General features: G+C 44.6%; 1 protein-coding gene and 1 long non-coding RNA gene across 2 annotated transcripts; both read right to left on the bottom strand.

Moving 5' to 3' along the window:
- Window positions 1-20,522: 20,522 nt before the first annotated feature.
- On the bottom strand, window positions 20,523-41,233 carry LGI2 (leucine rich repeat LGI family member 2). Its single transcript, XM_052780329.1, has 8 exons — window positions 40,994-41,233; window positions 40,792-40,863; window positions 37,818-37,889; window positions 34,462-34,533; window positions 33,821-33,892; window positions 32,538-32,707; window positions 27,142-27,306; window positions 20,523-24,593 (listed from the first exon to the last, which is right to left on the bottom strand). Exons 1-8 carry the CDS (start codon window positions 41,173-41,175, stop codon window positions 23,776-23,778), a joined length of 1,623 nt encoding a protein of 540 aa, XP_052636289.1. The 5' UTR covers window positions 41,176-41,233; the 3' UTR covers window positions 20,523-23,775.
- A 9,762-nt stretch (window positions 41,234-50,995) lies between these two features.
- On the bottom strand, window positions 50,996-54,101 carry LOC128138809 (uncharacterized). Its single transcript, XR_008234158.1, has 2 exons — window positions 52,221-54,101; window positions 50,996-51,984 (listed from the first exon to the last, which is right to left on the bottom strand). It is a non-coding gene; the product is annotated as an uncharacterized LOC128138809 (long non-coding RNA).
- Window positions 54,102-56,006: the final 1,905 nt, after the last annotated feature.

Raw genomic sequence — 56,006 nt, 5'->3', positions numbered from 1 at the left:
CCCTATGCTCAGCTTTCTGACCTTGTAAATCGATCTCCTGTACAGTCTGTAACAAATACTTTCCTGAAATCTGGATGAATTATGTCAACGATTTCATCTTTATCAATTCAGCAATGCATTGAAATGACCCTAATACATTTGTCATACATGATCTTCTTTTAACAGAACCATGCAGCTTTCCCTTTACTAAATCACATCTCTAACTGAATTGTAATCTTCTTCCTTATAAATGTTTCCATTATCTTGCTCACTATTACAGTCAGTCTTACAAGTCTGTATTTTGTTGGGTCTTCCCAGTGTCTCTTTTTGACAGCTTCTAAAGCTCAATGGTGAAGTGCATTTCAGGTAAATATCATTGATATGCTCCTTAAAAGAAGAAGAAAAAAAATTAAAACCTAGTAAAATATACTCCTGGTGTTCAATAGTAGTTTTAGAAATTCTCTGAAATAAATGGAGAATAAAGGAGTATTTCTTTATTGCTGGCAGTTAGTGGCATTGATGGATCATGGCATAGCCATTCTCAGTATGGCCAAATAATTTCACTGTATAGAATTTTATATAGCTACAGCTAAAATTCAATGAACTGATTCAGAAGGTTCAGGATAAACTATAACAATAAGTTAAGCCCTTAAATCGATTTGGTATTTTAAAAGGATAGGGAGCAGCAAGATGTCATCTTCCTTCACAGATGTAACTTTAACTGGAACTGTAAATCCAAAGCAGAGTATTGGGGGATAAGGGTATATAATGTGTGATTTAAGACCCATCCTGGAAATCAGTGAGGATTTGAGTACACCAACTCTAAAACATAATCGGAGCGTTATAAGAGTCCATCCAGAAAGTTAGGAGGATATTTTTTTGGAAGAATAAAGATAAATTTCATATCTTAAAGAGGCTATTTTTGAAGAGTGCCAGGCAAGATGAGAAAAGAAAATGACTGTGAAAGAAGAAGCAGAGCAGCAGAGGCATAGATAACCACTCATCCTACTATCCTCTCAAGATACGAGCTGGGGATGATTTCTATCAATGAGTTCCAAATATAACATTATTCAGCTTTCATTATGTTGTCAATCTAATTTGAATGTAAGTTATTCAGAGCACATGGCTGTTTTGCCTTTGTGTTTGCCTGTAAAGCGCTGTGCACCCCGAGCCAGGAAAAAAAGAGAGAATTCTTGGATTAGAGGAGATAATGTCTTCATTGAAAGTCCTGTGTGCAAATGCTTGTTTTCTAATCACCTTTGTGAAACCTGCCCCTGCTATACCACACAGAGCAATTCCTCTTCAAAGTAAGAAGAATTACAGCTTATTTTATACTAACACTGGACAGCCTCTCCACTTATGAGGAATGGGAGAAACTCCTGCCAACTTACATTAGTTTCTGGGAAAAAACACCTGAACTCCCAAGATTTGGCTTTGGTGATGACCTTAAGTTCACAGAGCTCTCAGTATTGAACAAACTCCATGTTTGAGATGAAATCCTGAATTCACACTGAAGTGAAATAGAGTTTTTTCATTGATGTTAGAAAGGCCAAGGTTTCAATCCTTCCTTTTGAGACAGGAGTTATAAAAGTTTTTGCATGCTGTGGCATGGTTACATTAGAGTTGAGTGCTGTAGAGATAGCTCACAAGTAATAGAGAAAATATTACCCCTAGGGCTGCAAGATCTAAGGTAGTCACTGTGACCTAAAATAGTAGCTCGTTATGTGCCGACAAGTCCATTTTCCTTCTCTTAACTCTAAATAAAAGCATAAAAGTTTAACTGAAGGGACAATTAGAGCCTGAGAATGTGCATCTACCTGCCCTTTATTAGCCAACTGGGTAATTTTCTGGCTTTCAGCTTCCCTTTCCCTTATTCCCCCTCTTTACAATAAATCTACTCTAAATTTCCCTATTTTTGTTGCGTTGGCTCTTTTTCCTCCTCTTTGTATTTTATTTTCAATCTCTTTCTGCCCCTTGGCTGTAGATGGGCCCTTTTTCTCTCTGACTTTATTTTGTGCGTCTGTCTTTGAGCAGCTTTCCATGCTGTCCACCCCAGGGCCTGACGGAAGGACTAGTTCACAATTACAGAAGTCCAGATCAGAGAGGCTTTCCTCTGCTGAATCCCCAGATCTGTCACTGGCCCATCCATGGCTCCCATCTCGTTCTCAAACGAGGCCAGAGTGAGGACTGCTGTCTTTGCTGTAACTCTGGCACTTACTTTTGGGCACAAGGTGCATTCGCAGTTTGATCAGAAGCCATTGCAGGGCATCATGAAGAAGGCACTTGTGAGGCACTACAGCACATCCTACCCAAGCCTCCAGTAATGTGAGCCAAGGATAAAGTCAGTCCATGAGAGTAACTACCAGCAGCAGGCTGAGCAGCACACTCGGACTGGGATGTAAGCAGAGACTGTGTGTGACAGACATGGATCTATCGGCATGCTGTCGGACCACTGCCTTTCCTTTGGGTGGTACACAAGAGCTGGGTCCAGCAGATGAGTCCACGGCTCTCACAGAGTTCACTCCACTCCCTGCGAGGGTGGGCTGGTTATGTGAGGCAGGACTTTGAAAAATGCCAGGTAATGATGGAAAGCACAAGAATTGACCAAAGAAGATGAATACCTACCATATAAAGCTAGGCATGTAAAAGGTGGAGGCTTGAGCTAAGCCAAGTGTATTGAATATTTAGCTGAGAGTATAATGGGAACAGTTTAACATATGAAGACAATATTGTTTCCATCTCAAGAGCCGAAAAAGGAAAATGAAAAAAAAAAGGGGGAGGAAGGATAGCCCCCCTTTACTTGGGAAAAAGCCAGAGAATGGTTCTTGCCTTCATACAACAGGATGTACTACTGGTGGTGTGTTACATTCCGGTTTTGGGAGCTGGGCTACCCTCTGTTCACAGCGGGAAGAGGTGTGTCCGGGCACAAGATGCAAAGCATGGCACGTCCGAGCGCATGGAGCAGCTCAGTTAGTGGTGATGGTGTGCAGCTGCAGAATGCAGAATGGCTCAGCGGGGAACACCTCCTCGCCAAGCAGCACAAGGGATGAAGGACAGGCACAGAACAAAGGAAGAGGGCTAGTGATGGTGGATTGTCACTGTAGTTCTTTCAAAGACTAAAACGCAGCCAAGCAGAGGCTGACAGGTAGAAGAACCAGCACCTGAACAACTTACAAGGGGCACAGGAGCAACCTGGGCAACACCAAGCTGAGCTGAAAGCAGAGTCAAAGCACTAGGCTGCTACCTGCCAGCAAGCAAGTCTGGGTGCAAGCACTAAACACCTCCCCAAGCAAGAGGAGAAAGAGGCACAGGAAAGCTGAGGAGGCAGATTCTCAGGAGAGCGATGGAGACCAAGCTGCTCAGCTCCCAGCCCAAGCAGAGGGGTCCTGGCACGGAAGAGCGAGCTGCACATTGTGCAAACTACACAGAAAATCAGTGGTGTTATGTGATCCTACATGCAAATTAAAAATGGCAGTATTTTGTGACTTTTCAGGGGTCTTACGATTTTTGGGCTTCAGGTGAGCAGCAGTAGTACAGGGAGTTCTGTAAAACATTCTTCGCTCAAGGATCCATTCCACATATACCATACTTTTACTGAATTTTACAATAACTAAGCATATTAGCAAATGATACTGGAAAAAGTGATTTATGGTAAAAGGAGGGGAAAGAATTCATGAATCTGAGCAGGCTGCAGGATAGCATTTACCCTACGACTTATCTGCATAAGAGGCAAAGAGCTGTCCCATGCAGGCTGCACCTGAGGTGTTCCCCCACACCCATCTTGTTGGCAGTAGGGCTGTGTCGGTGCTTGCGTGACCTGGACCCTGCGTACCACACCAGCAAGAGGCAATGTGGCAGCGAACCCCCCTGTTGCATTGCCTGTTGGGTTCATGCCTGCCACTACAGCTACTGTTTCTCTTTTTTGTTAAGGGAAGGATTTAAATCAGCTCTCAAGTTTTACACTGGCATAATGTTAGGACGAAAGCAGTTAGTAACCAGTGGGGAAAAAAACACTGCCACAAAAAATAAATAGAAATGAGGTATTCTGTTACAGTATTGGGGCATTTCAACCCTCAGGGGTTATTCATGTAAATGAGTCTTGTGCTTATTCTGTCAGGGAACACAAATTAACAGCACATGAAGAAATAAGAGCCAACAGTCTTAAAACCCCAGATGAAATCAAACCACACAATCAGATCCCATTATAGATTTCAGGACCATGCTCTCGATCGGAGAGAATTTTGCTTCTGTAAATAAAGTTGTTAAAGTTGACCCCATATTAGGGTGAGAGTTTTGAACTTACCTCCCAAAATGTCTGAGGTATTTGGAGCACGGTTTTTCTTTTGGATTGTGCCCGTCACCACATAAAGCTGAAAGGTCTGCAAATATGGTTCATTTGGAGAGTATGTGGAGGTTTGATTGATCCCAGAGCTCTATTGGCATAGAGGCTTACTGAAGTGTGCTTTCAGGAAATCAGAGTTGACTGTTCAATGCTACCACCATAAGGGCTAGCATTATTCCCCACAAAAAATAACAGCACTCTTCTTCTGCTTAGCTATGACCCTAAACAACACATAAAGTTGAACTATGAGAGGGAATACTCCCTGTAATTCTGTTCCTGAATATGTGTAAATCTCCAAATACTGAAAAAAAATCAAAATTTAGACTAGTACAGAGGTAAAAAAAAAAGAAGTTTCAATTATATGAAAAGTGATCACAATAAAGAGAAATCATTGTTGATATCAACACCACTGGCAATCCAAATATCTGGAATTTACTTGCTGCCTTGTCATCTGCTCATCAGAGTCACAACATCGGGGGGGGGATTGTCTCCTTGTCTCTGAATGCTGAGTTTCCACTAGCTCACACTTTTAAACTGTTTAGAGGGGTACGAAAGCAAGGTGATGAACAGAAGGAAGATTTTGGCTTGGTCACTTGAGCCTCGGGTTTGGAGATCTAAATTACCTGAGACTAATCTAAATCTTGTCACGTAGACAAGGCACTTCAGAACATGGTTTAGTGGGCATGGTTGATAGTTGGACTCGATGATCTTGAAGGTCTTTTCCAACCTAAATGATTCTATGATTCTATGATTCTATAAATTACCTAACTAATTTCTAATGAGAGTGAGTTACAAAGTTTAGTCTGAATCAGAATGGCTTTCAGTCTGTGAAAGGCATGCTTTGCATCTCACAGGATACATAGTTCCATAGCAGAGGAATTCAGATTCAGCCCCTATCTGCACTAGCCATATTGGTACCCAGGTACCTTACCTTGCTTATCTGTCTTTAGAGGTTTTTGTTCAGCAAGAGAGCATTACTTTAGTCTTTCTACAGCTTGTTATGTTGTTTACGATCCTACTCAGGCTGCTGTTGTTTTTCTTCTTCCCAGTGTGAAGGTACAACATGCTGTTACTGTTTACAGCAAATAGGCTAGCAGAACTATGCAAGCTAAGGAGAAACCTACATGCACTGGTATATTTGCTGTAATATTTTCACAAAAACTTGAATATATACAATTTTTAAATAGTTTTGGTATCAAAATGGCTCATTTTGTAAAGGAAAAGAAAAAAAGCTCAAAATCAATTTGTGGAAAATACTGTGAAAGAAATAACTTGAAAATGTGACCTCCTTTTAATAATGTCTTAAGAACTGTCCTAATTTTAGTGACCTCTTAGAGGAACGTAATACTACCTAGTCTGTTCAGAGGTAGTATATTCTTTCCAGGAAGAAAAAAGCTCCAGATTAGTGCAAGTAGAAAGCCTGAAAATGGCATTCTGGACAAATTACTTCCAATTTCATTTGTACCTGTACAACTCAGTCTGTGAGCCACTTTACAAAGATGTGGTCCAACCTCTAAGGAACAGCCAGACTTGCAGACTTCAGAATTCATCACTGAGACTCAGAGCAGGAGGTTGCTCTCTGAAGTTGTGAAATTGCATGTAGATATTTAAAGCCTATACGGTGTTTCTTGTCTGCCTTTAGAACTCACCCTGCCTGCTTCCAGCATATGTGTGTATATGTGTGTGTGAATTAAAACATGTTGCCCCCTCTTGGTAGTATAAAAAAACTTGTCACTTAATGCGTCAAAAGGACTTTGGTATCTATCATAAAATCACAGAATAATTGAAGCTAAAGGGACCTCTGGAGGTCATTTGGCCCAACACCTTGCTCAAAGCAGAGCAAATGTCAAAGTTAGGTCAGGTTACGGAGGCTTTGTGCAGTCTAGTTCTGCGTATCTCCAAGGATGGAGATCCCACAACTTCCCTGGGCAACGTGGTGCAGTGTTTGACCACACTCATTAATTTCTTTTCTTCTACCTAACCAGAATGTCCATTACAGCAACTTGTGAGTGTTGCCTATTGTCCTTTTGCTGTGCAATACTTAAATGTAGAAGAAAAATTGTTCTCTGTTGCATCTAACTCTACACAGACCTACTCATATTACAGGGGAGGGAGAATGAAGATATTTTCTGGCTATTACAGCTTCTTTTTGCAGGCTGCCCTAAATTAAATTATCCAGTCAATTCTCCATTATCAGAAAGTAATGGCTGAATTCAATGGTTTTTATTGATGCATCACATTGGTGTTCAGATACAGGATTTCCCATGCCTCAAGGCGGCCTTTACAGGGATTAACAAGTCTTTATTTCTATGGTAGAAATACACTAGATTTTTCATGTTTATGAGAAATATGAGGAACCAGTGATATTCACTCACTCTTCTACTTTGTCCTTAAAACATATGTGGCAGACCTGTAACCACTGAAATAGCTAGTTAAAGTTATAAGTGTATTTGTATTAGTGAACATATAGGTAGACTGTGTAGAAGGGAGGTTACTGTACATCCTTAATCTAGACCGGCTTGTTTAATTTTTGTTTAACTATGTTACAAAGAGAGTCTGAATTATAATCTTTCATTTAAAAATTAAGAATTCTATTCATCATAATTATTTTTATACCCATAGGTTAATAAATTAGGTGGCTACCTCGATCATACATCTGGATGATTAGGAAATATGATTATCAAAGGTTAAGGTTGGGAACTGAGGTAAAGTGAGACTAATGCCAGTATCCACACTTAGTGCTTGCATTGGACCTTGGGCTTGGACACCTGTGTGCTGCCTAAGGCTGCAATCCCCCATGCCCTAGCTAACACCGTAAGTTTTGCAGGTAAAAATTTCACTGGGCACCTACAGTTATTCTTGTGCATGTGGTCAGAGCCACCTTTCAGTTTGGACTGAACAACTCCATATCCATCTTGTTATTAAGTCTGGCTGAAAACCTCCAGGATGGCTTTCCTCTACTTAAATGTCCAGATTTGCTCCACTGTGTCTCAGAGCACAGTAGATATGTCTACAGTGATCACAACCACTTTAATTTAAAAACAGTACTGGACGAGAAGCTATAAAGATAAGGGTGACCTCTGCTCTACCTAAAAATGCCCAAATGCTGATGAGCACTCACACACATGTCTCATGGGCTGAGGCAGGGTGCAGCTCTGCAGTGAGTCATTTTCCCTTTGATAGGTGCCCAGATGCATACACTTCCTTGCTTTCACAGAGGTGAAAGTTACCCTGCATAATCCTGCATTCATCACAGGATATGAGCAAGCACCCACAAAGGTGCTCTGGAGCAGTGACAGCACCCATCTAGCTCATCCCACAGAAACTTGCCCATAGGGTTCATCACCAGTCCAGCTCCAGGAGAGGCTCGGGCTGTGAAACCCTACCTCCTGAAAATAGGGACCTGCATATTGCAGGGAGGCCAGGGTTACATTCTTAAATCCTGAGAGGGCAAAACCCCACGGAGTGGTTTGTGGATGGCCATTGCAATTTCTAATCTCTTCTGAGGTGCCTGCCTCTACCTACGAGCTGTGCAAGGTGTCAGGGGCAGCCCCCAGGCTGTTTGGCAGGACGCCCAAGGGACACATTGGCATCACCCCAACATTCCCATTAGTCTAGACCCAAGTGACTCAATCATGGACATAGGGACTGGGGGCAGGGCAGAAAACGCAACTTAGGTCTTCAGCATCCTGTCCTGAGGCCTAATCTTATAGATACCATGTCCTAACTATCTTATCACCCACAGTTTCATATGCCAAAGTTGATGAGCTCCAGGTAACCTTCACAGCTTCAGCGCAGAAGAATTTGTCCTGTACTCGCTAGAGCGAGCCCATGGGGTCCTGGCAGTGCTAAAGAGGAAAGAAACTGATTTAAAGGCAGAGACCAGCAACATCGCTCTTTTCCCAACTTGGTTTAAGTCACTAGTCATCTTAGCCCCTTTTCTTCTTTTCTAGATCTGGGATTTTTATACAAACCGCAGTTGGGGAAGGGAGACTTTCAGAGCACTGCCTGAAGAGAATCTTGCATTTTATAAAGACAAGACTACATATGAAATACTAACATGGTCAGCTGAGCTCTGGTCCAAACATTGTTGACTGAGGTCAAATAGCATAAAATGGCAGCTGTCTAGATGTTCCCTTAAACATCACTGTGACCAGGAGCACACTGCAATGCTAACATGTTCAGACACTCTTCTACACCTTGAGACTGAGGGCCCAAATCCTATTTACAGAGTGGTACAATGAGGAGATGACCTCCTCCCCAGGCTCCTATGTCATGGTGGCTAGAGGGGAAGAGTTCTGGTGGAGATATGGATTCACCATGCAAAGCAATTAGGGTGGACTTCAATCAGTGGTACCACTGATACAGTGCACATTTCAAAGGATTACACAAGATGTGGCATGGCCTTGTTTTTCTTCTCTTCTTTATGCCACTGTGCGCTGCTGCTATAACTTCTTCTGGCATCTAAGGAAACAAACCCAGAGCTGCTGCAATGTAGGGAGATGGGCAAGATTTGGGGAACCATGGAGTGAATCATCCTGGCAACTAGAAGGATGGGCAGGGTGTAGGTACCCTAACATGGATCACAGCCGAGATGGCTTGAGCATGATGGGATCCCAGAGGGCAGGGTGTACCCCTACCGCATGGGTCAAACATGCAAGAACATGACAAACTGGAGGTTCCTTGAGGGCTTGGGCTTGCCAGCACTGTGTAAGCCTACCATTAGTGGCATTAGCCCTATGTTTCACTCATTTGCTCAGACTCTTGCTATGCTTCCCTTTCCTGCTTGAAGATGCCTGTTTAATTTTGCTAAGGACTCTGAATGAAGATAAGGCCTGTGTGTGTAATAACAGACTGAAATTAAACTTCAAACAAATTATCTGTTAGGATTTAGGAAAATCTTATCTGGGGAGGAATTAATCCTTGCTGCTTGTTTTGGGGCTTTAGCAGGCCACCGGGGATTTGAAAGAGAACACTTTTTCAGGTCTGGCGCGTACACAGCAACTGGAGCAATGTGCATAATTCTGTGGCAGTGCTAAAAAAAACCCACAAAACCCCAAACAAAAAAACCCCACAACCCCAAAAGACACCTAAACATCTGAATTGTAGCCTGAACTGACTGCAAACCAAATACAGGTGCTGTACATCATCAGCTGCCACTGTCAAAGCCCTGGTCTCCTTGTGACTAATGTCCCTGCTTCCTTCGTCATTGTTTCTCAGGACACTTCTATAAGCTGTCTCTTAAGCCTTAGTGCTCCATGCCGCATGGTTTGGAAACTAGCCATTGCACCCTCCCAATGATGTGAGGTTGCTCTGAGAAGATGCTGCTCAATCCAGCCTATTAATCAAATTAATAGAGAGTAGGTAAGAAGTGTCTGTGGGGGTTACTTTGCTGAAAAATGCTCATGTGGCTTAGAGTGCTGTTGGGAATGGGACTAGAGGTGGGGCTGGCAGAAACTGGGCAAAATCAGCCCCATTTGAATGCTACCACGCTGTGATGGTTTGAGGGATTTAGTCCCAGGAACCATTTCAGACTAACACTTTAGTTCTGCTTCACTCACCTGCAAGTAATGCCCATAACAGACAATAAAGACAAGGACAGGAAGACCTCTGGAAACACCTTCTTACCCTCTTACCATAGAGATACCTCAAGTTTCCATCAGCGAGAGATTCCTGGTGGAGGTCTTTCATCTTTTTCTCTTCCATCCATTTTTTCTTTCTTTCAGCTTAGCTGTCCACACCAGCTGTAGGGTGAAAGAGCAGTAGGAAGAGGGAACAAGAGAGAAAAGGAGCTTTAACAGCCAGGAGGAGATAAATGGGTGCTCTTTGGAAGTATAAACTAGACCAATAGTCAGGAAAATCACATGGGAATATCTCCAATGTTTATTGTTTTGTGGTTTTCTTAAGCATATTTTTCTTGCAATTCTGGGGGCATAGATTATGCAGGGTTCAGAGCAAAAAGCCATTTCAGGACTGCACAACAGTATGAGAAGAGAAACTGCCTGAAAACATTGTCTCAAATTTCCATTATCCTCAGCCACACAATGGGATAAGATGCAAGTCTTAGGTGGAAGTATTAGATGCCTGAACTCTGCAAAGATTTCCACTGAATCCGTTGTGTATTCCACTATTGTCTTGGGAATATTTGACTACATTGCCATGCTATCAGATAGTTATGGTTCAGGGTACCCAGAGCAACCTAACAAGTAATAGAATGGGCTAAACTTGCATCCTGAAACGCCAGAAGACTGAATGCACCCACTGTAGGTGTCCAGAACATCTGACTGCATTCCCTGAAGCTGTGTATGAAGGGGGATATCTTGCCTGAGGGAAGTGAACACGGTCAGAAGCTCAGAACACAGCAGGAAAACATGTACAAATAAAGAGCAAAATGCCCTTTCCCCCACTTTGATAGTTGGCTTAGGTTCCTTCCCACCCACGTAGGTAATAGCTCTCTGGCCACTCTGCCTCCCCATCCACTCTTCCCTCCTTGCAATTTGAAGCAGTAGTCCTTTGGTATTTGCATGTCTGTTTCCCATTCCAAGGACTCCAAGTCACTGCTTGGCCTACCATAATGATGCAATTTATTAGGAAGTTAAACAGACGAGAACTCACTGAAGTCCAGCTCTGTTCCCCTCCCCAGCTAGCACCATCTCTCATTGCAGAGGTACAGGTCTGCATCATTGCTCCATCCTGTCTCTGACCATGGATTACGTCAAGGAGAGGAGCTGAGAGGGCTCAGTTCAATGTGAGGTCTTCCTGGTCAGAAACCACCTCTCTCCAGAGCAGGGCTCTTTCCACTCCCTGAGCTGCTCGTGAACCCATGTTGCTTCTCATAAATCTCAAGTGTCAACAGAGGAATTGTGCATAGGTGGACTATGCAAGGAAAGATCTTTGAAATAACCTTTTCCCTTTCATCACAAAGAATCAGAAGCAAAAAAGGAGGACCCCTTCTTTACCTCTGAAGCTTCTGGCAAGGACACCAAATTTACAGCCACTGAAGCACAGTGGCATACCTCCAGCAGTGCACAATGCAGTGATGCCCAGCCCAATAAACCCATGCTCAGTACGGAGACCTGAGGATCTACCAGCCCAGGAGCGCTGTGTTGGTGCAGTACTTTGCCTCAGCCATCCAGCCCTGTCGGATGGGCAAAACTCCCTGCGGTCCCATTCCTCCTGGTCCCCAGCAGTGCCGCAATCACACGGATCAAGTGTGGTGCTGTTGGTGTTTCTCTTGCCTACCTAGCCATCTGCTGAGAAGAAAACCAAACACAACTTGCACCAGCTGAAGTTGTTCTTTCATGCTATTTCTTGGAAGGCATCTAATGACCTGCTGGTAATCACTACCTGCACGATCTTTCTCAGTATGCAGCCAAGCAGGATGAGGCAGAAGTCCTTAGAGACATGCAGTCTTTTTTCAGTCCAGCCTTCAACAGGGCAGAGAGGTCACTACTGAGCAATCTCTAGTCCATGCAAAAGGAGTATGTTATCTTGGCAACACTTCAAATGTCTGCTGACCTGAAGAGTGAAAGACTGGAGACAAGAGGTTAGGTAGTTTGGTGTGCTGAACACATGGTATAATAGCTCCTTTTTACCTTTCTTGAATTTCCATCTGTACCTTCCATACAGCTCTTGACAATAGATGTCATATGTTTTATTGTAATAGATCTTACTAGCAAAAGGCAAATACATTTCCAAAGGATTGAATTTGTTGCCATGGGAGGCAATGCAAATAATTTGGGGTTAAATACAAAGAGACAAACGAAAGCTCTCTTGTTAAAGTAAATACAATCTCATTGCTTTGCATTCAGTTTTAGAAGGTTCATGAATATCCTTGTTTTCTGTAACCTTGCACGTTATTGAAAAAGATCTTTCATTTGCTCCTACTCTTGGCAATTTCCTTAGATATTCTATTTCCTTGCATCTGTAGAAACTGAGCTGGTTTTTGTGTGCTTCACAAACCTTCAACATCTGCATGTGAAAGATTTCAGAGAGAGAAAAAACAGTTAAAAAAAGAAGATAGAAACCTTTCCTAATAATTTTTCCCTTGATTTTCATAAACTTGTGTAATAGGATGTATCCAATGGTGGATTTTTCAGAAAATATATTTAAACTGAGCAAATTCAGATTTGATTTGTTGACACTAGAGAACAAACTCAGTGAAAGAAGTAGTCTGTCTTGGTCAGAAGCTGCCTCAGACTGAAGCTGTGTACTCCTCACAGGAGTATATTTGTATCTTCATAGAGGAACCAGTTGGAAAACTGGTCTTGATTTGAGAACATGAAACAAAAATACAGAATTATGCAGGTATGATACCTACTGGAGGTAGCCCCCATAACTGGAGGGTCACCAGCCAGCACACTGAGGTGACACATTCGAATACCTACTCAAGGTCATGCTGCAAAAAGAAGGGAGTGCTGAAAGGTGCTGTGAGCATCCAGGCGTCCTTTGTGCTTTCCCACACAAAACGGTTTGTAACTCTGTGCCGCGCCTTGGTTTCTTGGCAACAACAATTGTCAGGTTTTAGCAAATCAGGGAAGGGAAGGCCCAGACGTAATCCTGATGAATTGGAGCAAACTTCCTTCCAGTTTCTCTTGCTGAATTGTTCATATAAATCAGGTGCTTCTGACTGAAATTTGCTTTGTACAAAATAAGCTGCAGGAGCAGTTGCTACACACTATGCCCTCTCCAGATGGGAGGAGCTGCTCCCTGAGGAGGTCCCATCCCCATTTTCTGTTGCTCAGAGGAATTCACATCCACTGCTTCTAACACTCTGTCTTTTGCCCAGAGACCCGCACACCCTCAGAGGCTGCCTGTGCCCAACAACCACACATCATTTCCAAGGAATGAAGGGGGTTGCTTATCTATTCTTATTTCCAAGTCTAGGCTCTGGGGAGCCCCAGGACTGGGATACCAGACCCTGTCTCCCCTCAGGATAGGGGAGAGTTGAGCTTTCCTACCACCCAAGCTCTTACAAATAAGAGAGGGCCCAATAAGCATTCTCCTTAGCCCACCCACGAGGAGACCCTGGCGGCAACTCATGACCTACTTCAGATCAGAGGGTTTGTGGAAGACCATTTTTTCATCGTTCTTATGACTCTAGATAATTTTTACAGTGTTTACCTCCATGTCAGAGTATTCATGGATAACTACAGATAGTTGGTCTTCTTGGGTTGAAAAGGAAGATCCTGAGCTAGCTGTCAGTGTAGACAAGTGAAGGTGAAGTACAGCAAGGAAGAAACCCATGGATGAGCCTGGGATGTTTTTAGTGAAGACAAACTTAATGCCTTGGGCTGCAGTTGGGAGCAGTAGGAGTGACTCACTCTCTTCCCTAAATTATGCCACTGCATGGGGCATGCATCAGACATCAGCAAGCTCCCAGTTATTCCAGAAGTTAGTATGCTGTGCCAACTCATTACTTCCTAAATAGCTTCAGTGTCAGTGCTAAGTGGCGACTTAACTGACTGCTGACATTCACTATAAGGTCACTAAGTTAAGTCTATACTTAGGAACACTTTGGTGCAATGCAAATGACATGGAAGTGATTTCATCTATACACGTTTTGACGAGGATAAGAGGAACAGACAATTAAATATTCTTAGAATGGCTGGATTTTCTATGCAAGTGGTTATAAGCAGTATATTTCTTCTTTGCTCTCCTTCCATAAGGAGGACCTGAACATAAGGAAAAAAATGAACAAAAGGAAAAACTTTTTCACTGTGAGGGTGACCAAGCACTGGCACAGGTTGCCCAGAGAGGTTGTGGAGTCTCCATCCTTGGAGATCAAAAGCCTTCTGGGCATGGTCCTGAGCAACTGATTCTAGGTGACCCTGCTTGAACAGGGGGGTTGGACCAGATGACCTCCAGAGGTCCCTTCCCACCTCAGCTATTCTGTGATTCTGTGACTTTTTCTGTTTTGGCTCAGGTCATGATCTGACAGCCTTTCCGATACCTTGTCTTGTCTTGTCTCTGCTGCCTTGTCTCTGCTGATCCTTCCTATCACAGGCCTGACTAACATGGACAAAGAAGGTAGAAAACACCATTAATATTCAGCTCACTAAATAAAACCTGGAGAAGGAGTCTCAGGAAAGCAAACACCAAAGACAACACCAATAAGGAATTGAATAAGAGCTGAAAAAGTGAGCATTCCTGCGTTTTTTCCTAAGGAATCTAGCATGCCTCTACTGATGACTGCAGCAAATGTGCAGCATTTCTCACTGCAGAGAGCTCTTCTTGACTTACACAGCTCTCTTTACAGTCCACATACTGCAAATGGATTCTTCCCTCGCAGTGCTCACTGAATAGGATCTCCCCAAAAGGACCAGTGCCTATGGTCAGATGACAGGCGTGTACAGCTCCACCTGGCAGCCTGGAGCTTTCAGCATCTTCATGAACTCCCAGATTCAAAGGGTAATTCTCATCACCCTACCCCTACAGCTGTTAGCACATCGGCAAGTAACCTATTCCCAACTGCATCCTCATCCTGCCCCTTGCTGCTAAATCTCTGCCTGTCCTAAAGCTCCAGGCATTTTAGAGATACTTCCTGCACCCCCTGTGTACCAAGCAACATCGTAGAGGCTACCAGTACCATGTTCAAAGTCCTGGTCATTTTTGCCAAAATATTCCAGAGTAGAGCAGGACACTGAAGTCAATGTCTTTTTAAAAGAGGTTTTTTAGTTCATTACTTTCATGGATAGATAGTTTAGCATTTCCCTTCACACCTTCCATGGGGAAGCTTGTCTCTTTATTGAGAAAAAGGGTCACAGAGCTGCCTGATGCCAAGCTACAAGAACCCCTTTGTTCTCCTCTCCACACCACACCAAAGGGTCAGGATTTGCACCAGCTGGCCCTCCTTGATAGTGCATAAAAAATATCAAAAGGTAAATTATCCTCATCTGACCTGCAGATGTTGATATGAGTCTCCCTACAATGATAAAGATAAATATCTCAGCTGTCATTTAAGGGGAAATGGCATACAGTTCTTCAAATCTGATGATTCAGACATAATAATCTCCTAGTGATTATGAAGACAGAAGCAAATAAATTGGGGGCAAAGGGGAAAGAAAGAAAATTGAAAGGAGATAAACTCTCTATTACCTTCCTTTTTACCCCCAAATCTGTCTTGATCCATATCAGAGAAAAGCAAAGGAACCAATCACTATTTGTTACTAGCAGGGCAGCACAGGACTGGGAAGTGTGTCTGCACACATGTACGCTCCATTTCAAGCCAAAGGTGGCAAGAAGGCATTAAAGTGCCAGTTAGTTTCGTATTTCACTTTATTCTCTTGGCTTAGGGCAGGTACATCCTTAATGCACATGGGGATAAACTATGTGGGAGTCGTGGAGCTCCCGCAGCACTGGAGCGGGCTGGCTCAGGCACATCGGCTGGCTGCACCTCTGTACCTGCACTGTCATATGGGGTGGGACTGGGATTCAGCATGGACATGAGCACAGCCTGCTCCACACAGTTGTCACCCAGGATTTCCTTATAATTTTCCAGCCCAAAAAGCAGTGAATGGTTTGGTTTGGTTTTTGCCTCCTACCTGCACCCATTTTCAGCCAGCAGCACGCTCCAAGCTCATCCAGCCTGTGTTGTGACAGAGAAGGAGAGCTGCCCAGGCTCTCACACTCCCAACTGTGTGGGATTTTATAGGACAAACTCCAAATATGAGGTTTGGCTTTTTAAAAATCATAAAAATCAGGTGGTAGCTATTCCTATGATAGAGGCAGATCCAGTAAGTTGGTGGGAAGTAACTGCAGGACTCTGCAGTTACTCACTTCATTAAGTCTTAATTGTAACAATTTCAAGGTGCAACCCCAGCACCATAATCAGATCCCGAGGTGACAGAGGCACAAGTAATTGTAATGAGCCTTTCTCTGAAATGAAGGGCCTGCAGTTTTCTCCCCAAATGCTAATGGTACAAAGCAGAGTCAGAAAATGCTGTCAGCAGGAACCAGGAGAAGCTGGGGATCCAAGGAGACCCTTGGGCTACAGAGTTTACAAATAGTACGCAGATGCCATTAACCAGAGTTGCTGGTTTAATTTCTGTTTCCCCTTTCTCTTTCTAGCTTGATCTTAGAAGCATCCCAAGTAAATCTGCACCATCCTGACCTCATTGGTACTTTGCTTTCTGTAAAACTCTGGCAGAACCATTTGCCGTACTGGCAAGACCAGAAGAGAAAGTAGAGAATGGAAGAGAGAGATCGATCAACATGCAGAGCCGTGCTGCTCCCTCCTTCCATGTGCCATCCCTGGCTCCCTCCACACTGACCCCACCAGCAGTGGATGGTGAGTACTTTCTTGACCCACTGGCCTTTCATTCACAGGACTAAAATGGAGAATTAATTGCCAGGGCACACCTGCAGCTGGAGGATGAGTCAGCCCCAAGGGGCCGCTGAGTCAGAAGAACTGAAACAGCTGTTGAAGTTGGAAAATGAGCATTCTTGTACAATCCAGTGCTAATGTCCAAGCAGGAAATAGAAATGAACTTTGGAATAAAAGTCACCAATTGCAAATGAATAAAAATGGGAGCAATACTACCAGAAGCCCTTCACACTGGTGATGTCATGGTTCCCAAATACCCTTCAGAAATGCAAATTGCCTACAATGTAATAAAAAGGGCATTTTCTAGAGTGTGCAGATCTTGCATAGTTTAATTAAGCATAAACTATGGTGACTCTGGAAAGGAAAATTATGTGGATTGCATTCTCTGAGTGACCTTGGAAAGACACTTAGATACTTTCTCTACACAGCAATGAAGTAAACGCAGACTTCATATGCCGTCACTCCTGTTCTTTTCCTGTCTTTAGAAACCTATTTTTTGTTCTGCCTGATTCCCTGATCTCACATTGATTTATCTGTGTGCTTAGAAAATGTGATTGGTTTCCCTCAAGGTAACTAAACATTGGCCTACAGCCTCACCATCCCTAGTTTTCTAATATCTACTTCAATATTACTTATATTAAACTCCTGGCACCTGCTTTCCTCGCTTTTCACCAAACTCTACCTAGGCTACCTCACTGGTATGGCAAAACTGGAATAAGGAGATGCCTATAGAAATTTCTCATCCAATCTTCCCAAGACCAACCTAGTGGCCTTCTGTGATGGAGTGACTACATCAGTGGACAAGGCAAGAGCTACGGATGTCATCTATCTGGACTTCTGTAAGGCCTTTGACATAGTCCCCCACAACATCCTTCTCTCTAAATTTGAGAGATATGGATTTGATGGATGGACTGTCTGGTGGATAAGGAATTGGTCACATCCAGATGGTAGTGGTCAACGGCTCAATGTCCAGATGGAGGTCAGTGACAAGTCGTGTTCCTTAGGGGTCTGTACTGGGACCAGTACTGTTTAATATCTTCATCAATGACATAGACAGTGGGATTGAGTGCACCCTCAGCAAGTCTGCAGATGACACCAAGCTTAGAGGTGCGGTTGACACAACTGAGGGATGAGATGCCATCCAGAGGGACCTGGACAAGCTCAAGAAGTGGGCCCATGTGAACTTCATGAAGTTCAACAAGGCCAAGTGCAAGGTCCTGCACCTGGGTCAAGGCAACCTCTGGTATCAATACAGGCTGGGAGATGAAGGGATTGAGAACAGCCCTGTGCAAAAGGACTTGGGGGTACTGGTGCATGAAAAGCTGCACATGAGCCAGCAATGTGGGCTTGCAGCCCAGAAAGCCAACCCTATCCTGGGCTGCATCAGAAGAAGCGTGACCAGCAGCTCAAGGGAGGTGATTCTTCCCCTCTGCTCTGCTCTGGTGAGACCCCACCTGCAGTACTGCCTTCAGCTCTGGGGCCCCAACATAAGAAGGACATGGACCTGTTGGAGTGAGTCCAGAGGAGGGCCACGAAGATGATCAGGGGGCTGGAGCACCTCTCCTATGAAGACAGGCTGAGAGTTGGGGTTGTTCAGCCTGGAGAAGAGAAGGCTCTGGGGACACCTTATAGCAGCCTTCCAGTACCTAAAGGGGGCCTACAAGAAAGCCGGAGAGGGACTTTTTACAAGGGCATGCAGTGATAAGACAAGGGGTAATGGCTTTAAACTGAAAGAAGGTAGATTTAGATTAGATGTAAGGAAGAAGTTCTTCCCTGTGAGAGTGGTGAGGCACTGGAACAGGTCGCCCAGAGAAGCTGTGGATGCCCCATCCCTGGCAGTGTTCAAGGCCAGGTTGGATGGGGCTTTGAGCAACCTGGTCTGGTGGAAGGTGTCCCTGCCCATAGCAGGGAGGGTTGGAACTCGATGGTCTTTAAGGTCCCTTCCAACCCAAGCTGTTCTATGATTCTATGAAGACCCATATCATCTCTTTCAACACAACCCACAGATTGTAGAAGTTGTATCCCCCTTGCTTACCTGTCGAACTGCATCACACCCCCCTATGAATCATTCCAGGGTGGCACTCTGCAACTCCAGATGCTTCTCTTTAGCATTTTCTTCACCTGAAGCCATGATGTTGTTTGACTTTGATTTTGCTGTGCATGGCTTTGTAGGGAATCACGTCCAACTTGCAACGCATGCAGCTAACCCACCTTGTATGTGGATGGCTCCAAACCATCCACTCAGACCTGAAGATAACAGAATTTGCCTAGTGCTTCATAACATGGACCTCATTTTCCAGCAACTTTCCTCCCATTCAATATTTTGCAAAACACCTCTGCAAGTCATCATGCAGCTCTGTGGCAAGAATGGCAATGGTTTATGGCAAAAGTGGTACTCGGGTGTGAATTAAGTTTTTGTAGCTGTCATCTGAAATGCTTTCACAGTGTCAAGTCTCTTATTTTGTGGAGGATCTAACACCATCTGGCCAGCTGGTTTTGTCAGAATTTGAACGTCAGTTTTGAAGCCCATTAGGTCATCCAGCCTGCAGTTTCTCAGAAAGGAGGCTGGACTGTATGGGGAGTGCAAGAGCGATTAAGGGGCTGGTTTCCAGGCACTAGAAAAAAACCCCAGTGTTAGCAGCTGGGCTCCATTTCTTCTGGTTAGAGTGTGAAAAAAAAGTCTCAGTAATTCCTGGCTGTGAGCATTGCTGCCAAGAGGGAGCGGTGGTGGCAGCTCAGGTCTGTAGGCCAGGAATGAATGGGACTTGAGGGGGTGAGTAGGACTCTTACAGCTGTTTCTTACACATCTGCCTTCAGCTTGACCTTTCAAAAAGACTCTGCTCTGTCTTCCCCTTGAAATTTGCAGAGGAGTGACCATCCCCGCATTGGTCTTTGGGAATGCTTTTCTCTTGGTATCTTGCTGTGACTTTCAAGGAGGAATAGAAACTTTCCGAGGAAGATTTGCAGAAGGTTGTAACAGGTGAAAAAAAAAATGTTCACCTAGCAAGGGCAAAGAAACCGGCGGAGGGCAGGTGGGGAAATGGTGCTGATTTGAAGCTGATGTTTGAGCTGTGATGGAGTTTCAGTGAACCACACCACAAGGGCTGCTGACTCATAAAAAGGTGGAATACCCAAAAGGAAAGCAATGATCCCAGAGCAATTGCATCCCATTATGGTACGTCAGACATGTCTTTGATTGCACAAGCCTATAATTAGTTATAGAGGATTGCGCTGTTTCTGAAGAAAGAAGAGGAAACAAAAAGAATTATTCCCTGCGTTAGTGACTAGCAGGATCAGTGGATAATGCTCAAGGAGTGCTTTAAATAAAATGTATTCACTGTTGATAGATTTATATTTATTTTTGCAATTTCAGAGTAAATGCCAATGATTCAGTAAAGTTTAACAAATCTTAAGGGACACCACAGCGAAGATCTGAAAGTCTAGGGATTAATTTTAGGGCCTGGTTCCTATCCACTCTGCATGTAAGAAACCCCTGTAAGTATATTAAGTATCTTTTGAAAATTATTTTGAAAATGAAGATCTCTTGGGTTTGTGATAAAAAGAAAGAAAGGAAACAACCGAATTTAATATGCACCAAAAATCGTAGGAATAGCTGCATTGCATACTTGCTAACACTAGATGGGGTGTAAGGAAAGAGTGAAGGGGAAAGCCAGGGAACAGCAAAATCTTGGAGGTCCAAGCTACCTCAGGCACAGAAACTGAATTTAACTAAGCTGAGCACGGCTTCCTCCACGTTTTCAAAAGGCAAAATCGATCATCATGGACAAGGACCCGTTTGCCTACTTCGTCCATCCGCCTGGCAGTGTGGATCTTCACAGTGTAGATATTTTAACATGAACAATGCACCACTATTAGTCTCATTAACTACGTTTTATTCCTATATTGAAAGAGTACATACATGTGTCAGTAGCATAGATTGCATCAGCTCCTCTTTACTAAAAAAAGCTCAGTGTATATACAGCCTTAAAATGTTCCCACTGTAGCTAGCACATTGTATTAAATCTATTCTTATATAAACTACTGTTCTGTACGTAGTTTTATGTATTTTAGAATACATTAAAAATTACCAGGTGGCATGTTCTGTTATCCTTTCTCACTGTCCTGACAGTCTAACAGTTGCAATAAATTATGGGTATGCATAGGTTATTTACTATTCAAAACAATTTCTATTACAGAATGTAGGCCATGGAGACAAAACTGTTGTTGCATTGGAAAGGCAGAAAGTATTTTTGATGCTTAGTGACGTCTGTTGTAATGGCTGCATCCTGCACCTTTTCCTTGCTAGCAAGAAGAGCAGAAAAAGGCTCTTTTTGAGACCCTGCCTTTGTTTAATCCTGTGAAATGTACTGTAACCTTTTCTTCATCAACTGGTGGTTTTTGCCCTCTCTCCTACCTGCTTTGACCTCCCGTGCACTAACTTGGAACAGGCAGGCTGGCGTCTGACTCCAGGCTCCTCCTGAAGCTGGGAGGGATGCTGAGCTGGGCTTTCTGACCAACCAACACAGCTACTCAGCAAAAGCAGCAGCCTGCCCGCAGAATTCATTTCCCTCCGTTTCTTCTTCTGGTCCCATGTGAATGAGCTACAGTCCTTTGGATCACTTTATCCTCTTTATTAAGCCTGTCTCTGCAGAGACCATTTTAATTTAATTCAGCTTGATAGCCAAGTCCCCAAATCCCCTCGGCTCTCGAAACACTACAATCTCCTGGTATTTGATACACAAGCCCTTTTCCACCATCCTCTTGCTTCCCATCAAGTAAAAAATGCCAAGATCCAATTTCTCTAAACTAGCTTTTAGCTCTGACTGATGCCCCTTGCAGAGTGAACGGTACTCACAGTGAGCCCTAAAAGAAAGTGCTGGTGCACTGAGAAATGCCCCTCCTCATGAGAATATCTGACTCTAAACATGCACGGTCGACAGAAAAGCAATAAAAAAATGCCTTCCCTCAACACAGGCTAAAGAAACATTGCTTGCTGGCCATACCCACTTTAAAAAGTAAACTGGGAACATGGCAAGAAATTGCATTCGCTGGCAGACATATGAATCATCTCTTTGTTTTGTCAGATTTGTTAGCTTAATCCTAGGAGAGGTATTGCTAAAACCTACTACGGAGGGTTGGTTTGCATCTACTGGTCTGATTGAACCACTGGGACTGACATCACATTGGGATTCAGAGGGCAGCGCTCAATACTTCAGATGGCTGGCTGGGCTAAGTTGCCAATGTAATTAAAAATAAAACTAGGACGAGCACCTCTATAGGACAAAAACTAGCACGTAATTTAAAAACAGAAAAAAATGAGTTATATTTCTGACAGGCCAGTAATAATTTTATTTCATAGCAGTGAGGCAAAAGTTGGGGAAGGCTGTGATATGCCGGGTCACTGGTAGGTTATGACTCCTCACGGGAGTCCTTGTGCATAATCCTCTTCTGCAGCACTGTTCACATCTTGGATGTCAGAAAGCCTATGAGAACATCTCTTTTTGTGATAATAGGCCATGTTTCACATGTCCAGGGCAAAAATGAGAAGCTCACTCAGCACAGAGATGGTGAGATAGCCCTGAGTATGAAGGAATAAAAGACAGTTTCCTTTGCTCTGCCTGCTTTACACAAAGCCTTCCTATTATCCAAGGCAGCAGTGCAGCAGCAAGACATGATAAAACAACCTAGTATGCTAAGTGGTATGAAAACTTAAAGAAACATATTGTGTAAGTGAACAAACAAGGGCTTTGATACACAATTTTGTTGGGTAAGGATGGTGCAGAGCCTTTCCAGGAAAACGGTCCTTTGCTGTTATCTTGACAGAGGCTCTGCGTACCAGGACTGCCCTATTTAGGATAACTGAATGCTTTAGTCTGCAGCCACCCAAAACACCAATGCGGCACTGTCTGTTCACATCCTCCTGTTTAACCTCCAGTGGATTGGCAACCTGGCAAAAGGCTGGAGCCACCAAGAGGAAATCCTTCTTGGAGGCAGCGTTAGCTCTAGCCTGAAACAGCTCCAGCTGCCTTGGTTTCAAAAGACTTGGTGATACTGAAGTCATATTTAGACCTCAGCCAGAAGGAGGATTCCCCAAATAGAGCTTGTGATGACCCAAACCTGAATTTATTGCTTGTGAACTATGCTGGGGGCAGAAAGCTGGAGAATAAATCATCTCATTGCACACAGATGAGCTACAGCACGGAGTACATGAATGTAGATGTGTGGTTTAGGCTAAGCTTAAGCTGTGCCTTCTAGAACGAGAGACAGCAACAGATTTACTTGTTAAAACAGCCCAGAATCTACTGGGATCATCAGGAAAAGTATGAATTAGGGCAAAATGGCGTGGATTTCTGGAATACCCATTAAAACAGAAAGTGGATGGAATTTGTAGTTGATTCACTCATGGCACCATGCAGACCTCTGTTATCTTCTGTCTATGTTAACTTGTTAAGATCTCACAGTCCAGAAGTGACATCTTCTTCTTTTCCTGGCTACCCAGTTACTGTGGGCTGGGCTACTTGTTACGCACAATTTGTTGCTGAAATAGTGAATAATGGAAGAAAAATGGCAATAGATTTTTACTTTCCCTTTAATCTACAATGAATTAAAATGATGCCTCAGACTTACTACAAGCCACAAAGACAGATTTTGAAGACAGACCTCAAGAAACCAAAATAAAGTGTATTCTGGAACGTTACTGTTTGCTTTTACAATTCATCAGCAACCATGAAGAACTGGCTGTAGTCTTAAAATCATTACTAACATGTTAGTTTAAGAGTCAAGATCATTTCTATGCTTTGTATGGCTTACTCTTCACTTTCTTTATGAGATCTTCAATTCAAGGTAGTTTTCTGTGTAGAATTTAGATCATTCTCTTAGATGTTAACATTAATCCTAATGCACTGCATTCTCCCCTGAATGACTGCAGATTGCAAAGTGTCTTTGAAAAAGGATAAAACGGACATGCCATGCAGTAACCAAGTAAATGCAATCCCTGATTAATATGCAAGTTTGAAAAGTTCAGAAAATGTCATGATACTCCATAGGCGCAGCCTGTTTTTGGAAAGGTCTCTTTTTGTTTTGTTTGTGTATAAATGTCATTCTACATGAATTTCACTCCAGCAGCTTTTCATAAACTCAAGTCAATGACAATATGTTCAAATATTTGAGTGTTTCCTTTAAAACTAGAGGCAAAGAAAAAATCTCTTCGATCCGTTGACACAGCTGTGAAAGACCGTGGTGCTTGCACATAGATTTCTTTAAATAATCTGAAGATCTTCTTTTCACCGTCCCACTGGTAAATCTGGGAGAAGGTATAGTCACTTCCCAAGGCTAGGTAGTAATTGTTCTTGAAGGAGAAAGGCTGCAACGTCATGGCTCCTCGGGATGGAAGAGCCTGTATCTCCACAAACTGTTTGCTATTCCATTTCATAACTCTGGAGTCACCTATGAATCTTGTGAGCGTGATGTACAGGTTATCTTGCATCCTGAAACTCTTCACTGCCAAGACATCTTCCATGTTGGGGATTTCACTGTGTGGGACAAACTTCTTGGAAACTTTGTTCCACTGGAGTATAATGGGAACCTGGGAACGGCTAGAGAGGATTAAATGTGATTTCCCATCTATATCAAGAAACTCAGCATCGGTGTCCCTGAACCACTCATGAAGGGACTGGTATGAGTAAAATCCTTTGTTATTCCACTTGTACACTGTTGACAAACCTGCTTTAGAGCTATCTGCTATAACAAAAAACATTTCACTGTCTATCTCAAAAAGCTCTATATCATTTGGCTTGGAAATGCGAGATACTTCAATATCCTGGAATTTGACAAACTTTGTCCAGCTTTCATCATACTTGTAAATGTGTGAGCCACCAAACAGCTGCGCCACCACCACAAAGACTTGGTCACCAACAAGAATGGCTTTACATCCCACTATGGACTGACCTATTGCCCAAAGAAAAAAAAAAGCACATATATTAGCACAGTACAAAGCACCCTTTAAACCACAGAGAGATTACCAAATCACCCCTCCCCTTTTTAAAATCTGCACCATCTCATAATTTTGTCTTTTGCTACATGCTGTCAGAGCTTCTTTTCCTGCTTTTTTCTCCCCAATAACCGGAAAGATGACTTCAAAGGTTGGAAATGTCAGAAATGTCACACCCCTCAAGGTGTGCAAGTATGATGCACCCTAAAATGGTCATTCCTTTTTATCCAGAATACTTTTTCTTTACCTGTTTGTTCAAAAACATGCCCCCTAATATCCAAACCAATTATTTAAGCCAAATTTTATTATTCCCAAATAACAAGAGTTGTTATCCCATGACTCAGCAGGAATCTGAAATTCTCTTATTCTTGGAATATTTATCTTTCCAGCTTAACTAGAAGAATGAAATATAGTCTATTTTTCTTGCTCCAAGAGGGCCAGACTCAGCTTTTTGCTACTGTAAATAGAAATATTGATGCATCTTGCAGATATATCACCTGACAGCAGGACAAAAAAGATAAATCTAAAAGTCTGTTGTTCCTGTTAAGTATTCTTCAGATTATGTTAAACTAGAAATATTTAGGAATATTGCAGTTCCCAGATTAGATCAGATTGGGTTATGGTCCATTTTGAGAATGTCAAGTCACTATACAAGAACCACATCAAAAAAGTAACAACCAGACTATTTACAAAAGGTTTTGCTGGAAGAAGAGAGGAATTTCTCTCTGAAGCACACAGTTTAAGTAGAACTGTAAGTGCACAGATTCCCCCATGCGTGCTTGGTCACAGTCACTACAGGAGACTCGCCCTGGCATCTCTGCTGGTCCCCTACCCATAGTTGTTTCACAGCTGGCCTGGGATGGTCTACCACCCTCTCAGCGTAGGAGGGGTGGGATTCATCTCAAGTACCATAAGGTATCCGCAACGTAGACATGAATGCTCAAGCTGATCATCCAGGCTCTTTCTGGTCCAACTTAGTCAAAAAGCACTCTAGAAGAGATTTGACCTGGCCTGCAGATGTCTCCTTTTGCAGAGGACAGCAAGGCCTATTCTCTGCATGTTAGCTCCAAAAGCAATCTTGACAACTAGTTCAGCTCCATAAGCCTGTGTTGTAAAGGGCTAAATTCGGATATCCAAATGCCAAGCATACAGTTAGTAATGAAACTCCCCATGGAGCACATAGCTGGCTCCTGAGCTCTACAAAACACTCTTTAGGCTCCACGAGAGGCACTTTACGTGCCTGTGTCCCCTGGCAAAAGTCTCTCACTCACTTACATTTCAGAGTCCAGAGCTCAAGCTCAGGCCTTCCAGGAATACAGGACAGTTGTTCGAGAAACAAGTCTGGGCACGTATGCTGGGTGTGGAGCTAGGACACAAGTCCCCAGCAGAAAAGTCTCCTAATCATGCCATTCCCAGGAAGGTGAAATATGTCCAGAAGACAGCTGTCTTTGGAAATGACCCAAACTCAACTTCATTTCCAGAGCTTTTCTAGAGCTCTGCTGGTACATATTTCCTCCTAATCTACCAAAACACAATGAAACCTAAAAAAGCAACATTATTCACTTCCAGAATTTCCTGATGGAGAGGTAGCATCTTGTAAACTTCCGTTAGTGACACACACAGCTGATCTGAGGAGGTAGATGCTTGCTGCCTTTGTAGACTTCAACACCAGATGAGGATGCAGCCTACTCTTTGTTTCCCAAAATGCAAGGCAAAAAGTAATCTATTACATGTAACAAGGAACAGGAGGGAAGGATGCTCCATGGATAAATTTAGCTCCTGACTCTTCAGAACAAGTAGCTTGAAGGAGCTGGGAAATTGAGCAGCTCTAAAAGCTCTGTCCCTGCTCCCGTGGTGTGACTGATCACCATAAGCGTTGGTTAGGGGCAGAATGGTTGTTAGCATTAGCCCATGGCATTCCATGGGCTTTTTGTTTGATGAGTAATCTGCCCAGGATGCTAATTCAGCATGTTTGTAAATGGAAAGTAAACATGAAAGCTTTACAGCACATCTTAGGTAGCAACCATGGTTTAAATATTTCTACGTCGTCCTCAGCTGTGAAACACACTTTCCTGGCCAGCCCACCCTAGAAGCATTTTTCAGACCTATTTACTTCTACATGCAGTATCTTTGTACTCTATTTTGCAGGCACTTTGGCAAGAGCGAGGGCTCCTTCAGCTTACACTTTAACTTGTAATGTGATTCAGGCAGTGAGTGCTAAGCCGGGCCATGGCATGACATTCACAGCAAGTGTTTGTGCCTTCAGAACAATTTATATGATCATACAAAAAAAGCCTAGTTTGTGTGCTACAGCAAGGTTAAATGTACATGTATTAACAAGATGCACTAATCCATGAAGTCACTCATGTCCAAACATTACACACTTTGGTCTGCCAAATTCAACAGAGAGTCGGGACAAAAACCATCAACTGGCCCCATCTACGAATCTCGTCCTTGTGAAATGCCAGCAGTTCCTCAACAACTGGAATCCCAGTGTTCATATACCTGTGATATTGTCATAACTCCTGAAATTCATTTCAATGTGATCCCACTCCAGCACCATGCAGTTCTCCATGCTGGGCTGTGCAATGGCTACGAACACATCGTTCTTCGAGTTGAACGTATCCACTGAAACTGACTGGTAGGGCAAAATCTGGTGAACAACAAAATCTAGAAACATACATTTACAACAGTTAGGATACATCCTTGCTGGAAACACAGAGTAAGTGGTCACCGATTATAACAATTTACACTGAAAAATGAGTGAAATACTCTGGATTTTGTATAACACTAGCATGGAAGTGTCAGTGCTCGTGTTAGGCATGCAGCAAGAGGGGAAAGCATCTCCTGCTTTAGGCATCATAAACTGTCCTCTGGAAATACAGTTGCCAAGGAGATCAAATAGGTAAACAGTGGCAGAAATCAGATTTTCCAGCTAGGCTGGCTGCTATCAATGAAATCAGGATATCAAGAGAGAAGTCTCTCCCCACAGCTGGAGGTTGCTTTCCCATCAAGTGAAATGGCCTTGCTAGAATCACTTTCAAGCTGAGAGACAGCAACTTCCAGCTGAAGTCCAATAACTTCTTAAGTCATGCAAATTTAATCACTAGCAATTTGTGTTATGCTAAACCAGGCAGAAAGTGAAACGATATCGGAAGTTTGCCTGGGGATAACCCCACTTCAGCTAGACCATAGACAAAATGGTGTAATCAAAAACTCAGTTAACATAATGTTTTATGGGGCATTGTAAAGTAGTTTAGGCATAAAATACAACCAACCCGCAAATTACTATCCAGTGGAAAACTTATTCTAGACACTAAGACTGAGGAGTTGGAGCAACCTGTAAAGACTAGGAGTGTAACTCCAAAATTCAAGATTTTTTTCTCAAAATCTAAGTGCCTTTGTAGATTTAACTCTAAAATTCACCCTGGGCTAAGTCAGCAGTTAGCACAGAGCCAATCTGGGGCAAAGCAAGGAGACCTGGGTCTGAATTTGATCTTTGGCCTGACAGCTGGGCAAGGTCATTATTATCAGAAAAAGAAACCGGTATAGCAGAGCTGACAAAGAAAAGCCAGAACTTGGGTCTAGAACACGGCAGAAGGCCTGCGCTGAAGTGATGTATGGATATAGATACACAGAAAAAGAAATGCATCTTCCACTACGACAGCATCTCTCTGCAGAACCACGCACCACTCTGTTTCAAGCTCCATTTGCTACATGCCTTCACCATGCACTCCTACGTTGAAAGGGCCTGAGCATCCAGGGATTTTGGTGAAATGGTAATTAAGTCCTCACTCCAGTCCCTCATTTTGGTGCATTATGAAATAATTGGTTTTGAATGAAGAACTCTCTGTCTCTGCATGCTTGAAAGCCTTGCCCTTGAGGAGTTACACTTCTGGAGAATAAAGATAGATGACTACCATTAAACAAACAGAGCAGATTCTACAGCTGCGAAAGAAATGACAGTCTCCATTCTTTGAGGACTATTATAAGTAGAGTTTGGGCTTGATTCATAAATGCTGGTAGGAAAACAAGAAAGTTATCTTCATTCTCACTGTGAAAATAAAAAGACCGGAGAAAACTGACACCAAAGTAGGCAGAAAGTAAAAATAAGTGATAAATCATGACAGGTAACTAAGGATGGAACAATAGCAGATACAGTCACAGAAAATCAAAATATTTTTAAAATCTTGAGAAAAAAAACAAAAAAAACTAAAGCTGAAAAAGACATCTCTTGAAATCTGAACAGTTGTGAAGCACTTACTTTGAGGGAATCCGTGACTTAAAACAAACCAGTCTGTGTTTTAAAACCCACTGCTCATTCAGAAATGATTCAGTGTTAACACAGCTATTTTTACTTGTACCTGTCATTGAGCTCTTTATGTCACTGGATGAGTAAAAATGGGTAACAAAATCAGTCATAATCAGTAAAAAGCAATAAATGTTGTTTTTAGCACCAGCTGGAGATATCAGACTCTAATGTGGAACAGGGTTACACAGTAAAGAGATGCTGCCACATCAAGCTTGCCAAAAATTTAGGTCTTGGGGGCTCGATTTAGTTTTACAGGCAGGTCCACGTGCCTTGCTTTCATGCTAGAAAGAGCTTGTACAGTAAATACAGGGTTGGGGCAGGGTGTTTCCCAACATTTTTCTCTTTTAAGCTGGATCAGCCTGCACAGGAGAGGGAAGAGGACACGGCCCTCGCCTCCCCGCTGTGCCGCTGGCTGCCCGGGCTGTCGCTCTCTCCCTCTCGCCCCGATGCAGAGTTTTACTCTCCCTGTCTCCAGACAGGTGGTTTTGACACAGCTGAGGGCTGGGTTGGTCCCCCCCGTCCTCCAGCCGCCCACTCTGCCTCTGCTCCCTCTGCTGTTGAACTGGCATGAGCCATCATGGATGAGGGACCCAACACTTGTGGTGTTGGGCTGATTTCCCTTCCGGCAGCCCCGGCTTTGGCTGATCCCAGCACACAGGAGCACCGATGCCGGCAGAGCAGAGGGGGAGTGCGCGCAGAACACTGGAGGACACTAAAGAGAAAGGGGAGCGATGACCTGCTTGGGCAGCAGGTCCTAAACTGCATCCTGCGACTCAGTCCCCCTCTCCTCACGTCTCTTCTTCCCCACTGTGGGGACTTCTACTCCAGGTGAGGCTACCCAGAACCCGGGGGGGCTATCAGGGAGCATTAGCCATCCCTTCCCACCGTGGCAGCACAGGTGATCTCCAGCATAGGAGCGAGTACGGAGCAGATTAACTCTTAATTTACAAACTACCTTCCTTCCAGCCAGTGGGGAAAGAGAAGACCACCTCCAGAAGCCAGTCCCAGCTAGGTAAAGAAAGGGAAACCAAGCTTCTAAAGCTCGGTGAGATGATCCCAGCCTGCAGGTCTAGGCAAAGCAGGTCCCAGGCACGCACACGGCCTGCTTCCAGTGACTGTGGGAGCGTGAGGCCCGTTTTCCAGTCTCCTGAAAGTAAGTTACATGCTCCCCTGCCGTGCTTACAGCCACAGCACAGCCCCCTCGCGCACTGTTGTGGGAGAAAGACAAGAAACAAAGTGAAATGGCTTAACCTGCTTCCATGATGCAAGCCGTCACAAACTAAAAAGAGATGCTATCACAAAAAGAGTTAAAAGTGCAGACCACCAACACAGTGAATCGCTTTCTCTGTGAAGAAGTGACAGGACCGTGTTGTTCTTTTGCTTTTTTTTTTTTTTTTTAATTTGGCAACACCTCTTTCCATCTCTCCTCCTGTTACCATTGTAGCAGTTCAGTGAATGCAATGAACTGATGGAGCCGCCGACATGCATGTTTTACCAAGCAAACTGCTTTGTTACCCCATCCTACATCCAGTCATGCTCGGCACAGAGTACCAGAGACCAGAAATGATGGAAAGTCTGATCACGCCTGGCAAAGGAGGGAAATACGATACTAAAGACTAACATGAATGAAAGAGGTTTGCAGAGCACTGCCTGTCACCGAGTGGGAAAGGAGACTACACCTACAGGGTATGTTGCTTTACTTCAGAAGCCTACTTTCAAGCCTGAGCCTGTGACCAATCAATCCTCAAGGAATGAATGTGGGCGTATTTACGCTCCCTTTGGATCTGGGGGAGGCAATGGCAGAGAAGGAAAAAACAGCTGTGGCCTGATGCCGCAGACCACCAAGGCCACCGGAGGGTTACAGCTCCAGCAAGGTAACTTCCAGTTCAGCACAGGGGACACCATGCTGTCTCTGAGGTGACACATTCCTGAAGACTTGCACTTCTGCTCTACTTATCTCTGTTTTGTCTCTTGCGGGTGACTTCTGCATGCAGTCTGTCCCTCTCGGACACTTTGTAAGGATGCTAGAGCTCCACGTCTTCTGCACCCCCACCTTCACTATGCGCTGGAGCTCTGGGAAGCCTGCTGCTGCCTACCCCAGGCCAGAGGGGTTAGGCACACAGCCTTCCCTTACAGCAGCCAGAGAATGACTGGATTGAAATCGTCCTTTACTATCTGAAGAGCGCATTAATTACACCTATACGCTGTGCTGCTGCGAGAGCACTTCTCTGGTGGCTTTTGAACAAATATTCAGCTGGGCAATCCTTGCACCACATAACGCCTTAGCTCCCCAGCAAACTCTACAGCATGTGAAATTAGATTTATGCTTGGTGTAATTTCGCTTACAGCAGACAAAGGGACTAACATGAAGGGTGAACTTTGCCTGCAGCAACTTTATAGTTAGGTTTCTAGGTACAAAGAGATGACAGAGGGCAGGTAGGTTAGTATAGGTCTGAGGACTAGGTAGGTAAGGCTTGTTCTCGCACACTGTTAGTGCTGCGCAATTGCTTAAATTGGACTGAAACGAAATAAAGCCTGCTTTTACTTTGTACTTTTGCATCTTGGTGATTCAGCAGACACAGGAACATAACTTTGGTACCGTTCTAAGCTACGTTGCTCTCCTGTTTTTGACATCCTTTTATGTAGCAGGTAATCACGCTTTACCTCTGCTGCTTTTCTGACATGTTTCTGAATTCTGAGTTCATTCTCTTTTCCTTTACATACTGCCCTTGGATTACCTTTCACACCTTGTCCTGAAACTTTATTTTACATTACTGGTAATCAACTTTTCTATTGTCTTTTAATGATGATGGCTGCCTTGATGACAGATGAGAGCTCAAATGCCTCTGATATTACTGTATAGAAAAAAGGCAGAGTGCTGACATCATATACATGAAAAATGCAAAACAATACTCGCAGCTGATATTCTCAGTTATATGATGTGACTACATTTAAAGATAGGTAACTGCAGCTGTTCGGTTATAAAATATAAGCATAACGACATGCAAGTTTCTCTTCACTTCCTTCAGCATGCTTTACATTGCCTAAAATAAAAATCAAGATCCTAAACAAGACAGTAGTCAGAATATTATTGGACATTTTTCTCCAACTTAATGGAGTTCCATGAAGAGCTGCTGGCAGTATTGCCATCACATTTGATGCTATTAAATTGTGGCCTACTGAATAAAGATAACAGATATAGCCACATTATTTGAGCTTCTTTTCATTGCTTTCTGTGAAATAGAGAGATTTTGGGAAGCTCATCTGCCATAACTATATGGCCTTATTCCAGATAATAGAAAGCATTCTGTGATGAAAATTAAGTCACAAAGTGAGTCATAATCAAGTCTTTTGGAATATGAATAGTCAGAGCTCTTCTCCCATTATCACTTAATCCAAATAAAAACTCGCTACTTACTTTGGCTTCAAAATGTAATTTTCCCATTTTATGCTTGCTCTGGTACTCGGAAGTGCTTTGTATGTAACCCTTTCCTCCCCCCAGGTCATGCTCACAGAAGCAAAAGTGTATAGTCTAAACTTCTGATATATAACCATTTGTAGTGTGCTTAGAAATATACATTCTGAATACCTGTAGTGGTGCATTCATAATCAAAACTTGTCACATCATTTAACTTCTTATCCTGATATTCTGCTGGACCAATACACAGGACATCAGAAACAGTGGAATTTGTCATCTTTAACCACAAAAACAACCACTTGGCTTTGCAGTCACACTCAAATTTATTTCCCCTTAAATCTCTAAAAAAACACACAGAAATAAACATATTTGAAAAGGTTGATAGCGATATGAATACTGCAGAACTGTTATCACCTTGACATGCTGAATTTAAAAATATCTGAGTAGCCTTGAATGGGTTTTGAACTGAGAACAGAAAAGTTTCTTAAGTTTTATTCGGACTCTCTTAGTATGGACTCTCCTTCACTGAGTGTTGTCCTTGAAAAAAAGTTTCAGTCTAGGAAATATGGCCACGTATAATCTTACTAATAGAGCACTGTGATTCACGTATGAAGTCACTCATGTTTATAAGTTTTCATAGGAGTAGGACTATAACGTAATAAATCCTGACAGTGTGGTTGTCTGCTGCAAGCCTCCATCCCACCATCTACCGCTGACACAAAGAAATCCCATTCCTTCACTAAACTACTCCAATACCGCTGGTTGACAGAGTGGCCTTGCTGGTACCATTTCTGTGTTACATTAAAATACAGATGTAAGGCTTGTATTTTTAGAGTCGCTGCTGATGTGGAGTGAATTTAACCTCCCCCTACTAACGTATGTGCAATTTCAACACTGTACCTGTTCTTCGATCCCTTGGCAATTTTTGTGGCTTACAATTATACTTTGCTATTTGGGAGAGCCAGGCCAAAAATAGGGGAAGCTGACTAGCAGCTCAGTTATACAAGAAAACACTGACAGTAAGTCAGCAATATGCTACAACTGCACAAAAACAAGAAAAAAAGCTTTTTTTTTTTTTTAATGAATGCCTTTTACTAAAATAATCTCAGGGAATACATGCAACAATAACAGGAAAAAATGCTCAGAGAAATTGTAGTTTTAAAATTCGTTGTCTCCCCTTCCCTAAAAACAATTCATATGAAACATCACAAAGAAGTACAATAATGCAAGCTATGTACAGCACCACGAGAAGCAGCAGTGATTTGAGAAATAGCAGTTACTTCAGAGGAGTCTACTAAGTAAACAATTTTAAAATGAGAAAAGCTAGAACAACAAAATGCACATTTCTTTTCTGTGCAGATATCAGATACAGCACCACACAAACCCAGAATGTAAAACTCAGAGTAACAGAGTGACAGAAGCAGGCAGTCAACAGAAAGATTCTCATTACTTACAGTTCAATTAAAGAATCTAAATCACTGAAGACATCCCTTGGCAGACCTTTGAGATGGTTATTGGCCAAAGAACTAGAAAAGAAAGTTAGAGCTTAGTACCATTGCTGTCTCTTGTCTGGCTGACTCCTACTAAGTCTGAGCTCACTTACAGGTTGTTAATTATCTGGTACTGTCCAGCCATGGCATTGTTAATAGTTACGAAGAACAGGCACATATTAATTATTCTCATTCAAGAAAGGACATTGCTTGAAGCTCATATAAAAGTAAAATATATAAAGCTTTTTTGTTGCCCAGGTGCAAATGTAGCACACAGAGCAATCACTGAGCGCACTGAAAAGAAACAGGAACGTTAATCGCGAGTAGGTAGTGTCATGGTGGTACCGGTGCAGCACCCCCAGGTCACAGCCGCACCCCAGTACAAGCTGCGAGGGTGCGCAGGCAGCCGAACATGCTGCAGTGCTGCCTGAGCAGCAATCTCTTAAAGGCCATTTTTTAATTTGCGGAAGGCACGTTATTGACAGCGGGAGGAAGCTGACGCACGGAGGGGAAGGGAGGTTTTCTGTGTAGCAGGAAAAGCAGTGGTCCCCCAGAAGAGTTTTGTTCAAGTACAAAATTACTCTACGAAGTGTTAAACAACTTACAGATGAGTCAGGTCTCGAAGGCCACGAAATGCATTTCTTGAAATGGTTTCAATTTTGTTTCCTTCAATGAATCTAGGCAAAAAAATAAATATTTTAAAAGACTTTAATCAGCACTATAATTAGCATCATCAGTGCTTTAACCTATGTTCTCCAAATTCAGCAGGTTCCTGGGCCGCTCCTTCAGACTTAAAGGCGGGGAAGTCTCAGTGGAGCCGCTCACATTCCCTGTTTCCCTTTCCTCAGGTGGACCGTGAGGAACGATGCAGGTACCGGGCAGCACGAGGGAGAGTGCATGACACAAATATCCAGCAGAAGAGGAACAAAATGAACAAAGCAAAAAACATTATTCCTCTGTTGGTTAATCCTCTCGAGGTGTGTTATGTGAGGCAAGAGACTTGTGTTGGAGAGGCCTCTGAGATGGACTTTAGAAGCTAAAGTCCCACCTTCCTCTCACAAATCGCCTGCATTTTAAAACCATGGGGCAGCACAGCAGCGCTGGGGCTGCCCGGGCTCAGACGGACGCCGTGACGGGGAGCTCCCGTGGCTGCACGCACAGTGCCATCTCCGCACCCACAGAGCCGTGACGTGAACTGCAGCTACATACTGGTAGACACCTGAAGTCTGCATAAATGGCAAGACCGCTGCCTTGTTTTTCTTCTTGCTGCCACAGTTCAGCTCTCTCCCGCCGGGATGCCACCTCTGCAGGGTGCCCGACTGCACACAAATCATGGCCCCGTGTGCTGGGGAAATAATGACAGGCAGGTATCGATTCCAGGAGCATGCTGCTCCTCCTGACTGCATGTCAGCATTTAAAGAGCGAGCTGATATTTAAGCATCTTGACCCCCGAGCACTTGAGGATGCATCCCTGAATACGCCATCAGCCCTGCAAAGTGATTGCAGCCAGGTGGCCATCAAGATATTGCATAGTACGGCTGTACCTGGATGAAGACAACTGCATGCTGACTTTATAAAAGGTTTTATGAGATAAAAGTGTGTCCCTTCCTCCTACGCATTCTTGTTTGCCTTCCAGGGAAATAGAGGAAAAATGCTGTGGGCCAAGGTCTCTTCTCAAGAGAGACAAGATGGGGATGCAGGAGACGACAAGTGTTCTTGGTTCTGCAATTTAGGCATAGCCAAAATCCTTCATGAAGTGACCATGACCCTGACTGCAGGCAAAGGGTGCGGATGAGAAACTTGTGTCCACCTGGGGGATGTCAGAAGAGGGTCAGCCGTACTCTGTTACAAGGCTGCCTGGGGACATGAATTCAATCTGCAGAACAGAGAGCCAAACTGCCTCCTGACACCCTCACCGGCACCTGGCATCGCTGCACAGCGCCAGCTCACCGGTCCATGCAAATAAACACGGCTTCACTGAACACGCTGCAGCAAGATGATGGACATTTGGGCTGAGACTCAGTAATGTGCCGGATTCCTGAGTCACCAAACCTGGCCTCGAAGGGATGCTACCCTGGGAACGCCACTCCGAGCACCAGCAAAGCTCCTGTCTCTATCAGACCTGTCTTATCCAGACTCTGTACATGGAGCCAGTTAGTTTCAGGGCACATTGAATGCCACTATCAGTGCTGCAAGTGCAGCAGGACACAGCTGGAGAGAGATAGATATATATAGGTATCTGCTGTGGGTGCTCCCCAGCTGCTCTTCATCCAGAGACTTTGCTTTGTACACAGAGAAACTTGCCCTTCTTGGTTGTCAGCGGGGTTTTCTTACTCTCCGTAAGGTCTGATCTCTGCTTAACTGAGAGACATGAGTTATTGAAGCTGTAACGGTGTTACCGGCTGCATGGCAAAAACAACCCCAGAGAAAGGCCACTCACAGCCAGCCCCCAAAGGGCAGAGGTGTGATTTGCTGGGAAGAGGAAGAGCTCTGTGGTCTTGGCAGGGAGGGCGACCACAACCATTAACCGAGACCACTTGTTCAGCTGCTACTAAAGGAAACTGAAACTGTAAGACTTTACCAGTCTTCACTCTGCTCCCTGCTTTGCAGCTGGCAGCCAGGGACAGAGATTTCCCCATTGACCAGCTGAGGAGGGGCAGGACTTTCTTCTTTCAGACAGGGGCTCTGGCTGCAGTTACCAATGCAACCGCTACAACTGCATATGTTGCTGGGACAAGCTCCATGTTAGACTCATCAGCACTTGAAAGCAAGTCATTAATGAAACAACATACAAATGTTTTTCTTCCTTTTTGCAAACATTCTGCAAATTACTTTTTTTCCTGCAGACACATGGAAAAGAGAATGGTTAGACAACTCGCTATTGCTGAAAAATCCAGATGTAGCTGAATCGTGGATTTCAGCACATACCATTTACCATTATCCTCTATTTCCTGGTCTGCAAATTCCACTGTTGGCTGCTCCGCACACAGCAGACTATAGTCCTGAGTATACCCCACCTTAATACCTACTTGCCTGCAAGACTTTAGCAAGAAACAGTTTTGTGAGCATTGGTCTGCCTTCAGAAAAAGGCAGAAATGTTTTCCGCAGCTACCTTTCAGCATCGGAAGGTGGGTGGAAAGATGAATTTTTTTCAGATCATATTCAGAGTTTCAAACATACCAGCTCATGTCCGGTAACACAGAGAAATGGCAGTCCTTTGGAGTATGAAGTGAGGACAACCTGGTACCAGGGCTAATACTTTTTTTTAAAAGAAAAAAAGGTGACCTAAAAAATAAAAAAAAAAAAGATCGGGCAATGAAGGTAATGTAAAAATCAATAAAGAAGTGAACTAAGTAAAGAAAAGGAAAGTTAAATAAATTTAAATAATAATATAGATAATTACAATAATTTATATTATATGAAATATAATTTCATATTCATATATTTGTAATTATTTATAATATAAAGATAAATGCCACAGGCATTAAGTGGGATATGAGATCAAAGACGAAGTTGGAGAGGAAAGTTTAGGGGAAGAGAAGCAGTCTGGTAATCAGGGTTCGTTCTGGGCAGTACACAGATACTCTGCACCTCCTCTTCAGGCTGCCAGCAGGCCCAGAGAGCCTTCCCCACCTCTTTCCTGAGGTTCAAAACCCTTCGACAGTGATGGCACTGTTCTGGAAAGCCCGGACAAGCTCTTGCTCAGCAATGCTTTTTTGGCATACTGTAGTTGCACAGAGCCACCTTGCATTCACGACATATTTTAAAAATCCACTGCAACCTCTGAAAAGTGGTGAGCCATCGTAAAGGACATTTGCACAGGAGTGGAACATAAATCCTTCATCTCCCCTGCTCGTGGGAATCACAGTAAAGACTAAGACTCCACGGCAGGAGTCTTGGCAACTGATCAAAACATCTTGATTTATAAAGGACAGGGGAAGACATAAAATAAGAAACTTACAGGTATTCTAGATGGAAGAGACCAGCAAAGGCATCATCTCGTATAACAGTGAAGGAGTTGGAGTTCAGCAAGCTGAAAATGGAGAGCAGGCATTAGGAAAGCACATTAAAACTTGACACACTGGATTATGCCTGTTGTGTTTATTGCCCATGACCAAACTAATCTTACTGACTCGAGCCCATATTGCCCCACCAATGCAGCACACATAAAATACTGTGGAATGGTCTATAAAAAAAAAATCCAAGGCATAATGTGATGCTAGTTAACATCCACTACTCCCCAGGAAAAATGTTCGCTGTGCATTCACCTTGGTTAAATGCAACCTGGTCCTTGACTCTCTGGTCCCCTGAGCAGGACAAGCCGTCCTTAGAGGGTAGGTCTGCTGAGTGTGGACCCCAGCTGCCCACCACGCCTCCAGCCACACCAAATATTTTCAGGAGACCATCTCAGCAGCACTCCTGAGCTCCCAGAAAGGGGGGGAGCCCTTTTGTGCAAGCACCGGCTCCCATTTGTGCAGTCTCGGTGGATCAGCGCTCACTCATCCTGGGCTCCCAGGGGATGCTCCAAGTTTGACCTGCAAATGGGCTACAGCCCGCAGCATTGGGAGGGGACCACGCAGTTCATGCCAGCTGGAAATGCAGACGTGCCCAAACCACCAGAGACAGAGTCCTGCTACCCTTGCAAAGCAAAACCCTGTGTCCACGGGCAGCGAGGAAGAGCGGTGGTACTGCCTGCTGCAGGCACTGCCTTGCCCCGCCGTGTGAACTTCAGGGACAAAATGTGTTAGAGCTGTGCTGGAGCAGTTGTCACCTGAGCCAGGACAAGGCGGTCAGGGAGAAGGATGCTTTGGAAAGGCTTTGCCAGCAAAGTTCCTTCTTTGCTGGATCAAAGCATAACGATCTCCAGTGTTGATGTTCAAAGGCACAGAGAGCGATCTTCTTTTAGGAAAATAGCAAAACTTCTAATTCGGTCAAAAAAATCGAACGCTACTCAAAAGAAATCATTTTGGGAAAATCTCAGAATTTTCTGCTATGAGTGAATATATCTGCACTAATCGCTTTATTAGACTAACTTTTTAATCCTCATTGTATGGTTTTAGGCATTTTACTAAAATTAATTTAGAAAACTAATGAACATGAAATGCAAACTTTCCCTGTGATCCTCAGTTATTATGCTAATACCAGACAAATGCTCCTTAAATTATCCCAAAGAAATCTGACAAAGAAGCAGACTGCCATCAAAAATAAATCCTTGCGTTACTGCTTTACCATGCCTACTGCCACAGAAGACATAGTCCTGAGGTACCCAAGCGCTCAATGCATCTCTTTTGTCATTTAATCATTCTTTTTTTCTCATGTTTGAAGGGCAAATTCACAAATTACACTAACCAACACAATTTGTCAGGGCCCAAGCTGGTGGTGGTGGCAACAAACCCCGCTCACTCCCATGTCTGGTCTACCGCACAAACTGACATGGGCAACTTCTGACTTTCTCAGCAACTGACCTCCGCCCCACCACCCCACACACTGCACCGTCTCCTCCTGGAAATCTACTACAGCTAATGAAAAGGGATAACCTTCATCTGCGCTTCCTCCCTCTTCCCGGTACCACTATCCAATCCCATGCAGATTCTGCTCATCTCCAACTTTCCACCCACAGTTTCTCTCGGCCCACCCTTGGATTCATCCCTCTCCTTCCCAGCTGGCACGAGTCTGCTGTTTGCCCCCGTTCACAGGTGGGCAAAGTCCCCCTGCCCGCTGCCCAGGGCTCTGTGCTGGCCCCCACAAAAACTTGGGTTTGGGACCAGTGCCATGCTGAAGAAGGTGAAAGCCTCCATCCCTTGCTTTGCCCGCTTCTCCCCAGCATTTTCCATGGGGTGCTGCCACCCCCAAATAGTGAGACAGGCCTTTGAGAACGAGGTGGGCGTGCCTGAGGAGAGGACCTGGCCATCACGCTACCAGATGCCTTTAGGTACTGCCTCTAGCTAAGACCAATTTTAACATCTAGCTCTGTGGCAAGCCTGGGGTTCTGGCATGCCTCGCGCCTTTTTGCCGAATTTTTCTTCACAGCATGTTTTTGCTTTGGGGGTAACCTGGTCCTTACAGGGGGAGATGTGGAGGGTCCGCTTGGTATCGGGCGTTACAGGCAGGCTGCAGTGGGCTAGGCAGGGCGCAGGCAGCGGCACGGCTTCTCTGCCGTCTACCTGAGAAACGAGTATGTGGGCTCCCCAGGGGAGTTGTACTGCACCCCGTATCTCTGTGCCTTCCCCGCTACTGCCTCCCAGGACGGCTAAATCAAAGCAAGTTTGGGTAAGCTACCGCAGCTCCAGTTGCACACCTGACTGCAACACAGGCACGACCAACCGACTTGCCCGAGGTCAGGAAGGAGGGAGGGCTGCAGAGTGCCGGGAGCTGGACCACTGTCCCTCAGGACAGAGGGCCATCCCACCTGCAGGTCCATCAGGTCAGAAGGCACCCGAGGGGCCACCCTCCAAGTCGGACACTGAAGCACAGAGTCATGCTGCAGACAATGCCAGCACTTCACGCACAGAGCTTTTCCTCCGAGGTGCGTCCCGGCAGCCTCCGCTTGCCCCCCATCGCACCCGCAACGTCCCAAAGCCAGTGCGAGAGTCCGGAGCACAAATTGAGCAGGAGTGAGGGCCACCACATGACTTGGGGAGGGGGGGGGGGGGAAACTCAGCCCTAAACTTACTAAAGCTGAAATTTAAAAAAAAAAAAAAAGGAACTTAGGGCATCAGAAAGCATTTTGTCCTACTTAAGTAACTCAATGCACGTTTTATGAAGTGGTTTACGAGCGGAAAACGCATCCCTCCGTTACGAAAGGGCAGCTACATCAGCCGAGTTGCACAAAAGCTGGGGATTTACCTCCCTTTCCCCAAGGGCACCCCTCACTCTATTTCGGAGGCACGGGCCGAGCGCTAATTGGCCGCTGCCTTTTCCAGTGCCATACTTACAGCAGCTGCAGGGAGGGCAGGTGGGAAAACATCCTGTCCTTGACTTCGGAGAAGGTCCCGTTTACCAGGCTCCTGCAAAAAAAAAAAACAAAACAAAAAAACAAACAAACCAAAAAGAGAAGCCACCCGTCAGGCGGGACCGCCCTCGCATCCCCCCGGTCCCGTCCGCCCCCCCCCCCCCTTCCCCGGTCCCCGCACTCACAAGGAGCCCAGGCCGGCGGGCAGGCTGCGGGGAGCCCCCGCCGCCCCCACGCACAACGCCGACTCCCTCCAGCAGCTGCAGGGAGGCGAACAGCGGGGTGACCTCCGCGGTAAAACGGGGAACGGTAAGAAAAGCAGCGCGGTACCGCTCCAGAGAGCTAACAACCGCAGAGGACCCGCCATACCGGCGGACCTTCCCCTGACATCAGCGCGGCGCCGCCCCGTCGTTGCGCTTACGGGGACGGACCGGGGGCGGGCGTGGGGGGGGGGGGTCCCACGGTGCGAGGGGCGGTGCGAGCCCCGGGGGCCACCGTCGCCCTCCGCCTCCCGGCGGGGGGAAGCCGGGAGGCGGAGGGCGTCGGTGGCCCCCGTTCCTAGCCCGAAGTGATCCTAGATGGAAGGGAGAAGATGGATGATGACGCCATAGCATCAGAGTTACTTCGCCGCCGTCAAGTCGCGTCGTATCAGCACCCTGCGTAAAACTCGGGGTGCCCCGATTTAGAAACGGGGCGCCTCCCGCACAGGAATAAAAGAAGAATTACTCTTGCGGCTCTGCCCGAGCTTCTCGCCTCGGTGGGCGCGGGCCGGTTGGGTGGTTTTCGTGGTGGTTTCCGCTGCTCTCCGACGTCGTGGAGTGCGCGGTTCCAGCACGGCCTCCCCTTAGGGAGTCGAAGGCAGCAGTAAGACCCCTTCGTGCGGAGCAGACCCTGGTCTCATCATCTCCACCCATACATAATCCCTCCGGCAGGCAAAAATGCAGAAAGCATGAGCAACACCTGAGTTAGCGGATTATTTCGTTTATCGTCCAATTAGGTAGAAACAAGACAGAGAAATGATTTGAGGTCAGCGTTATTCCCAGTTTTCTTTGCTCGGTTTTATCTTTTCAGTGATTTTAATGATTCGTATAATACACCTCTTCGCAGGAGCTATTATGCACCACATCTGCATCTCGACTCAACAACCACAATAACCCCAGGATGTTTATTTCGTTGGCAAGCAGACAGAAATTGTTGCGAACCATGAGCCCTGTTGGATTTTCCTGTCATCCTCTTCCAGCTGGGTCATGGGTGCTCTATCCTGCGGTCACTGTAAGCCCCCCCCAAATAAATACAATAACGCAACCAGAAATCAAAAGCTTTTGATACTGTCTCTCACAGTATCCTTCCGGATGAAAGGTCCAGCACACAGCTAGACAAGTCCATAGTATGTCGGGTGAGCAATTCGCTGACAGGCCAGGCTCAAAGAGTTATAGTGGGCTATATAGCTCAAAGAGTTATATAGTAAATGGGGTTACATCAGGCTGGCGGCCTGTCACCAGTGGGGTTCTCCAGGACTGAGTTTTAGGGCCAGTGCTCTTTAATGTTTTTATATATGATCTGGACACAGGAATTGAATGTACATTAAGCAAGTTCACTGATGATACTGAACTAGGAGGAGCTGTGCACTCCCTTGAGGGTAGAGAGGCCTTACAGAGAGATCTGGGTAGACTAGAGAGCTGGGCAGTCACCAATCGTATGAAATTCAACAAGAGCAACTGCTGCATTCTCCACCTGGGATGGGGTAATCCTGGTTATACACACAAATTGAGGGATGAGATGCTGCAGAGCAGCCCTGCAGAAAGAGATCTGGGGGTTCGGGTTGATGGCAAGTTGAATATGAGTCAACAGTGTGCCTGGTAGCCAAAAGGGCCAACAGCATCCTGGAGTGCATCAAGCGCAGCATCGCTAGCTAGTCAAGGGAGGTGATTGTCCCACTCTACACTGCACTGGTGCAGCCCCACCTCAAGTACTGTGTGCGGTTGTGGGCATGTCAATATAAGAATGACATCAAACTATTAGAGTGTGTCCAGAGGAGAGCGACCAAGGTGGTGAAAGGCCTCAAGGGCAAGACTTAAGAGGAGTGGCTGCGGTTGGGTCCCTTCCAACTCAAGATATTCTATGATTCTATGATTCTATGAAATAAAAAAGGCACAACAATAGTTTCCCCAAACGGCAGCAAAGTTGTGATGTTCCCATGAACCAGACATTTCTCCATGAAGCACGGCTGCTGTGGCCGTCCACGGTTGCCACTTTGGGAAGCCTTTGATGTGTCCACCCTTTCCAAGTGGCACTCAACACGCTGTCAGGAAACACAATTTCAGGGTTTGATATTGCTACAGGGTTTTAAATGTCTACAATTGCCATATTGGTATGCAAAGCACCTTCTCTAAAAGATACACACCTGTTTCACTCCAAAGAGTTTAGGACCCCAGTTCCACAACTCAATTTGGCGGCTTTCACTCGTGCTAAGCCATTTCATGCAGACCTCTCAAACTCCCAGGACACTTCAGAAGGCAAACCTGTATACCTGCTATCACTGCCCACAATTAATTTTGCAGACAAGGTGTTTTCTGATTGAACTAATTTAAATGCACTTTATTCGGCGATCATCTCCCCCTCTCCAGGGAAGAGGAAGGAGAATTTTCTCCCACTGTCCCCACGTGGGGTGTTTTGTGCAGCTTTGTCTGCAGCAGCCCTGCTCCGCTCAGCGAGGGGCTGCCGGGCATGGACCAGCCTCTCCAGGGGTCTTGGAGGTGTCAAGGAGCCTTCCTTGTGAGACAGAGGAGGATGAGGTGGAAGGAGAGGCAGGTGCAGCGGGGCCGGGGTACTGCGCAGGAGGGAGCCAGCAGGGAGAGTGGAGGCTTTGTCAGAGGCTGAGGAGAGAGCCTGGAGCGCCAGCAGGACGCAGCAGACGGCCCTGTCTTGCTGAAATTAAAAATGAATGATTGCTTTGGAACATTCACATGACAGAAAACAGGTGTGTGGGGGGGTTAGAAATATAAATATGCATATACATATGCACATATAAATTTCCTTAAAAGAACATTAAAAAATTGCTTCCTCTAAAAAGTGATGTCTACTGTATCCATACAGTAGCCCTGCAGAAAAACAAAATCCTCTCTCTTGTTTGAGAAAAAAAAAGATGTTGAAGTAGAGCACCAAAGAATGAGAAATAACACTGAAATGTGCATTCTGTTGCTTTCCTTCAATTCCAGTTTATAGGCTCAGGTGATTTTTTTATGTAGCCTTGCAGGTGCATCCATTTAAGTCATGCCACAAATAAATGCAGTCAACTGCATATGAATGATTGTGCTATCAGATACCCATAGATAAAATGGCATTTCAAATGGGTAACACAATCAAAGCAGCACAAACTCAGACAGCATGTCAATGGGCATGATATAAAAATCTGAACAGATACGTGAGGTGCAAAGGATATGCCATGTCTTTAAACAGTCACCGTAACCGAGTGTGTAGGGGATCATGCGGGACACCGCATATACCCCAGTGCAGGCACGTACAACGGTGCACGTGATCCTCCAAGTGGATGTTAAATGGAAAATATTCTGATTCCCAGGTGAGTACGGCTCAGACGTCTTGTCACTTTGATGCATCATGTTATCACCGTCATTTCTGCTAACACGACGACTCTTTCTCTTTTCCAAAATCTCAGATATTTATCTTGAATTGCAAAGAGAAATGGAATCAGATGAACATTTAGGAGCACATAAATATTAAAATAAATACCCTGATGTGAAAGTTGTCAGCTCTGTTTCTTCAAGATCAGGAAGGTATTTCTCACACGTTCTCATTTTCGCTTCTCAATCCCTTTTTCATAAACCCCTGCTTTATTGAGTAAATATTAACATAAATGCTTTCACTGCATTTTTTTCCTGCAGCTTGACAGAAGTGGACAGTAGTGGACAGAAAGCTGCTGATCAGCTCACCCCATACAAAATGAGAAGAATAGAAGGGAAGAACACTTCAACCTTTTGTCTGAGAAGATTTAATTTCTAGGTTAATTTGCAAATAAAAATGAGTTTTGTTGGGTCACAACCTACCATCTGCCCAAAGTAAGAAATTTGAAAAAAATTGTGGGTGAGAGGAAAGTATGTCAGTGGAAGTGTTCCCACTATGAGGACTCTTAATTGCTTGTGACCCTGCTGTGGAAGGCGGTATGGGAAAATTAATGCTCTGAGCAATATTCATCTTGCTGAGTGTTTTCCTTTCTTTCTTCACTCGTGGTTGATGTGATCTTTTTGGACTCCAACTGCTAGAGGAGATGTACTGCAACATGCAGAGTACATTATTATTATCTTGAACGTTCTCCAGCTTTCGTACCAAATGTTTAGTCTGCTTGGTCAGGATTAAATGTCCTTTGCTTTTGACTTCTGAAGGTTTCTGGTCCAGATCGCACACCTGGTATGTTACCACAGTTTTCCTTTATAGACACACAAAAGCAGTTTTCTTTGCTGAAACGCAGCACTACAAGATAGGCTTTTATGAAAACTGTTTTTAAAAAAATAGTCTCAGAAATCAAACAAAAGTACAGCTTGCCAAATCCTACTTTGGGAGAGCTGGCAAGTCCTGTGCAGTGACACCCTGCTCACCAGCCCCGGTCTTTTACACCAGAGGTGTGCTGTGTGCCGTGTGTGGTGGAGGTGGTTATTCACATTACACCAGAAAAAGAGGACTTGGTCACACGTACTGTCCTTGCTTTCATGTTTTCCAAACGGCCCCTAAAGAGGGATTCACGGTGGCTCCAAACCCTCAGATCTGGAAAGGACTCACTGTAGAAAAAGGGACAGGCAGAACAAGTTGGGGCGCCCCAGAGGTTTTCACACGTAGCTTCGCCTACGGTCCTACCCTGCAATAAGTCTTCTTGAGAAAAGGTACTAGTAGTATATTAGCACCATGTATGGAATAAAAACTTAATAGATGTTACAAAAGAAGTACCTCCAGCTGGTGCAGTACCCTGGGTGTGCCGAACCTGGCTGCTGCCAAGCGCTGGGTACTGCAAAGGGTGAGCAGGACGAGGAGCGACCGAGCGCTCCTTGCCTGCCCCTCATCTCTTTTTCCCACCAGCTGTCAGTGGGAACTCAGGATCTCTGTGTCCTCTGTCCTTCTCTCCAAACTGGTTCAAACCAAATGAGCTCAAAACTGTCAAAGGGTTCTGGCAAACAGACACAAATGCAGAATTACTGTATTTTTTTCTATACATGGCCAAAGCTCAGATAACCTGCAGTCCCTCAAAAGCATAGGCACTTGAAAATAAATCCTTAGATAACCCATAATTTCAGTTAACCCACAAAAAGAGACAGGGAGGCTGTAGGAGAAGGAAAGCAGGCTTTGTGGGAATCATGGCAGGGGACTATTAAGAAACAGAAGGCTAGATTTTGCCTTGTATATACCCGTTTACTGACAAAATGTACAATCAGCTAATAAATTTTAATGCCATTTGATCAACTGCAGTTCCCTGATCATTTCACCCCAATTCCGCTTATTGATTACACGTGCACTGAACCACTTCAAACCTTGCCATTCAAACTAGGATTGCTGGGTACAGCACCCTTACGGAACGAACAGTCACTACGTTTTAGAAGAGGACCCAATTCTCTGCAGTCCCAATTTCCCTGAAAATGACCCCAAATTGGCTTCTGCACATTTGAGATGAAGCTAAAGATAATGTCCGTCACACAACAGACATTGCTCAGCTTGGAGGTTGTGAACACCAGGTTGTAAACACCAGTCAGACTTAAGCTGACACAGCTTTTTTTATGCTAGAAAGTGCTATGATATTTTCTGAATCTCAGGAAAGTCAAACCCCATTTTCTCAGCAAAGGAGGACAGGCAGAACAGTCCAAGATTACCCAAAGAGATGCGGAGCAGCTTGGGTGTACTGGCAGCATAGCATTTGGTGCCATCTTTGCTAGATTTTTCTCACCTTCCTCCTAATTTCTATGCGGTTTGGGTCCGTTGTGCAGCCTGGGCATGCTAAATACTTCTGGAAGTGTGAAGGGGCAGTGCTGACCGAAGGGTAAGGGGCCTTGTCAAGCTCTGCCTGCTCCTTTCTCTCCCTTGTAAGTCTGTCCTGCTCCGTTTCCACCACAGTATTTATACACTGAAATACTTGTAGATGTTTCTGCTCTCTCTCCGGCTCTTTCTTCATAAAGCGACTACCTGAAGGTGGTTTGCTCATTGTGGGATGCCCTCCCACTTGTCGTGCCCATGTGGAGAGCGTCAGGATGGAAGGAGGCTCCTCCGTTGCTGTTTATATTCATTTCCATGCGAGAGTCCCTCCCTTCATTTTCTCTCATCCCAGTCCCGTGAAAATCATGTGTGGTAACCGCTGTGCTACAGGGTGTAAGTAGTATTTTCACTATGTTCTGTGCTTAATGATGTTACATTATGTTAAAATATGTTTTGTATTTATAAAATACATTTATATTTTACTACAACATACAACCTAATCCAGTGCACTGAAAAGCTTATCCCAATGTACGATAGGCAGCAAAGAAGGCAGGTTTAAAACTGCAAGTATGAAGTAGGTGGAAATCATGATATGGAGACTACTAGCTTACAACAATCATAACATCATTTTGCCTCATTTGGCAAACTATATCACAGACTAAAGTTTAATTTAAGCAAAGGATAAAATTGCCAAGTCCATCTATATTACCTATGTCGAACAATTGAGCAAGACTCATTTAAACTGATTTGAGACAGTACAAACATTCCCCTGTAACAAGCTCAGCCATATCCACGTGTAGCGGCACATGCATGGGGAGTGCTGAGGAGCTCAGTGCTTACACTGCTGTTCCCCTCTGAAGGCAACGCAAAGTCCGCGTTCAGGCTTTGAGCGAGTAAAAGCTAAAACTGACTTAGGTGATGACTTCAGGTGTGTAACTCCAAGTGCACTTTTCCCACCCCTCCTCTGCCCATGGCTAATTACCCAACTCAGGAAAGCTTCCCGCTATTGTCCAAAAAGTTTTTTAAAAGCTGTCCAGGTTTTTCACCCAAAGTGTTCTTGACAAAATTTGAATTTTTCCTCTTGGCTCTTGAACTAGGCTGTTCGCTTGCCAGCAAAGGCAGACTGCCCTCTCAGTTTACCCCACTGCCAAAATGCGCCAGGAGTTACCTCAATCTGCTTACTCCTCCCTTTGCTCCAACAAACTGAATCCAGACCAGCCCTGGCACTTCCCAGTTGCCACCATCATGCCAGGCCTCAGCGTTGAGTGGCAGGGTTGGAGGAGGAGATGACCAGCGGTAGGTGAGGACCGAGTCAGAGATTTCAAGAGAACTCAGACCGTAGGTGTCCATGGGACCTGACGGGCTGCATGCAAGGCTGCTCACAGCGCTGGCTGCTGCCCTTGTGAGGCCACTCTGTCACCTTTGAAAGGTCTCGGGGAGCAGGAGAGGTCCCCAGGAACTGGAAGAAGGCAAATCTTGCACCTGTCTTTGGAAGAGGCCAAAAGCACAACATGGGGAACACAAGCCAGTCAGCCTAACTTTGGTCCCTGGGACCTGTCTGGTTTAACACCTTTATCAATGACACCATGAGTGCGCTCTCATCAAGTTCATGGATGACACCAAACCGGGGGGACCAGTCAGTACACTGGAGGGCAGGTCTGCCATCCAGAGAGACCTGGGCAGGCTGGAGAAATGGGCCAGCAGGCATCTCCTGAAATTCAACAAGGACAAATGCCACATCCTGCGCTTGGGAAGGAAGAGTCCCCTGCAAGGACACAACTGGGGCCGATCTGGGCTTGAGCTGGCTGTGTGCCCTAGAAGCGACAGCGGCCAAGAGCAACCAGGGATGTACTAACAGGAGCACGGCCAGGAGGTCTGAGAGAGTAACTAAACCCCTTCACTCAGCGGTAGTGAGGCCACATCTGCAGTCCTGTGTCCAGTTTTGCTCCCCTCAAATAGAAGAAAAAGGATGATCAGCTGGGGTGAGTTCAGTAGAGGGTCCCCAGGCTGGCCAGGGGCTGGAGCACTTCCCTGGGAGGAGAGGCTGAGGGAGCTGCGCTTGTCCAGCCTGGGGAAGAGACGGCTTTAGGGGCATCTAACAGCAGCTCCCCAGCATCTACACGGACGTCATCAAGGAGGCAGGGCCAGGCTCTTCACTCACAGAGATGCAAGGTAGGAGAATGAGAGAGAACAGATGATGAAGATGAAGAAAGAGGAGAGTTTCAGACTGGATCTATGGAAAAAGTTTTTCCCCAGGAGGACAATCAGACGGTGGGACAGCTGCCCTGGGAGGCTGTGCAGTCTCCATCCTTGGGGGTTTCAAGAAACAACTGCCTCAAGCCCTGAGCAATCTGGTCTGACCTCAGAGCTGTCCCTGCTCTGAGCAGATGTTAGACTAGCGACCTCCTGAGGTTTCTTCCAACCTGAATCACCCTGCGATCGCATGAACCTGTGGTAATGGAGCCTTGTTTATAGACTCCATAAACAAGGAGCCTGGATGTAGGCGGTGTCACTGAGGGTAAGAAATGCAACTCTGAATTTTTTTGCCTTCCCTATATTTAAATTCTCATTAAAAATGATGGATTATTTCACGTTTTTTCTTTTTACATCACCCAGATATATTTATATACACGCACATCCTTATATATAGAAACAGAGAACGCCTGTGCATTTTCCTCCATGTATTTATCCACTAAATGCATGTTTTATAATCCTCGGTGTTTTGCAAGGCTACAGGGTAATCTGCTTCATTCAGTAGTTACTCTTGCTCAGGAAATGCACAACAGTCACAAATGCTCCGCAGCTTGGTTTCTGGGTAAACGGTAGCTCATTTGTATTCAGCACCCTGCGTAAAAGTGATAAGAAGCCAAATACTCCTAGGAAACAGCACAAATGAAATACAGCACGCAGGAGGCGAAGTATTTATAGAAACAAAATATCAGCATTTTCCACACATTTACACAAAGCAATTTCAGTCTTTTCATAGGAAAAAAAGAACATCTCTGGCACTCATTTACTCATTTCCCTGCAGTCATATATTTTGGCCAAAAAGCACTGACTACATAGAAAACCTTCAGGTCACAGCAAATTAAAGATCAATGACAACCTAAAATAGACGCTGTCATATTTTAACTCCTAACGTGTCTTTGTAATAAGAGCATTGTTTTAGTAAGTAAATAACGTGACATTTCTGCTTGAATGGGATTTTAGCCTCTTGGCTGAACCCTGCCTGCAGATCCCCAGCCTGCTATGAGAGGAAGAACTACATCTGCATTTAACTCCTTGGGACTTCTGGATTGATTAGCTGAAGTCCGTTAAGTGCAAGACAGAGGCTTGCTGGTTGGAAAAGCAGCTGGCCACGTCTTCCCTCGTGTGCGCCTCTCAGCCGTGTCTCTGTTCAGGACGGCGAAGCCTTGCTGCGTTCGGGTGCGATGCCCACCTGCACCCCCTGGGACAAGCCCCCGGCCCCACAGCAGGTGCTGGACCGGCTCCGGCTAAGGGTGCTCCCAGCAGTTGGGCCAAAACGCTTCAGCCTAGCTCAAGGAAAGCGAGGAGAGGACCGTGACAGCCTTCTAAAGGACTAAACATTTGCATCCCACTTGTGTCGAACCGGCTACGCTGGCAGAGGGAGAAGCGGGCCAGGCCAAGCCCCCGCCGCCCGCCCGTGTCCGGTGGTGCTGCTGGCACTTGCCCACCCATCCCCTCCCCAAGGCACGGAGCACAGCACCCGCGCCACTGCCTCTGTCGCCCAGCTGGCAGAGCAGCCTGCCCTCTGTCTTTAAGTGAATAGGTAGGAATAGAGAACTATTTTTAAAGCCTAGGTGGTTGATTCTTAAATCTAACGGTGATATTTTAAGACTCCGGTTTTGTTACGTGTCCTCGGCCCTCCTTGTGTGTGTGGCTCATATAGTCTTATGAGTAGCATTAAGCCTATGCAATAACAGGGACCGGAGCAAAAATACGGTTGTTTATTCATTCCACAGTAAAGTAATAGAATAGACAACAATTTTTGCGAGAAGCTTACAAAATAAGCACCTATGCAGCTAAGTCCAAGTATTATTCCCATTTGGCTAATAATGTGAGTAAAGGTTGCGAGACACCATCAGCTGTACCTTCTGCTATGATCCCTAAACTTAAATCACTACTTCCTGTTTGTGGATTTTGGGGGTGGGGATTTACGAATGCATGAAAAATATATGATAAAATCCCAGCTGAAGAGTGAATTTGTCTTTTATTGCTGTAGTTTTTATTAGGAACATTGAGAAATAGGGAAAACAAGACAAAATGTTCAAACCTTCTAATACAAAGCAAAGAAATAGAACAGTGAATAAAAGAAAGCACCTGAACTAGGAAACAGCAGAAAGACATAAAAATGGCTTTTCTTGCTGCCATAGCCTACAACTCAGTCAAAAATATGTTAGACAGAAATTGTCTTATCTATTAGTAGAAAAGACATGAAATTCAATGGTACTAAGTAATCTTTTGCACACCTCTATTTTAACCTTTCTCTTCAATCTCTTGACAGGGTTAAATAAGTGACTGAACACGTAGCGGTCAGTACATGCCAGTGATAGACAAACAGCGAAAGTTAGGCTCGGTCACCAGTGGAGGCTGTGCAGCAGGAGCCATGTGGTGCTGGTGGCTGCACGTAGTTCAACAAGGTATTTTCTTGAATCTGTTTTCTGTCTGTATCTACACACACAGTGTGTGCAGGTAAAGCAAATAAATAAATAAATAAAATCATTCCTGCAGCACAGGTTTCTTGCTCAACAGGACAGCAACCTGCAAAGCTTCAAATCTGTTCCTACCTGGCAGAGGAGTGACAATATGTACCGGCCATAGACAAGCCTGCTAAAATGGCATAAACTGGGGGAAAAAAGGATGCAGTTATAAAATGTTTAAAAACCTGATCCTAAGGCAGCTGCAAAACAGCAAATCAAAGACTCTTTCTGGCCAAAAATGTGGAGGCCTTGCAAGTTACTGTGCTTAGGAGAAATTGATGCAATGCTGTTTCTCACAAAATTTCTGAGCACTGTTCCTTCAGGCATTGGAGGGATTAAGAAAACAGAGGCAGTTTCTTGTGCTTCTACCAAGTCTCTTCCAGACAGCGTATTTCCAAACCTGCCCCTCTGGGCTTTTTCTCAGGGTCATGCTTATTTAGGGTAGGTCTGACTTTCTGCTCAGTTCTGTGTTTTTCTCTTCCCTTGCATCACTATCCTACTAGTGTTAATGAGTACTCCCTTCTTCAACTTTCAAACTTCTTGAACTAGGTGTGACCAGTATTCCCTGCTCCTAACCCCTGCTAACACAGTTAGCATAACTAACGCCATTTTATGAGGCAAGCAGCCATTCTCTGTTACCAAGAAGGTCACATATTTGCTCCCTTTCGCCTCATTCTCAGGCTCTGAAGGTCCTGTGAACCAAGCAGACAAACCAAACATTACCATGCTAGTCAAGCATCAGAAAAGTTCCTCTTCTCTGATGATTCAGTTTCTTCAGTGAATTTACATATGTCTTATACTGTGCCTGGTGCAGATACTAAGTGAAAGATGGTTGCTTCACCAACTTATAGAACTTCAGTAACACAGCTAGATTAGTATAAAACCTATTGGAGACAAAGATGAATATTCAAGCTTAGGACATCTGTTTCACCCTTCAAGACGCTTACTGATTTACTGAGGTCTTTAAAATTAATGTGACACTCCATTATATTTTCGATCATATGGTTAACCTGATCCAATTTCTCCAGAGCTGTAACAAGGACATTAGTGTTCCCAATTTGTGTACCCAAACAGCATCTCTTTTCCTCATATCAGATTTCTATCTCCCTTGCTAGGATCCTTGTCTACATTTCAATACTCATAAATCATACTGATGCAACAAAATAATTTCTTTTATTGTGAAGTGTCTTACAGGGTCAGCAAGATCTTATCTAGAGCACTGCACACGTCAGAAGCTGCAGTTTAGGAGTTATACCTTTCAGTTAAAGAAAAAAAGACAGGCTAGGAAGGTAAGCCAATAGCTCTCTGTACAAGGTCTAGGTGCAGAACACCAAAACCTCAGCAAAGTATCAGATGGACCTTGAAGGCCACATGAGGGAGGGCACAAGACTCTTCCCTCCCACTGGCAGGAGGATGGATCAGTAACAGCAGCTAACTCAGGGTAGGCTGGAGGGGAAAAAAAGGAAAACTTGATGTAGAGGTGCTAGATTAAATGATTGAGGCATTCCTTCTTGTGCCTTGACCTTTCAGAGAAGAATGATTACATCTGAAGTCAAGCAGGCTGCATAGCTTGGGAATTTGAGCATCACCTACAGAACACGGTTTTCAGGAGTGAGGTGGCACCTCTCAAACAGCTTGGTTGTTGCCTCACTCTGGTGGATCCTAAGTTCAAAAGGTGTCCATGCCCAAAACTGCCCAAGACTTAGGCCTCCAGTTCAGGCATACTTAAATTCAAAGGAGACGCAGAAACAGGGAATTTCTTTGCCTCTGTCCCCATGAAAGTCTTGAGCCACTGTTTTCTTAGAGCACCTTAACATCCCATGGAATCAAGGCCTTCATGAAATACAGTTCCAGCCACCACTTTTAAAATATTAAGTGCCACCTTCCCTGAACAGATTTCTGATCACCACTTGTCAAGGAAATGACAAATCTATTCTCAGTTTTGCCCCAGGCGATTCTCTAAGCCTCGAAGAAAGACTCTTAGCCTGAGGCTTACAGTCTTCTCTGGAGGAAGAGGAGGGATGTACTTCATCCTTCCAGGTGTGCCAAGGAGGGAAAAAAAAATCCCCTCAATGTTCATTAAACTGAGCAGGAGGAACAAATAAGTTGGTGACCTGTAGCCCCACGACTCGGGAAGGAGGGGGCAGCACTCCAAGGGTGCCACTGCTCTTCGAGTGGTGTAGGTGCCCCAGCTGAGGTCTGTCCGGGGAGCTCAGGGGGCTGCCCGCACCTCTGAGTGAGGCACCCTGGTCCTTCAGGCGTATCATAGGGCTCAGGGTGTCTGTATTTTCAGGTCAAAAAGACTTTTGGCAGCTTCTTTATAAACACTCTGGGAGCTGTGGATGCCATTCAAAGGGGTTAGGGAGCGCAGCATCGCACTTCAAGGTACCCGTGTCTTTTTTTGTTTCTGACTGTTAGGAAATAAGCCCCCAGGGAGGCAGTCTCTTACCAAAAGCGTTCTGGCCTAGACATACCCTCCAGCAGGAATCAAGAGGCAGCTGGGGGATGTGGCCTGGCCATACTGTACCTCAGAGGCACTGGAGATGGCAGCTTTCCTCCTCTCATAGGTTACGCCCTACTCCAGACCCAGGCTCATAGACACAAGCCAGAAGTACCCCAGTTAGCACATTCTCAGTGTTAAGTCTATTGCTTTTTATAGACAGCACCAGAAAAAAGAGGCTTAGCAAAGCCATTACAAATGCAAACACGTACCCTGAGTATCACAGCTACAAAAGGAGGTATGCCGATCTCTGATCTCCGGTGTGGAGGCTTGGCTCGTGCAGTCCCTCTCTGGTTCAGCAGTCCCTGGCACTTCTTGGCTCCTGCACAGGGCTTAGGACCATGTAATCTGCAATGCTGACAGCTGAATAGTGACGAGCCTGGTTCTCCCCATCAATGCAAATTTAACTTCATGACTTGCATCGGGAGAATTAGCACTACAATATCTGCTAGCTGGAGTACCGGGATATTGCTCTCAACCAGACAGTCACTGAAAACAGAAAACATCTATCATCAGTTTGAATTCTGAATCAATGAGCTAAAAGAATATCCTTGCTTAAGATAAAAGACTGAAGTCATCAGAGTTATTCTATACCATTCGACTGACTTTGCTTTCTATTTGTACGACCTTTTCCTTTCTTTACATTTTCCCTTTTGCTTTCAAAAGCAGAATTTTAAAAAAGTTGTATTAAAGATGAGTTTGAGTGAAAATGATTTATTTGTTTTGGAGCAATGTCAAGACGCATTTCCAGAAAGAATGGAAAAATAAGTCAAGATCAAAGAAGTTTGAACAAAGACAAAGGTAAGCTCTTCGGCAGTGCAGACAAAGCTCTGGGTGCAGGAATCACCATTCCCAGAGGTCCCTGCTTGACAGTTGGCTGCAGCCAACTGGAGCATCGGGAAAACCCAAAGACCAGCATGCAAGAGCGACTAAAGGTCATAGCAGCAAAGAAGGAGTATGAAAAGATGAGATTAATCTGTCGGGAACTGCATACATATCAAGAAAAGGCTTTGAGGAAGATCTGCCAGGAAGTTGAGGCAGGCAGGAGAACTTGCTTGAGGAACAAACGGGAAGAACCCTGTATTGAATTTGGAAATAGCTAGCCTGACCTATTGGTGACCATTTTAGGTGAGAAAATGCTGGCATATTTCCAAGTACGCTTATGCAGATAAAAGAGAAAAGCCTTCGCTACTATGATGTTTGCTTTTAGAACAGACACTTGAAATATTTATAAACACATGGGATTTTTAGTTGCCGTTCTTGTGACATACTTTAGGTTGATTCTCAATAATGCCCTAAGTACTTGGAAAATACATAGATTTAAGCTTAACAAGATATGATAAGGCCAGCATTATATCTGACCTCATTTCAATTAAAATAAGAGAAAATCCACTGAAAAGCCTTTCCCATGTCTCTCACACCTATTAGTATTTAAAAATACACGCAAAAACCTCCATATGCACTAACAAGCAGGAGAGTGGAAAAGACTACAAGATAAATATCTGTAATAAAGAACTTGGTGCCTTCTCTCCAAAGCTGGTCTAATCAATCAAAATGTATTTTGCTCTGCATATTTGCCTATTATATTTGCTGACCTGTGTGAGTAAAGCTTACAAATATTGGCAGTCTTGTGCTTTTCCGGAAAGGAGATTTCAAGTAAGGCACCATCCATCAGAGCATCAGCACTCTTAGGAGTTGTTTAGAAATAAGCTAGGACTTCTTGGGTTGTTCTGGGGCTTTTAGTTAAAAATTGTCACCGTTATAGGAGTGGTTACCAACAAGCAAGCTATCACTATAACGGCACATGTAGCTTGGAGATGGAGTGACACAGTTGCTGCCGTAGTAAGCCTACAATTTAAATGCATTAATTTGTCTATTTCCTGTGCTCATCTTCTTTTATTTGCCTTTTTTTGTTTGTTTATTTGGGTTTGTTGTTAGTTTGTTTGTTTGTTTTCTTTTATTGCTAGCCTGTTAGCTAGAAACCTCCACTCGGAGGAATCAGAC

Source organism: Harpia harpyja, chromosome 2 (assembly GCF_026419915.1).
Source record: "Harpia harpyja isolate bHarHar1 chromosome 2, bHarHar1 primary haplotype, whole genome shotgun sequence".
NCBI classification, from domain to species: Eukaryota; Metazoa; Chordata; class Aves; order Accipitriformes; family Accipitridae; genus Harpia; species Harpia harpyja.
The sequence above is the reverse complement of the archived record's forward strand: the minus strand, read 5'-3'. Positions and strand labels throughout refer to the sequence as shown.

Coding starts and splice junctions, on each gene's coding strand:
- LGI2 (XM_052780329.1), bottom strand. CDS start 41,175: ATGGCGGGTCCTCTGCGGTTGTTAGCTCTCTGGAGCGGTACCGCGCTG. Junction 33,893..34,461: donor CTTCGAGACCTGACTCATCT/GTAAGTTGTTTA, acceptor TTTCTTTTCTAG/TTCTTTGGCCAATAACCATC. Junction 32,708..33,820: donor TTAGATTCTTTAATTGAACT/GTAAGTAATGAG, acceptor GTGTTTTTTTAG/AGATTTAAGGGGAAATAAAT.